The sequence below is a fragment of the Phyllostomus discolor genome, chromosome 3 (genome assembly GCF_004126475.2).
Source record: "Phyllostomus discolor isolate MPI-MPIP mPhyDis1 chromosome 3, mPhyDis1.pri.v3, whole genome shotgun sequence".
In the NCBI taxonomy this organism is placed as follows: domain Eukaryota; kingdom Metazoa; phylum Chordata; class Mammalia; order Chiroptera; family Phyllostomidae; genus Phyllostomus; species Phyllostomus discolor.
This window is the reverse complement of record NC_040905.2, coordinates 159,218,383-159,290,471: the sequence shown is the minus strand read 5'-3', so window position 1 is coordinate 159,290,471 and position 72,089 is coordinate 159,218,383.

Here is a 72,089-nt window from a genome sequence, read left to right as displayed (position 1 = left end):
AGTGATGGTTGTCTGGCTCTTACAATAAACCTTGCATTTCAAAATAAAATACTTTATATGATACATAAACCATTACATCTACAATCCTGGTCTCCTCTATTCATGCAAATAACATGGAGTTTATTCCGTATTTTTAAAAACATCAAACTTGACTCTGTTCAAACACTTTAAATCTATTTGGAGTTCCTTCTGTCTTTCCCTCAAGAAAAGTTTCCCTAGTTCTGTTGTGCCCCAGTTATTTATTTGGATAAATTAAAATTGTAATATCACCTTGCCTTAGGATTTGTTTATGTTGGGGGAAGGTGGGAGGGCAGGAATCTCGATCTCTGGCAAGTGTTTGAAGGCAAGGGTGGGATGGGAGTGGGAGTGGGAGTGGGAAGTGTGAGAGCCAACTTTCCACTCTTCTTCCGGGTTTCTGTCTGCGTGAAACAGATACTCTCTTTCTTTCTTCCTTTCCTTCTTTCCTTATTCCTTTCTTTTCTGTTTTCTGTTTGCTGTTTAAAGAATAGCTTTGAAGGAATGGAAAATTTCTGTGGTAGCTGATAGCATATACAGAATGGCTCATTTGCATATAGATGTTTCAGCTTGCAACTGCATTATCCCCTGAGAGAGGCCTTGTTTAAATGGGCAGGCAGACTGGCGCGGGGCTGCCAGGTTCCTAATGAAAACTAAATTGAAACTTGGGAAACATGTGCCTTGGAGATGGCCACCCTTTTTAAAGTATCAATTTAAATCTGAAAGATGCAGGCAGCCCCTTGCCAAATTGGCCCTCCCTCTTTAAAAGCCTTAAGACAGAGGGTAGAAGGGAAATGGGGAGAAAACAAGAGATGATTGAGTAAAACCTGAGTTAACCTACACTCTTCTTTTATGTATTAAGAAATTCTGCCAGAAGATTGCAAAGCAGTGAACAGGTAGAAAAGTGGGGAGGAGCAGAGAGAGGAAAGTATTGAGGCTTCATCCATTTTGAAAAGGTCTTGGAAATAGAAGAGACCTTTTCCAGGTAGTATCTGGATGAGCCAAGCCTTTTGGAGACAACTGATAATCCATTTATAGGCTAAAGACTTTTCAGATTGAATGTTCCCTCTGAACTTGACCGTGGGCTAAGCAGATAAGGACAACTCTGAAAACAAGATAATGTGGAAAGAAAAGAGATTACAAAAAGGTCAAAAGATTAGCTGGGGGATAAGTGGAAGTCAGAGGAAAATCAGGGAAAAGGTTAGAAACTGGTACCAAACCAGAAAGATACATCAAGTTCGTAAAGTGAAGGAAGTGAAGGAAGTGAACAGAGGAGGAAAATAAGAAATGAGACCAGGGAAATTGGCCACAGGATAGGAGAGGAATGCAAAGAAAATTAAAAATAAAAATATAAAAAACACAGCAATAACAACAAAAAACCCAGCCATAGGATGGGCAGTGTAAATAAAGGAAATAAAAATATCAAGCTAAATACCTCGACAGCTTCCATATTTGAATTTGACAAGAACTGGTATGTCAAGAATTGTGTACATTTCTTCCCAGAAGAATTAGTATTTCTTTATTGTTGTTACTAAAAACATTGTTTTCCTTTTAACAAATTTTAGATTATAATCTTTTTGATTCAACATGTGGAATTGGGTATGATATCCTCGTTTATTAGCTAAAGCACCACAGGATTGGATCAAGCTTTTGAAGAACTGCAAAGAATGTAAGTGTAAAAAAAAATAACAGTTCCTCCCCAACATACATGCATCTATACAACACACATGTGTACACACGTGCACATACATGTGCGAGCTCACTAGTAAGAGAACATATCTGTAAGAAAGTACAAACTGCCCACAGGAGGATGGTAGATTTATCCTGTAATGACACATATTATAAATAAACATTTACTAAGTGCCTGTTATATTTGAGGTTGGTGCTAAAGTGGTGAACTTGACTGACAGTTTTTGTTCTGATATTGTTTCCAAACTACTGTAAAAATAATTACATAATGAAATATTTTTATAGGAAAAGAAATATGGAAAAGGAAATAAAATTTGTTATCTATAGTATTCCAGTCAGAAGGGGTAAAACCTGAAACATGGAACAACATTTGTTTACTTACCTTGAAGGCAGTATTAAGTGATATGGAGGCCGGATTGCAGGTGCTAAATTATTCTGTGTATGAAATGGGCAGAGAGAGTAGTCCTCGGGGCAGAGGCTTATATAGAGTATGGTGGGAGGACCTTCTTGAAAACTGGAGTTCACAAGATTGAAGACCCAATCTTCAATCTTGGATCAAAAGGGATCAGGCATGACCCAAGAGCAAATGCACACTAATACAAGCCCCTCCGTGCTGCCCTTCAGCTGAATCTCCAGGAAAACACCCAGTATTTTACCAAGACCCAGTGAAACAGAGTTCCTTTGGGGAATAAAGAGAATTGCTGAAGTCTGACTGACGTTGCCTGTGGTGAATCACACTACCCATAAGGCTGCATGTGTTATGTAAGAAGGAAAATAAAATAAGGAGGATATAACCAGCTTAACACTTACTTACTCAGTACCTACCCTGTCCTAGGCCATGGTGGGGCCCTGGGGCCAAATGGTACTTGAGCCAGTTCCTATGTTGAGAAGGCACATGATCTGTGGAACTTCTGTAAAGATCAAGAGTATGAAATATCTGATATGTTGTAATTCATCATTCATGGAGTGAAGACATTTAAAAACAAAGTAAAATAAATAAGCAAAATCGAATTCAAGCAAGTATGGCACCTATGTACTGTGTACTGACTGCACACCAGATGTCTCGCTGAAGCCTTTACATGCAATCTCATTTGATCCCCACAAACAATTTTTGAGGTTGGTGTTTTTATTATTCCCCTTGTGTAGATGAGGAAACTGGGAGCTTAAAAGTATCAGTTAACTTTTCAAAATCATGGTTATTGAAAGGCAAATCTGAGTCCAAACCCACATCTGTTTGATACCAAAGCCCACATGCTTGAAAAAGATCAAAGCCCTCTTTCAGAATTCAAGGTAGGTATCTTTGAAATGGAAACTGCTTTAGTTAGTTCTTAATTGTCCACAAGGTCCTACTTCCATGGAGAAGTAGTCAGCTGTAGACTTTCAACAACTCCATTTGAAATCCATACAGACAATGTCTACATTATATTTATAAGGTATTTGAAAAATGTTATTTAATCATGCAAGTGTGGGACTCTTGGTTGTGACACTACCTAGAGAGTCACTCAGATTTTTCACTTAGGTGTTTTGGTCCAGAGTTGACACAGAAAACCATTGCAATCAGTTATGCAAATTTCATCTCCAAAAATCAGGGATTATGTAATCGTATGGCAGATGACTTTAGGACATTAAATTTGGCTTTTTGGTTTGTAAAAATAGTATGAATGTTTTCAATGTTTGTGACAACATAGTCACATATTGATTATGCTTGAAGGAAGGAAGGAAGCAAGAAAGGAAGGAAGGAAGCAAGCAAGGGAGGAAGGAGGAAAGAAAGGAGAGAAAAAAGTGAAGGGACTTCTTGGGATTGGACTCATTTTCCCTTCTGTTTTACTAGTTTACTTTGAGTACCCTCATCCTTCTCACTGACCCCGATGACTTTAAGCCCAGGCTGGATGTTTCCTCTGGCATGCCAAGTATTTTTAACAAAACATTTATAGTTAAACTAGGCAATTAAAGGCAAGATGAAATTTATATATAAAATGATATCCTCCTGTAAAGAATAGAAGCCAGCAGAAGAAAAACATTTTCTCTTAGGCATTTTAATGATTGTCAGACGAAAGTCACTCGTTACTCTCAGGCACACTGCATTTTGGTTGACCTTGTGGAATGTCTATTTGATGGTTTTCAAAATCACTTATCCATGCAGTTTTGGCATCTCTGTGCTGTATTAGCAATCCCCATTTTGTATTAGATTCCATTTCATTCTTTTACGTGTTCTGAAATTACCCTGTCTTTCCCATCAAAACGTGTAAGCAGGTACAAAGGAGTTGTGGAGGACCATCATATAATCTTAATATTTCAAAATATTTTTTCAGATTATGCATAGACTTGTAATAAGGGTACAAAAGATAAATAGTGAGTGCCTCCATGAAGTCCTGGGACCACTTAAGAAATTCTTTAACATAATGATAAGAATACTTATGAAAAGTTTGGGAAACATCTTAGTAAACACATGGGATGTTTGCTATCACTAAATGAGTCTGGGTTTTGCCTCTATCTTATCACTGATTTAAACCACATCAGTATCTGTTCAGGGATAAAATTTATTTGTATCTACATTTTTCATTCTTTTCAGTAGTATCATCGTCTTTAAATATTTATTAGGTGGTTGATTACTATTTGCCTGGAACTTATATCATCTGTGATCTTATATAATCCTCATTTAAAATTTATAAGCTAGGTACAAATAATATTTCCATTTTATAGATACACATACAGAAAAATTAAGCAACTTGTCTGAGACCCCGCAGCTAGGGAGTGGCAAAGCTGGGATGTACATATAGGTCTGTCTGACTCTAAGCCTAAAGCCGAAGAAGTCCTTCCTACACTGTCTGCTCGAGTCACAGCCAGAAACTAGCCATGGAGACTTGACAGCATCCTAACATCCATTCCCCCTGCATTTAATAAAGATGCTCTTATCTTTGCTTGAGGACCTGAGGACCAGACCCTGCTCTCAGGTCCTGTGACCTGGCTGGGACTGACCTCATGCCTGGTTCCTGGGGTAGGCTCATGTCTAGCCAGTCGGAGCATTTGTGACCCTGTCATTGTTGGATGGCATGCTACTTGCAATCATGATGTGGCTACAGCTACCTGAGATGAAGCTGGAATCCTGACAGCCAAGAAACAGAAAGAGCCCTGGGTCTTGAGACAGTTTCAGCCCCTGCATCCAGTCAGTCATTCCTTGGATCCTTCAGCTTCTCAGTTTAAAAGCCAATGCTTTCATGCTTGCTTCTGTTTTTCTTTAGTCAGATTGAGTTGGGGTTCACTTACAATTGAAAAAGGCCTGATGGAGATATGCCTCACTTTTCTACCAGTGTCTTATAGAAAACACCATAGAACACTTTGGAATCTTCTCCAGACTCTCCACTTCCCCACCTGGTGAGCCTTTACAAAAGTTCTATGATGCCACCTCCTTTGGCTTGATGTTAAAACCAATGATGGCATTTTGAAATTTATACCCTGCTTTTTCTTTTCCTGTCAAGGTCCTTGAATATATGGTATTTTTCTGCCATAGTCTGTTTTCTTTGGTTCTCATTACTGACACTTAGATCAGCAACACAGATGGCATACAGGTCAGGGGGTTTGTAATGGTCAGACCTAGAAGTCTGGCAATAAGTAAAGATAACTTTAAAGCATTTTGTTTGTAGTAATTGTATGAAGCAACCAATAAATTTCTGACAGTAAGAATCATTGGTTATTTAACAAGTTATATTAAGTGTTACCTTTTAAGATATCTTCATTCAAGTGACAAAAAATTCAGGCTATATTCTTTTTATTTTTAAGATTTCATTTATTTTATTTTTAAACAGATGGGAAGGGAGGGAGAAAGAGAGGGAGAGAAACATCAATGTGTGGTTACCTCTCGAGTGCCCCCTAACTGGGGACTTGACCTGCAACCCAGGCTTGTGCCCTGACTGAGAATCAAACCAGTGACTCTGATTCGCAGCCCAGAGCTCAATCCACCGAGCTACACCAGCCAGGGCTCAGGCTATTCTTGAAATGCAAAGATTTGCTTTAGAGATTCAAGTATAGATGCCTCTCCTCTAACTTAGAAATGTGCTCAGTAAATGCTTGTTGAATAATGAAAACAAAGTCTCATACTCTTGTTCATAACTAATTTAAGGTATTAGATTCCCCAAAGTGACTAAACTATGGCATTTGTCAAATGAGAGGTTTTGTTTTGCATGTAGGTTTATATTTCTATCTATCTATCTATCTATCTATCTATCTATCTATCTATCTATCTATCTATTTATCTAATGCATCCATCATCTATGGCTATAGAGTTTAAAACTTGCCACTTGCCATGCAGTATAATCATATATTTGTTGATAGGCTCATAATTCATAAAAGCTTTATAGGGTATGTTATCAACAAAAAATGTTGCTGGTAACCCTTGAAATTTCCGTACAAAGTCACTAAGCTAATGTTCTCTTTGGACCTGCTCTTCCCTATCAATTATCTTGAGATAAGTGTCATCTCAGATGAAGTCTTTATTTCCAGAGCCTTATCAAGTGCAATAAGGAATGTGAAATTTGAAAAGTAAAAATTGCTACACAAACACAAGGTGTTTATCAGGAGACAGTTTGGTCTAGAAATTATCACCACAAATTTTGGAACTAAAAAAGTATGTACCAAAACATTGCATGAACTCTGGGAAACTCATGGAGATTAAGGGGAAAGGAAATTCCCTTTGTGGGAAAGACTATGCCTTTTCTATCAAGTATTGTTAATCACAGCCATCCTGAAGATAGGCTGGAGGAACTTGTCCAAGTTAGATCATGAGGGCCTGAAATAGGATTTGAACTTGGGCCTCTCTGATTTCAAAGCCTGAAATACTGTACTGCAAAAGTGAAAACCTGAGGTCTCCAAATCCAACATCCTGACTCCTGGTTCCTATCCTGACCCTGCGACCTCTCATTATATTACTGTCAGGATGATGGAAGCCTCATGGTGTGACTCAACAGGGCTTGTTAGGCATGCATCTAGGCAGAAGGATGATACATGAAGGACGTTGTCTCTGTCTTTCTATGTCTAACTCATGGTATTAGGATGTAAATATTTAAAAGGAAGCTCTCTGCAATTAACAAAAACCTAATTTTAGCACTGTTCAATTTCTTTTCCCCCCAGCTTTATTGAGGTATAATTAACAAATGAGTATGTAATTTATAGGGGTAGGTAAAAGTAGGCTTACAGTTGTGAATATGTGAAACAGTTCATTCTCATTTTTTATTAATTGTATTATTTTCCATGCAAACTACTATAAACCTACTTTTGCCCACCTGTATATTTAAAGTGTGAATCACAAAGTTTGATGTATATATACTCTGTGAAAGGATTCCCACCATCCAGTTAATTAACACATCCATCATGTCACATATTTACCTTGCTTTTTTTTTATGAGAACACTTAAGTTTTACTGAGTTCACAAATTTCATTTATACCATACAGAATTATCAAACCTAGTCACCATGCTATACATTAGATCCTTAGATCTTATTCATCTTACAACTGAAGGTTTGTACCCTTTTACCAACCTCTCCCTTTTTCCGTATCTCCTAGTCCTTGGCAAAGGCAACCACTGTTCTACTGTTTCTATGAATTTCATTTTTTTAGGTTTCATATATAAGTGATACCATACAGTATTTGCCCCTCTCTGGCTTCTTTCTCTTAGCATAATGTCCTCTACATTCATCCACGTTGTTGCAAAAGACAGGTTTTCTTTTCTTTTTTGTCTGAAAGCTGAATAATATTTCATTGTAAGTATATATATGTATTGATATTTATATATAATATATATAGAGGCCATATCATCTTTTTTCTTTTTTATTGTATTTTTTCCTTTACCATTTAGTCCCCTTGTATTCCTGTACCCACCACAATCACCACACTGTTGTCCATGACCAGGAGTCCTTTTTCCTTTTGTTCAGTCCTTCCACCCCCTAACATTCCCCACACCTGACTTAGCTGTCATCCTGCTCTCTATCTATGAGTCTGTCTCTACTTTGCTTGTTAGTTCAGTTTTTTCATTAGATTTCACATATGAATGAAATCATATGGTATTTGTCTTTCTCTGACTGGCACATTTCACTTTAGGATAATGTTCTCCAGGTCCATCCATGCTGTTGCAAAGGGTAAAATTTTCTTCTTTTTTATGGCCAAGTAGTATTCCATTGGGTAAATGCCCCATAGTTGTTTTATCCACTTATCTATTGATGGGCACCTGGGCTTCTTCCACATCTTGGCTATTACTGGTAATGCTGCAGTGAACATGGGAGTGTATATATCTTTTTAAATTAATGTTTGTTTTTCCTTTGCATGATGCCCAGAAGTGGAAGTGCTGGATCATACATATGGCAACTATATTTTTAATTTTTTAAGGAATCTCCATATTGTTTTCTATTATGACTGCACTAATTTATAATCTTTCCAATGGTATTTGAGGATTCCCTTTTCTCCACATCCTTGACAGCACTTGTTATTTGCTGATTTATTAAGTATTAAGATAATCATATAATTTTTATCCTTAATTTTAATTATATGTTGTATCATATTTATTGGTTTAGTACTTTACAGTTTTGGTAATATAAATACTCCTACCACAGCTGGTTTTAACCTATCAGTGGTTTATAGACTTCTTTGCAAGATTCCTGAAAATTTAGCAGTCAGCTCTTGTGAATCAGTGTGAGACCACTGATCACCTCTAACACATCACTGAAATGGGGGCTTCTCTCTTTTCTTAAGTTATTAATCCTCACATAAGGATATGTTTATTGATCTTTGAGAGAGAGGAAATGGGAGAGAGAGAGAAACATTGATGTGAGAGAAAAACATTGATTGGTTGCCTCCCATATGTGTCTCGAATGTGGATGGAACACAGAACCTGATTATGTGCCCTGATCAAGAATTGAACCCGCAAACTTTTGATGCATGGGATGATGCTCCAACCAATTGACCCACCTGGCTAGGACAAAATGGGGCTTCTCTTTAAAAAAATTCATAGGGAAGAGCTGTGGTTCGATTCAGGTGATTTACTATCACTTAAGTTCAACTACCATGACCAGGTGTGCGAGTAACTATAATTACCCATCTTGGGTCTTGTGACTCCCTCCACAACTGAGTTACAGGGTTGGTATCTTAGTCTGCTTGGGCTGCTATAGCATCAACAACAACAAAAACAAGGACTGAGTGACACAACAGCATTTTTTTTATAATTGCGGAAACTGGAAATCTGAGATTAGGGTACCAGCATGATGAGGGTCCTCTTCCTAGTTTGCAGACAGCCACCTTCTCATTGTGTCCTCACACGGTAGTGAGGGAAAGATCATTTCTCTTACGTCTTTTATTAAAGGGCACTAACTCTATTCATGAGGGCCACACTCTTATGTCACCCTTAATTACCTTATTTTTTGGACCATAAGACACACCTAGGTTTTAGAGGAGGAAAATAGGAAAAAAAATTTGAAGCAAAAAATGTGGTAAAATATTTAATAACGTAAATAACATAACATTTACCACTGTAAATGTAAACAGAACTCAACAGCAGCATTAACAACCATTACTCCTCCCAAATTTGGTGGGGGTTGTGTCTTATAGTCTGAAAAAATACAGTACCTTGAAAAGGCCCCACGTCTAAGTACCATCACATTGAGGTTAAGGTTTCAATGTATGAATTTTGGTGGGACCCAAGCATTCCATAGAAGTGGCACTCAGGATGGCAAATGCACCAGACTCGCCTGATGCCAATGATCAAACAGGCCCTTGGAAGTCTGGAACAAATGTGTATTGGACAGACAAAATCCAGTAATGTGCTATATAATCCCACAGAGAAGGATGAGATGCACAAATATGTACTTATCAAGAATATATGAATATAATCACAATAAATTGCAAATAAGAATTGAATGGGGTATTTCAAGAATCCATATGTTAATATAGAAAGTGGATGGATGAATTGGAGAATATTATCTACCTGAATGAGTTAAATACTTAAAAACCTTTAGCGTGGCCTTGTTATTTAAGGTAAAGTATGGAAATGGACCCAGTATTCTCTTTCTCATGCAAATGATACTGGAGAGAACGTTTAGAACAGAAACACATATTAAGTATATTGCTTGTTTAAGAACTATTGGTGCTGTGAATATGAGTTTTTAAATTAGCACCAACACAGGTGTATTTTAAATGCTTCAGTCCCCCATAGTTCTGTTACTGTGGGCTCCACCTTCTTTCTTTGTTTTGATCATTTTTTGGCTCCAAAAAGGATTTTCTTTTTTGTTCTGTTATTCTATATTTTGCTTCTTTGATGTAGGACTTGACTGCCATGTTGCAAAAATACATTTCCCAAGCTTAGGAAAAAACAAACAATACTCAACACCTACACATTTGGCCTCATCCAGCAGCTTCTTCCCTTACAATTAATCCAAAGAGAGTTGAGATGCGTTGCTTCCTCTATTCATCACAGCAATTGTCAATTGAAAAGGCAAAAAAATAGCAAACGAAGCCAACACTTTCAGAAGCTCTTAGCAAAATAAAATAAAATAAAAGCCAGGAAGAGACGGAACTCTTTAGAATTTAGAATGCATTTTTAATTATCTTGGTAGAATGTCCAATGTTTTCTTGTATATTATAGATCAAAGAATGAAAAGAACATTATTGAGCATTTTCTTTAAATTTTTTTTGTGTCAGCTTGAATTGGAATGCCTTGGAAAACTTTTCTGGCATCTAAAGTAGAGAAAAAGCAAAGCTATTTTTTGAATTATTATTTATAAAAAAAGCAATTAGAAACAATTTAAAGATACAAATGTAGAGGATGTTTAAGTAAATTATTGTGTATCCACTGAATGAAAATTGGGTATATATCCTGTTTTATATTAAGTAAAAATAGTATCATTCAAAATTGCATGTATGAATGTCCCTAATAGCTTTATTCTTAATACCAAAAAAACTGGGAACAATTCTAAGCCCTCAGAATAAGAGTGAATAAATACAATTGTGGTAAATTATACAATGGAATACTATTCAACAATAAAAATAACAAGCTACTGATACATAAATACATCTAAAAAATATTATGCTGAGTGAATAAAAGCCAAAAAATTATACATTCTATGTTTCCATATATGAATTTCTAGGACAGACAAAACTAATCTTGGGCAAAAAATGGGTCAGTGGTAGCCTGGGCACAGGTTAAGAGGGATTTACTAAAAAGAAGCACAAAGAACCATTTAGGGGTGACGAGGTAAGTATTCTGTATCTCAATAGGGAACATAGTTACATGGGAGTATATATTTGTCAAAAACCATTAAATTGTATACTTAAAACAAGCATTTTATTATACTATAGTACCCCAACAAAGTTGATTTAAAATCTGATATGTAGTATAATTCAACTATATAAAATAAATAAACAATGTATCAAAAATACTGTAAAGAGTATAGAGTTAAAATATTTATATTCACTATCTCCAGGTATAGAATTAAAAGCATTTTTCCTACTTGACTACATTGTTAAATCTGTACCTGAAGCATATATTATATTTTAAATTTTATGTATTTATATTATGTATCTATCTATCATCTATTTGTCCATCCATCCATCCATCTAGCCTCTTTTACCATTCCTATTATATAGTTATTTAGAATTCCCAGTAGATGTAGATATAGAATTTTTGAAAGTGTGCTTGCAAGCCCCTAGCATTGTAACAATTTTGCTTTGTGATGATTTAACATGAGGATACCTTCTTGGTGAGTTTTGTTGGCATACCCACCCCTACCCTCTACCCCCTGATTTGTGCAGTCACTCCAGAGAAAACTGATAAAATATTTGATGTCTTTAAGAAGAATCAGGCTCATTGACTACTTAGAATGCTTTGATTATTCATTTTGTCAAGATCAAAGAATAGCAACTATTGATTGCCTATTGTTCTACGGGGACCTGCTTGTATGACACAAAGATTACTGAAATAGCATTGACTGTTGTCACTGAAATCCCAGTGAAAATGGAGCTGATTTCTCCCAAAAGGCTGGCATTCTAGTTGCAACAATAGCATTAACTACAGTCACCATGACCAACAACAAAAAGTCTAAGTAGAATGATAATATTGCCTGGCTGGGTAGATCCGTTTGTTAGAGCATCATCTAGATAGGCCAAGGTTGTGGGTTCAATCCCCAGTCAAGGCACATACAAAAATCAACCACTGAATGCATAAATAAGTGGGATAACAAATCAATGTTTCTCTCTCTCTTTGTCACTGTCTCTCTTTTTCTCTCTAAAATCAAAAATAAAATATTTTAAAAAGAATGTTAATGTTAAGGATAAAATGGTTTGGTACTTAAATATTCATAAAGAACTTTTACCTACAACAACTCCTCCAGTATCACACTCCTGTAAGGTAGACAGGAGAAGACAGTATGGGCCTGTTTTTCTGATGAAGGCACTGAGGCTGGAGAGATGCAGTTGTGTCACATAGCAACAGACACAGCTGTCCTGTAAGCCCAGGACCCTTGAAGTTCTGTGTCCGCTGTTCAGTGAATTCTAAAATGTCCCATTTCTTTCATCTCCAGATTGTCATTTATGGATGCTTCTTCTTATGGATTGAATGAACAGAATAAGGTTTTGTTTGTTTGTTTGTTTCATTTTTATTGTTTTTTAGGGTATTTGGTGGCAGTTATTATTGTTACAGACCTTCCCTGTTTTGTTCCTAGTTTGAAGGTTGGGAAAAATGAAATGTAGCCTAATATAGCTTACAAATATTTTTGGAACAGGTTCATCAAATTCACTAAAATCTGAAGACTTGTATACAAAGAGGCAATGAAATTGGTTTGACCATGTTTTCCTTCCTCTGGCCAAAATGTCAATATTCTAGATCCAACAGAAACCTGGCTGAGTTGTGAGTGTGGATTATTGGCACAGGAGTAGAAATAGTTGGCAGTGTAGCTACTCATAGAAAGATAATTTTGATGGAGGTATTTAAACCTAAGCATCTCCAGATTTGAATAGAGAAATAGATTCTCATTCTTGGCTCTACAACTTAGTTTCTGTAATCAATCAGTTTCAGAATACAGAAGGCTTCTTCCACAAAATGTTTTGTTCCCCCAAGAAAACACTTTTGGTTGCCAAATAAATCAGTGCCCAAAAGACATATTTTACCAAAACATTTGTTTTATAGATTCCATGTTTACGTATCCAAAAACATGATTACTTTTCTTACTGGCATGAAAAATTTTTTCCTCATTTACAAAAACAAACGAAAAAGTTTTATCTGAGCTCCTCATAAGAAAACAATTGAGTATATTTCAAAGAAAGTAAAGTAGTTACTTCCTCACTATTACATAGAGTGAAATGCAATGAAGTATTAGCACCATTAGCAAGATAGAATCCTAACCCAACTCATTTAAGTTTATGATTTTAATTAACTAACAATGCTCTTTCCAAAGTAATGAATATCAAAGGTGCCAAAATCACTTGAGGAGAAGGAAACACTATTTCTAAATCCTTAAAGAAAGCCAAGAGAAACTGCCCATGGACAATTGACTTAATCTAAGAGTTCATCTTTTTTCTGTCTGAAGTTTCACTGAGCAAAATGTTCCCTTTTTTTTTTCTTTCATTTTTCTTATCTTCTTGAAATATGGTTTAAAAAATATCCAGGGGAAATTTTTAAATTTCATGAAGGATGATGGTTTATAACTCTTTTTAAAAAATATCTTCCAGAATTTTCTTCTTCAGGCAGATTATTCAATAGGAATTCATGTTTGAAAATAATTGTAAACCCTGAAAATTTATGTGCCTAAAAAATAAAAAGCTTGTCTGAGCAAAACGTAGACCATGGTAGGCTCTAGGGAGGGAGGAAGATTGTTTGCAATACAGTTGCTCTGAGTTCTAAAATAATTTTTGTATCCCTTGATTTTTTAAATTTTATGTAGGGGAAAGTTATGTCAATCACCTTAACTTCTCTTTCTAATTCCAAATTTAGTTAATGACTCAAGTATATTTTACTTGCAGAGGGAAGTTTGTCCGAAATACACTATCTTCTGCCTTCCTCCTCCTTTGTTAGGGAACACTGGAATAAAAGAAATGCAGCCTCTGCAACAAGATAAGAATCTGATTATTAGAGTGGTGTCTGAGGCCAGAGGAGACAACTGGTCTGATAATGCAGCATTTGCTCATTCATTCATTCACCTTAACTACTGTTTATAATTACTAAAGTTAGAATATCACTATGACAAGATTTGGCTCTTGGTCTGAGTCTTAAAATTATTAATGTTAGAAAGCTGCTATTTGGAGGTTGAGAAGGTCTGGGTCTCCCAACTGCTATTTTCAGGACATTGTCTGGTATATTGGAAACCATTGAATGAACATCCATTCAGCCAGGAAAATAGATTCCTTTTCTACCATCCAACATGATTACCATCACAGTTATAATTTATCTTATTATGAATGCTATCGTTTAAAAGCAAGGAAAGAAGTACTCTTAATACTCCTTCCCCCAAGCTAAGAAGTGTATTAAATCAATGTGAGAATAGACTACTTTTCTACAAGCAGGCTGGATAAATTTCTGAAATCTAAGGTAGTCTGTGGGTGGGTAGACATCAGTGGGGGGCCGAGAAGGGGAGGTCCTGTTCAAGATTTGCAAGATTTCTTTGCTTCTGATACCCTCATAGGACAGGTATGTCCCTCTCGTTCTACCTGAATTTCTGTTCTTCCAAGATAAAAAGTGTGGCTCAATTATTAAGAACCTGGGCCCTGGAGTCAGAAAGGTCTGGGTTTCATTAATTCCTAGGATCTGCCACTTACTAATTGTATTAGCTGAGTATGTAACTTTAATTTTCTAAGCTTTGTTTTCCTAACATGTAAAGTGGGAATAATAATAGTTCCTGCCTTGGAGTGTTATTATATTCAAGCAAATAACAAGGTACCTAACATAAATATAGTCAACATGTTTATTATTATTTAAAAATTTTATAGTCTAAGCATAAAAATAACACAAAAATGAATAGAAATACTTATTTACCTTTTATACAATCAAGGGTAAATATATATATATATATATATATATATATATATATACATACATACATGCACACATACTTACAATTTTTAAAATCTTCGTTGGTACTGCTGAAGAGCAACCATTCTGGTGAGGTTTAAATAATACAGGGAGAGCAATCTGCATGATGTCAACACAGAGGCCAAAGACAGAAGAGAAAACAGTTCTAATCATTACAGAGGAGAATGTGTGAGGCCTGTGGCCCCTCTGCCTCCAGTTCGTAGCCATCACCTCACATGTCAGAGAGGCCTCCGAGGACCTGCTGTGTGAGCACTGAATAAATCTACACCGAAGAGTGGAGAGGCTATTTTATCATAATAAAGTTTAAGCCCTGTTCAAGTAACCTACATTCTGCCAGACCCCATTTTCTCACGACTGCATAACCTTTCACAGCATTGTCTGAGGATTACCATTTTAAGGCTCCATGGAATATTCTGTCAAGTCTGTGGCATGTGGATTAGCAAGGAAACTCTAGATTGAAGAACTGCCAGAAGGCCATTCCCTTGCATTCTGGACAATATCAGAGATTTTACAATATTGTCATCAAAGATTTCTGTACTTAAAAATTCATGGGATTTCCCTCCAGATTTTTCACGATATGCGATAATTTTCTTTCATGGACTTTTTCTGTCTCTTCTAGTTATGAGTTTGCCCCTGCATTTCTCATCTATTAAAAATTCACACCTTGAGGAGTGTAGAACCTATTCACAAGAAGGTCATGGACCAGAAGTGGCTCCTGCAGGTTGCAGAAGAAAAGGCTGGTCTCTCTGCTCCTCCTTCACTGTCTGCACATGGAGCCTGTGAGTTAATAGGAGGAGAGCTCAATGTTGGGACCATTTCACTCTTTGATATGCTAAGATTTGTTATGTAGGAATGGTGGGACTTACGTTGAAGTAGAAAAATTTCTCAAATGAGAGTGAATCCACAACAGTGCTTATCTTATATATTCCAGATATTCAATAAATATTTCCTGAATAGACTAATGAATAATGAATGATTCATGGAGTCTTGCCTCCAATTTTCCCTGGTGTCTGAGGTTCCTCATCTGCATGGAGTTTGACAAGACCAGAGTTACACAAAATATTTTTGGGGTGAGAAAGTTCTCCGCTCCTATCCCACATGATAACAGATGAAAATAAATTGGCCAAGCCACTAGCCCCTGACCAGGATGTGCTCAGTCCTGGCACCAAATACTCAATTTTCATAATACAGTGACATTCCTCTGGGTATCTCTGTTCAGACAAGAGGCTGGCCAGTTGTTGGGAAAGCAATGGTTGTCAGCAAGGAGCAAGGATGAAGAGAGATAAGAGACCATGTTTTTCTCCCCAGGGGAAAGGTCTTTGAGGAGCCAGGCACTGTGTAGGGCATTAGTCCGGAGTGCTGGGACTCAGCAAAGGGCTTACTTAAGTCCCAGCAGGAACCTGAGGCAGAGGGCCAGGCCAGGTGGACCAGGCCCGGAATACAGAGGAAAGGAGGGGACTACCATTTGGTCAGGCCCCAGGTACCCAGCACTCACACCAGGCATACCAGATTCTAAATTCATGGCAAAACAGCTATTTTTGGACCCCTCCTGCGAGTAAAGCCACGACTTCTCACATTCAGCCTGCTTTGGTCCGGGAAGTCGGAGGAGGTTTCTGCAGGTGGAAAAGCACAGCTGAAAAGGAAGAGAGAAACCGGCTTTGACAGATACAGAATAGTATCCTTTCTGTAGTGTGCATTTGAAGTGCCATTTTAGGAAAGTCCATTTGAGGGCAACTGCATGGACGGAGAGATGGAGGTGAAATAGACAATATCATCTTCCATCTGGATAGCAGCACAGGCTACACTGACACTTGCGAAGTCACCTGCTGGGGATTTATGTCAGTGCATCCCCCTCTATCCCCTTAAAAAAGGTAAAGAAATAAATAGAGTAGAGAGGGTTTTTAAAAAATGTTATTTTATTTCAGATCTAAGATATGCCCATAAAGTCTAGAAGGATTATGTTACAGCAGATTATGTCTTAGTTTTTCAGAGTCTGAAAAGTTGGATCCACCTGGACAAGGTGCAACAAATTAATAAACAGATAGAAGTAAAATGAGATTCTAAATTTTAACATTAACTTTTATCATCATACATTAGTGGGTCATTAAATCTCAACCAAAGAAAAGAGCCCCCATCTCAGAGGCAGCCGGGAAAGTCTTCCCTTGTGTGAGGACAACTGAGGTACAAGACAAGTTACCTTTCAGCTAGGCTCAAATCTTAGACACCTGGGGACATTTCTCAAGCTGGAAGCTACTTTAATGGAGCCACTGAACACAGGAGCAAGGATGTCCTTGAGGTTTGTTTTTAGTATTGTCAACTGTGGCTGGAGGGTGTGCCTAATGCTGGCAACCCCTAATCTCAGATGCTGGTGGGAGGTGAGGGGAATACCAGCCTTGTCCAGTGTTCTTTAGAGGCCTCAGGCCTGAGGTGGCCTGAGGCTAGGGGCATGGCAGCCTGAGTCCTAACTGAGGCTGATCAGCTACTCATTTTTTTCCCCCTCTCTCTGTATTAGTCAGTTGAGGCTGCGGTAAGAAGATACAACTGACTGGGTGGCTTCAACCACATACATCTTTTTTCTCACAGTTGGGGCTCAGGAGTCCAAGATCAAGGTGCTAGCAGATTCAGGTCCTGGGAGAGTTCTGTTCCTGGCTCACAGATACCTGCCTTCTCACTTTGTCCTTGTGAGGCCTTTCCTCTGTGTGCGTGCCTACAGGGAAAGCACTCTGGTGTCCCTTCCTCTTCTTATAAGGACACCAGTCCTGCTGGGTTAGGGCCCCACTCAGTGACCTCTTTTAATGTTAATTACCTCTTTAAAGATCCTGTCTTTGAACACCATCTCATTGGGCGTTAGGACTCCAACATGTGATTGGGCGGGGGCACAACTCAGTCTGTCACAGTCTCTGATGATTTTGTTTGTGCAGAGGCGGGTGGGAGATGACAGCTGTGGCGAACTAAAACTTAATTCTAATGGAATACGTCCCAAGATGGAACTTCAAGGCAAAAGTAGTAATGACATACATGTACACTTATACTTTTCTCAAAGCACCATCATATAGATTTTTTACTTTATTTTTATGACAACCATAAGAGGTAAATTGGAAAAATATTATTATCTCTGTTTTCCAGGCAAGAAACCTTAGCAGGTGACAGGAAGGGCATAAAACCTTGGTTAGTTTGAGAGCTCAGAGGAGCTGGGGTCTCCATGCGGACCCCACCGTAGATGACACAGCCTTGTGCACATCACTTGCCTTTTCTCTGCCAGCTTCCAGTAAATCATTTTTCAGATGCCCCACACTGACGCAGCAGGACAAACATCTAGCGCAATCTCAGGCTCTGCGGTTATTTAAAATAAGTGATATGAAGTCATGCCCCAAAAGGTTGAGGCTCTGTAAGTTATTTCATTCTTGGTATAATTTCACTCTCAAACTATTTTCTGGGAACAGTTCCTCAAGTAAATGGAGCAAAAATACCCTGGAGGAAGATAAAAAACTTTAGGGTGAGATCTATTGCATTTTTCTTAAAGTAAAAATGAGCAAAGTTCAGGCAGAAAAAGGGAAATTGAGCACCTGCGATGAGGAGAGAAGGTTTCTTGTATGGGGTCTTCCGTTGATCCGGGTTCTAGTCAGGGCCTATGCCAATAGGATATGGTTTGGAAATTCCCAAAGCTAAGGGGCACCTTCTCTGGGGTTTTAAGGGAGATGCATCTGTGAAAACAGCTGCTTTCAAGTTTTTTTCTAAGCTCAAATCAGCATTATCAGTTCATCCCCTCTCCTCTGCCCCCCTTCATTTCCTTGATCATTGAGGATTATTTGTGCATAAACACGTGTGGATGCTGGGGAAAAGAACAAGGGAGGCCAACCAGCGGTTGTCTGGATGCATGCCGCAGTGGCAACAGGAGGCTCTTCGGCTGCCGGTTCTCTACGCAGTGACCCCATATCCCAGTCCTGCATACTCTGCTGGTGATAACGGGTGGGACTGATGTCCTCCTTACACTGGGTCCTGTTCCCCTTCCTTATCTTTTGTTGTGATTTATTTTGCTTTGCTTTTATTCTTTTGCTCTTAGTAAGAATATTTGGCCACCTGCCAGCTTAGGGATAATTTACCAGCGTAAACATGCAGGGTACTGAAAATTCACACTTGACGAGATCGCATTGACAGGTTTAGGAGAAGTGCATGTTGTGATGATCACAATACAGTCCTATGTTACATGGATACATATCTATGGATTGGTCCTGGGCGGAGGAATCCACTGCAAGGAGAATGGAACTATATTGTAAATCAAATCCATAGCTGTGGTTACTCTTTAATTAATAGTACTCACCAGACCTACAATATCCTTGGTAATTACATTTCACATAAATCGCTACTCTACCTAGAAGCCTGCTCAAAAGTGGTCCATTTATATTACCCACTTAAGTGCTGGACATATTAAAACTCAGGGGAAACAAGATGAATGAAAAATAAATCTATTTACTGATTATCTGCTATGGGCCAGCTCTCTTTCTAGCTACCTATTGTACATTCATTACTTCAAATTATGCTCACATCCATTCTGGCAGCTGAGCACCCTCTTCCTCATTTCACCAAAGAGGAAACTGAAACTTAGATGGACCTAACATTGTGCTCAAAAATACGCACTGCAGAGCTAGGACTGAAACCAAGGACCTGTGACCGCCAACGCCCATCATTCTGACCAGATGGTACACAATTGCCCCCGAAGTGCTTCACTGCCTTCCCGGTGCAGGGTTCACCGGCCTGTGGTCGCTCCACCAAGGGGAACCCTAACATCCCAACTGCTTTGGACAAGCAGTTTATTAACGCTAACTCCCCCAACTGTTTTCAGAATATGGGTAACCTCTGTTCGCTGTTCCTGCAATGCAAATGAAGTAATTAATCTGTAAAAGGCTTTGAAAAGCAAGTTGTAATTAAAATTTCAGACAAGCTGTGTAATACAGTGGTACTCTTATCCCAGCGCGGTGATCAGTGGGAAATGGCTGTCCTGGAGTTGCAGATAAACTCTGGGTCGGACAGCAGAATTGAAGCCCATTATCAACTTGGAGAAAATGCGCTGTTCATTACCAGGAAGATGGCAGTTTGATTCTATCTGTCCTGCAACCTACTTTTTAAAAACATTTTAAAATAACTTGCTACACAAACACATAATACTATCGATGGAATGCAAAAAGAAAGGGAAGAAAATGACCCACAATCCTGATTCATTCTTTAAAAATCTATTTTCACTTCTCTCTATTCCCTTCTAGTTTGGCTCCATTTATATAATTTTACGCTGTTAAAATCTAGCAGAAGTATAATTTTGTATTCTACTTATGCTTTTTCAATAGACATTAGAGCAGATGTTTTTCCACATTGTTCCCGAATCTTCCACTGCCGAGCTGTGGCATGGTGGGGCCCGCTTCCAGCCAAGGGCAGGCTCCGGGCAGTATCCAGGCCCCAGCAGGGCAATGGAAAAGGCGCTCGGGAGGATCACTTGTTTCTTTTGCTTCCCATTATTTTTGATACGTGAATGTGGAGAAATGTGTCAATAATTGATTCATTTTAACTCTTGTGAAATAGTTCTAAGTATGAATACACCACAGTTTACCCACAACCAGGGAAAAATCTGAGCAGATGGGTAGGGATGACTCTGCCAAGGGAAATGATTCAAAACTCAACACCTGGAGTAAGGATTCAATACTCAACACCTGGTGTCTTTGAAAGCTTTCTGCAAGGGTGTCGCTGTGGAGTTGAGGGAGAAAAAGGAGCATCTAGTAAGCAAGCCAGATTGTGTATGGTATAAAATAGGCATCTGGCTTTATTTTTTCATCTAGATAGTTGGTTTCACACCATCTATTACCTTCTGCTCTGGGATGCCATCTCTGTCATATATTAGTTTTCCTTATTAGGTACAGATGTGTCAGAACTGCATACTCTCTGTTCTGCTGGTGCATTTGTCTCTTCAAGCTCCAAAACCATGCCTGTCCTCATTAGTAGAGCTTTGTAATAAGCCTTAATAGCTGGCACAAAAAGTCCCCCCAAACATTGTTTCTCAAAATTACCTTAGCTTTTTGTTTGTTTGGTTTTGATCCTTTGTTCTTTCACAGTAGTCTAGATTCATGTGAATAGGAAAATCGCTTGCCTCACTCTTCTGATTCTCATACCTCCTACTTCTTTACATTGTCTAATAAATTGCCCAGGACCTTCTTTTTAATATGGAAAACATTGTCAGTAGTGAACACCTTCATGTTAAGACTGCATTTATAGTTTGAACATTAAGTATAATACTTGATGTAAGTTTTTAGTGAATATTAGCAGATTAAAGACATTCTTTCTATTTTTAGTTTTCTTAGAGATTTTTTTAAAAAGTAGACATGGATGTTGAATTGTATTGAATGTCATTTATTTATTATGATTACTATATGAAATTTTAAAAATCCATATTACTATAATTTGTGAAGTTTATTAGAGTTTCATAATTGGGCTCACAAAAGCAGAAGTGAAACAGTACAATGCTCACAATTTAAGAAACAACCGATAATCCACTGGTATGGTTCTTATTTTCCTGAATAATTTTACAAGTTATTGGAAATAATTATTACAAATAATTGGAAAAAATGGTGAAACATTGCATTTTTTAAAATATTCAATTGAAGTAATTTAAGATGAGAAAAAATGTATCATTTACAATGGCTTAGGGATGACAATATTAACTCCATTAGTTACTTATAAGAAGAGATTAATCATTGGAGTGGGAAAAGGCAGCATCTCCCAATCACATGTCTTATCACTTGTCACATGGCCATCAAGTCATCACCACAGTGAGTCACTATTTCTAATAGCAAGATGCCCTATCACTCAGGTATATTGAGGTGAAGAAATATTGAAGGTCACATTTTTATTTTTATCTTTTTATTACATAATCTTTATTATAATTTTTCCATTACCATTTAGTCCTCTTATACTACCCTCCCCCCAGCAGTTACTACACTGTTGTCCATGTCCATGAGTCCTTCCTTTTTGCTCAATCCCTCCACCCCCTTACCTCCACTAGCCATCATCTGTTCTCCATCTATGGGTCTGTCTCTGTACTTCTTGTTAGTTCAGTTTGTTCATTAGATTCCACATATGAGTGAAATCATATGGTATTTGTCTTTCTCTCACTGGTTTATTTAACTAAGCATAATGATCTCCAGCTTCAACCATACTGTTGCAAAGGGTAGAATTTTCTTTTTTAAGGCCAAGTAGTATTCCATTGTGTAAATATCCCACAGTTGTTTTATCCACTCCTCTATTGATGGACACTTGGCTACTTCCATATCTTGGCAATTGTAAATAACACTGCAATGAACATAGGGCTGCTTATGTTCTTTCTAATTAGTGTTTTGGGTTCCTTCAGATATATTCCCAGAAGTGGGATTGCTAGGTCAAAGGCAGATCCATTTTTAACTTTTTGAGGTATCTCCATACTGTTTTCCACTGCGGCTGCACCAGTCTCCATTCCCACCAACAGTGCAAAACTGTTCCCCTTTCTCCACATCCCTGCCAGCACTTGTTTGTTGATTTATTGATGGTAGCCATTCTGACAGGTGCGAGGTAATATCTCATTGTAGTTTTTATTTGCATTTTTCTGATGCTTAGTGACATTGACCATCTTTTCATATGTCTATTGGCCACCTGTATGTCCTCTTTGGAGAGTGTGTATTCAGGTCCTCTGCCCATTTTTTAATTGAGTTGTTTGTTTTTTTTTGGTGTTGAGTTTTGTAAGTATTTTATAAATTTTGGACATTGATCCCTTATCACATATATCAATGGATATGTCCTCCCGATTCTGTGGGTTGTCTTTTTATTTTGTTGATGATTTCCTTTGCTGTACAAAACCTTTTTAGTTTGATGAAGTCCCATTTGCTTATTTTTTTCTTCTGTTTCCCTTGCCTGGGGAGATACTTCTGATAAAAAATTTCTATGAGCAATGTCTGAGATTTTGCTGACTGTGTTTGAAGATCACATTTTTAAATGAAACAGGAATAATAGCTGAAATACTAGAATGTGTAATAATGTAAAATTTGACTTCCAATACTGAGTCAAAAAATAGTTATCTATATTTAATTGCATATTTAAATAACTCAAAATCTACATGTTGGTAATAAAATCTATACAAAGTTCTCCCAAAAGAAATGATTTGCTGAAAGACTTGCATCCCATCTACTTAGAACTGGAGTATAGAAAGGTGTCCAATAAAAAGTCTGTCATAATGATTGGAGTATTTTATATAAAATGCAACATTCCCTGATGTGTCTGTGGAAAATCTGTGTAGAAATGATGTTTGTTCTTACAACTTTCTTTGATCCTGTTTCAGGATCTACTAGGCTTGCTATTTACTTCCAAGAATTTTATATCAAACAAGAGTGTCATTACCCATCAACATCTATGAGAGCCTTTGTAAGTTTCTATGTTAGAACTTGGAAAGATTGAAATTATTCTTCTGCCTGAAACACAATTCTAGCACTTCCAGTGTGGCCTTCATCATATAGGTGACATAGCAAATGCCAGCAAAACTGGAGACAGGCAGAAAAAGTTATTACCACAAGTAACATGTTTCAGCTAAGGCTTTGAGATGTTCTTGGAAAACAGCCCTTAACTCTTCTCACCTTTGGAACTAGTCCAACATCCAGAAAGCTACAGTTGGAGAAACAAAACCACTCAGAAAAAAAGTAGACCTGCTCTATTTGTTACTTAGATGTCAAAGACTATAGTTTCCATACCAAAATTGTCATACATAATCTGATAAATATAAATGAACTCAGAGGCTCATAAGAAAATATCTGAAGCCCAAACCAACCCAAAAAATCAAGTGACTTTACATACTATGGTGAGAATACAGCATTGTTATAGAGTTTTAGTTCTTTCTCTGCTTGGTTCTGAACTTTTAACCTATTCACTATCTTTGATTTAAATGGTGAGCACTTTAGGGAAGTATCTTACTTTTAACAGCCTATAAAGTACTATGCAAACTTACATAAGAAAATGTATACATCTATTTCTGAGGGTTAAACTGAGGGCAGTTTTGCAATATGTTCTAAGTACCTCCTCCCATCCTGTGGCTGTTTAATAGAAACAGTCTTGTACAGGGACATTTCCAAATAAATACCAAATGAACTTGGGAAAAAGGTTAAACATAAATAGTTACTGGAGAACATAAATTTAACAACACTGACACTGTGAAGACTTATGTGCTCCAAAATCATGATAGTTGAAAATACCAACATGAAAAAGTAGAGCAGGGCCCTGGCTGGTGGGGCTCAGGGTATTGAGGGCTGACCTGTGAAGCAAAGGGTCGCTGCTTCAATTCCTAGTTAGGGCACAGGCCTGGGTTTCGGGCCAGGTTGCCAGTAGGGGGTGTGCAAGGCAACCACACACTGATGTTTCTCTCCCTCTCTTCTTCTAGTCCCCCCTCTCTAAAAAAAATAAATAAAATCTTTAAAAATGTGAAGAGTAGAGCAGACTACTGTCTGAACTTGTTAGGTTTTTTTCACCATTTTCCTTTTTTCATTTTCAAATTATTTTTAGAAATTGAATTATGAAAAGTAAGAATAAAATAAACATTGTTTATCATATAGAAATTTTGAAATTTTATCAACGTGTAATTCCATTTTTGTTTTTTAAAGAAACAATGAACTGCAAATATAATGAAAATCCATTTTAATTTCTTCTTCTCAATACTCTACCTCCCAGTCAACACTGCTTTTCTCTTGCCTGCCTTTTTTGTCTTTTTTCTACTAAGAGCTGGGGCCTGGGGTGTAGAATGTGGGCAAGGGTCTTCTCCGGTGGGTGAATAGTGAAAGACATTCTGTAAGAGTTGAGTCAGAGAAGGGATTTGTTAAGAGAATAGGTGCAGGTGTAGAATTTGGAGGTACTGAAAAGAGAGCAAGCCTTTTCACAAATGAAGCAGGTTTTCTTTTGCTTTCTTTTATGCTTTCCTATTTTTATATGTTGTCATTTGCTAAGGCTCTAAGCCATGTGTATGCTTCTTTAAATAAATCTTGCAAGAGAAAAGCCTAGTATGTCAAAAATCACCAGGCATTGATGCCTGTCTGTGAAATATAATCATGCGCTAATCATGGAGTATAGATTTGCTTTCTTCCCCAAGGCAAGATGCTCCCTGGCACCTGTGGAGGTGAGGCCCAGCATGAATGATCTGTTTTTGACAGTCTTTTCATACGTGAAAGCTCATTGACAAGTCACCTAGGCACACAATTTAACAATCTCAGCTGGCATTTGTGTTGGCTGTGGAATTGTCAGCCCAGAAGACGCAGAGGTACTTCTTCCACCACACCAAAGTTTGTTGCTGCCCTGAAAAGTCTAACTGTGTTAGCTAATATAGTATCACTGACCACATATGGGTATTTAAATTGAAATTAATTGAAATTAAAAATCTGGTTCCTTAGTCACACTAGTTACATTTCAAACACTCACTAGCCATATGTGACCAGTGGCTACCACATTGGACAGCATGGATGTGGAACATTCCCACCACTGCAGAGAACTACTGGGTAGCACTGAGCCAGGATGCAGCAGCTCGTGCCGTTCTCTTCCATGTGATTAAGAGTCCTCTGCATGCACAGTTCTTCATGCATATGGGTAGGTCATGGTGACAACAACTCTTCTGGGCTTTGGGGCCTCTAATACTGTAACACACAATCTCTCACTTACCAGAGATAAAAAATGTAAAGGGCTGGCACATTAGTTGGCACACAGTAGGTGCTCAACAAGAGTTAGCTCCCGTATCTACCAGTCCCAACTAGGAAAGAGAATCCACATGGGTAATTTAATATAAAGGATCCTTAATAAGGTATAATTTTGTTAACTAATTAAATGAGAGATCATGGAGACAGCAACTCTGGGAAGGAGTTCTTACTGCTAGGATTGTGAGAACTGTGGTAGAGATTGGAGTTTCTAATTCTTAGAAATGTGGAGGAAGGCCAGTCTGGTGGGAGACAAGTGAAAAGCAGACCAGAGAGGACCGGAATGAGGAGGAGAGCAAGAGGGCAAGGACTGGGGAATGTGGAAGAAGGCTAAGGGCTAACTTGGCTAAAATAACTAAAAGGCTTTTTAAAATATGGATGCATAATATTTAATTTTGAATGTTTACAGTTATAGATGTAAATCCCCATGACATTGGTAAGTTCACTGCCAATGATATTTGTGCATGGGAGTTGTTTATTTGTCTTGGTGAAAATTAAAGAGTCTGTTCTGATATGTGGATCAATAACAAGGACTTTTTTGGTCCCCTCAATCCTTGACTTGTATTTAATTTGGGGGTATATTTTGGTGAGAGATGGGGCATGAGCTAGGAAATATGGAAAAGACTGGTAGGGTGGCGGGACACCCTATGTGGTCTCTTTATAAGACAGAACTAGGAGCCCTCTGAGAGGAGGTCAGCCCAAGGACAGGAGTCAAGCTGACCTAAATAATAGCCTTTCATTATCAGGGCCAAGTGATATATGTGTGTGTGTTTTGGGATAGAGTGTCATTTAATAAAAATAATGTAGCTATAATTTGCTAAGTACCTGATACTATATTGAACCTCACTGCAACTTTGTATATATGTATATAAATATATACCCACATGTATAATATATAAAATAATATACATCTCTCCAAGGTTATCCCGTTAGGACTAGGATTTGAACAGACCCAGGTATGTATGATTCCAAAGAGAAACTTGTGTTACAACACCTGCACGATGACGCCTGTTTCTGGGATCCGTTCTTGAGGGTGACAGCCAGACTAGAAAGCGATGTGCTCTAGATGATAACACGGCCCCACTTTAAACCCCAATTGGTATGGCCTCTAATATTTCATTAACCCAACAAACCCTTTTTCCTACCTATTGCAGAACAAGATCTTGTTTTAAAAAATAATAACATCAACTGGTTTGCTTAAAAATAGCAACAATAACCAAAAACGAATAAAGAAGTTTGTTCCATGGTTTGTTGACTGTTGTAGGAGAGGCTTAGTGTTCATCACCTCCCAGGCCATTTTCTGCTGTGGGCTTGAAACCTTTACTTTACTATGTTCTTGGAATGGTTCTGCCCTCCTGCCTAGAGGTGTTTCCTCTTCCAGCGAACCATATGGTGGCTGTTTGGCTGGCCTGCTGCTGTCCGTCCTCTGCACATGGCCAGGAAGGCAGTGTTCTTGCAAAGGGACAGTGAGGAGACCTTTTTATGCTTCTCTTTCCAGCTCGTTAGCATTTAGTTATATTATACACTATATTATACACATGGAATGTATAGTTTTGGCTATACTGTATATAAATATTTATCTATATCCTACATATAGTGAGAGGATATGGGTTCACTTATTTAGGATTTTTAGAAATAAGGATTGTGTTTATACCTCAAAGAAATAAAATGCCTCTCCTCTCCTGATTCTATAATTCTGTGTGGGAAAAATAGTTCTGAAACAAAGAGAGAAAACCAATGAAGCATGTTCTTAACTAGGTATTGAGTTTTGAGGCTCCCGGTTATCTCTCTTATTCAGCAGACATTGATTAGATATATGCTATAATAAATTACTTATTAAATTTCTACTATGCAACAGGCACTCAAAACAACTCTTTAAAGAAGATGGCATTATTCCTATTTTACAGTTTAAGAAACTGAGGCTCAAATAATTTACATAATTTATTCAATCTAGTGCAGTTAACAAGAAGGAGGGGCCAGATTTGAACTGCTGTCTGGATGACTCCAAATATGATATTCTCTCTGCCTGGCAGCCTTTCTTTTGCCAGGCACTGAGTGAGGTGGGTCACAAAGATGAATCCTCACAGGACACACAGCCTGGTGGGGAAGGTAGAACATGGAAACCTCCACTGTTATATTTTCTTCTTTGTTGGTTTGGTGTTTTTTTCTACATAGTACTTCAGAAGGTCAGCTGGAAAAGACACGCCACATGACTTCCATACCATTCCCTCTCAGAAGGGATGACCCATGCAAACTAGCAGAAGTGGTATTTTGGACATAGTAGACCAAATGGGATAAACCTCTTTTCCACTCTCAATCCTCAAGTTTTGTTTTTAAATGTGATCTTGCCCCCTGGCGGTTTGCCAGCTGCAATCTGTACACTAGAGAAGAAGCAATTGAGTGTTTCAAAAAACAAACACACAGACACACTCAGGAGGGTGTATTAGAGTAGGGGCTGTTTCCTTTTGGCCGGTGACCAAGGGAAAGCTGGAGACATGCTCGAGATCAGCTCTAACGCTGGGGGTAGAAAAGCAAAAGCAAGCCGTTCCAGGCACGTAGCAGGTGACTCTAATTCAGAGTCAGAGTTCTACAAGCCAGGCCTCATTCCATTAAAACTATGAAATACCCTCTTCACCCGAGTGGTTGGGAGCCAGCCCTGTCCTGATGATTTCACTTGAGAGGTGTTGTCCTGAATTAAGGAAGAGCTCAGGAGGACAGACGCTGGCCAGCTTTGGACAAGGCTTCTCTTGGGGACAATTCTAATGTTGACTTGTCAATACATGCTGTGGGATTCTGTATATAATGTATACACACAATTATATATCTATGCATATATATATTTATATATATATATATATACACACACACAATTAAAACTTTTTAAGTTAATTTTTAAAATTAGGTGTGCATTGGTAGTGTTCTGGGCACTGCACTAAGCATATTGCTCACGTAATTTCAGTGACTCTCCACAGGGTCTCTAATGAGGGTGTTATTACTACTGTCCTCATTTTTACACATGCAGAAATTGAAGCTTATGGTAACTAATGTGCCACAACCTCCTCAGCTGTAAGTGGTTAAGTCAGAACCACTTTATCTACATTCATAGCTCATGTTCTCATTATAAATTATCAGGATTCTGTAAGTAACAATTAAGCCACTCATTAGATTGCAAGATATTAATGTTTGTATCTTCCAGAGCATCTTGCAGAATATTGGCACCTAGTAGGAACTCAGAAAGTTTTATTTTATAATTCATAAATATAAATAAAAATAGACAAGTTATTGCTACTGTTGCCATTGTTAATGTTTATTTATTAATAATATAATAGGAAAAGTCAGATGCCCTGGCAACTATGATAAATTATATCTCATGATTTATAGACCTAGAGGATATTGATTAACAATGTCACATTATTTTCCTGAAGATGAAGAGAAAAGAGCACAGTGAAAACCTACATGGACGATAATAGAAGCATAACACTCTAAGAAGTTGTTATTGGATTTGCAACAAAACTGTCCCAATATATCTTAATGTTTTAAAACTTGGTCAGTAAGAATTAATTAAAACAATGATCACCTCTGCTCACTTGGCAGAAGTGATAATTTTGCAGTGTAATGTCTTACTACATTTTATAGAATATATATTAGTAGCATGGGAGGCTTACACACTTGTTTTTATGCCTGGAGTTAGTTGTGAGTTGTGAAATCTGTTGCCTGGATCCAATCTATGTATTCCCAAAGGAGCTGGGAGTGAAGAGGCAGAACAGCCTAACTTCCATGTGTAAGGTAGTAGCAGAAATGTGCTTGGAATGAGCAAATAAGCACAACACCACCTGAGGATTCCTGAGTCCACGTGTGCGCTGTGTATATGTGTATATCTGGGTGTTAGATGCTGTGTCATGAAAAACAGGAGTGGCCAGTATTTCTCATGGACACAGACAGTAGAATGGCAATTGCCAGAGGGAATGGGGGTAGGGGGAGGTTGAAGAGGGTAAAGGAGAGATAAATGGTGATGGAAGGAGACCTAGCCTGGGATAGTAAACACATGGTACAATATACAGATGATGTAGAATTGTGTGCCTGAAACCTGTATAATTTCATTAACCAATGTCACTTCAATAAATTTATTTAAAAATGTAGATATTTTGGATAACAGGAATTAAAATAAAGGAGATATGACATGCAAAATTCAATTTGGGGATTGAGGGGTGCCTGTAAAACAAGCAGTCATCTTTTATAGGTGACTAAAACTGAGATGGCCTATAAGTAATTAGACAAGAATCAAAGTTACAAGAGAAGCCCTGGCTGGTGTGACTCAGTGAATTGCATGCCAGCCTGCAAAACGAAATGTCACTGGTTTGATTCCCAATCAAGGTACATACCTCAGTTGCAGGCCAGGTCCCCAACTGGGGACCTGCAAGAGGCAACCACACATTGATGTTTTTTTCTTTCTCTCTCTTTCCCTCCCTTTCCTTCTCTCTAAAAATAAAAATAAATAATTAAAAAAAAACACAAAGTCACAAGAGCAGGTACTCCAAAGGAAGCTGATTCTCACATGGGTGACTCTGTATGGGAGGTTCCAGAGCGAGGAGCAGGAAAGATTTATTTATTTACCAACAGCTACTTTTTCCTCCTAAGCTTTGATTGGTAGTCCAATCAGTTTTGGATAAATTGATAGAGCTGCTCTAACAGGTTTTATTATTTGTGAAAAAAATAAAGTTAAAAAATGAAAAGAATTCTTCAATAGGTACAGTTTTGAACCTATTTGCTTAAATCACTTCATGTTTACTTTGGAATAATGCTGCTACTTATTTTATCTCCCCTTTTGGTTGTAAGAATAAAACTTCACTATCTTTCTAGGTAAGTGCTGTTTCTCCTTGCCCCCACATCAGCACTGGTGTCAAATCCCCTCCAAAATGGGCAATTACACTAATGCATCATAACTGCTTCTGAGAGGCAGCCAATTAGCAGTAGCTCCAGCTTCTGAAAAGCCAATCAGCAGGAGTTGTACTCCAGTGACCAGGCTTCTGAGCTTACAGGCCAGCAAACCTATAAACAGCCTCTTCTGGAAGTCCACACTTCTGGTCTCCACACTTCCCGACACCCTACATTTGCTTTGATAATCTGTGCCCCTTCCTTCCCTAGCAAGCCACAGATTCGGCTTCTTGTTTTAGATTCTATAGTTGGGGTCTGCTCCTTCCTCCAATTGCTAATGGCAAGTGACTTTACTAATAAGGGGTTTCAGGAAAGAGAGTCCAGCTCTTTCTTTTTATTTACCAAAATTCGGTCCTGGCATAAAACTTGCCTCAACATTAACACCAGAGCATGGTGTGTGCCTATTAAATTACTATTTACTAGTCTGTATTCACTGTTTCCAAAAATGTGATTCATGTACTACTGATGGTCAGGGGGATCATTTTGCAGGTTCACAGGTAAACTTACATTTTTCAGTATGTGTATACAATCTTTAACATGGATTTGAAAAATGTAAAACTAACATCTAAAGGCAGTGATTTCAGAAATGTTATTGCTTACATCTAAGCTAATATAAGATGTAAATTTGAAAACTGAATCAGTTTAAACTACTGAATAAACAATAAAGATGGTTGATACAGTAAAAATAATCATGTTAGTGTGCAAATATTTAAAGTTTGGGAAATATGGCATCACGTATTATGAGCTTTTTGAGAAAAGAGACTAGCCCTACCACTTTTGCCTGATACAATGTCAAGTCATAGAATGTGCTTAGTGACTATTTGTCAACTTAATGGATAGAATTCCAGACAAACCTCAGGGTGATCAAGAATAATCACATCAGGAGCAACTGTAATATCAGAATGTGATGGCCACAGGAGGTAAGGATAAAGGTATAGCTCAGTATGGTGCCCTTCAAAAAGACTGTCTTGGGTGTTTATGCCTAGAATAAACTTCTCATTCAGACTTCTCTGAAAATCAATAGCATTTATCTTCATTACTCATTTGACATTTAAGCATATTCTCTTTTATATTAACAGAAAGAACTTACAATTGTTTGGCATTTCAGTTCACAAAACAATTTCACATATATTATTGATTAGATTGCTTTAGCAACTCAAAAGGATAGGCAGGGTATGCCTTCCCATTCTATGAGAAAATGAGGGCTCATGGAGGTTAAATGACTTGCTCACCTTGAACAAATATTTATTAAACACTTAGCCTATGCAAGGCTCAAGTAGCTGGACATTCCATAGGAAGCTCATTGGGCTTTTGGTCTTTCACTTTGCAGAGGGTGCTTCAGTGTTGGGTATATTTAAATCCTGGATTTGCTTTGTTCTATAATTTCTCTGATAATATGTCAAGAGTAGAATTAAAATCTTTAACTCCATAGAAACACTTCAAATGTAGGGAAATGCTCTGTCTTTTGGGAAAACAGTTTAAATAATAGCAGAACTAATACCTTAAGGCTGTATATAGATAATACTTTTTGAAAATTCCCATTTTGTTTGGGTTTTATCTTGAGAGTTGTTGAACTTTATCAAATACTTTGTCAAATATCATTTATATATCTATACTGGTTATTTCTTCAATTTGTTGATACAGTGAATTCTACTGACAGATTTAACATTTTTAGCCATTGTATTTTATACTACCATCTGCATTCTGTTTGATTATATCTTGATTATAGTTTGTATTTCCATATTTGTTAGTGAGATTGATCTATGAATCTGTTGTCATACTATTTGTGACTAGTATTGATCTTAAAATCAGTGTCATATTTAATCAGTTGAGCAGCCAACCATCTTTATATAAGAGCCACAAAGTAGTAGGGAGACTCTGAAGGACAGGGGCCTTGTTTTATTTACTGTTGCATCCTAGAGCCTGCAATAATGCTGTGTGTTAAGTGTTCCACAATTGTTTGTCTAAGGTATGAAGGAAGAAAGAAGGAAAGGAGGGAGAGTGTGAGAGTCCGCTTTTTAAATGTTTGGGGAAAATCAGCTATAAAGATATCAGCTGGTGTTTTTGATAGAAAATATTAATACTCTTCCAAACTCTCCTATATTGCCTGATCTACTCAAGTTTTCTGATACTTCTTTATTTAACTGCCTTATTAGTATTACATATTTTCTCTAGGCATTTAAATTTGCTGCCATAGAGTTGCAGCAAATATTCTTTTATATTCTTTACTTTTGTAAAATTATATTTTATTGATTATGCTATTATAGTTGTCCACATTTTTCCCCTTTGGCCCCCTCCACCAAGGACCTGCCAGTCCCTCAGGCAATCCCCACACCATTTTTCATGTCCATGGGTCATGCATAGGTTCTTTTGCTATTCCATTTCCTACACAGTCCTTTACATCCCTGTGGCCATTCTGTAACTACCTATTTGTACTTCTTAATCCCCTCACCTCTTCACCCATTCCCCAGTACCTTTCTCCCAACAGACAACCATCAAAATGCTCTCTGTATCCATGATTCTCTCTATTCTTATTATTTGCTTAGCTTGTTTTTCTCAGTCAACTTTCAATAAGTATGTATTTATTGTTCATAATTTTGATCTTTTTTTTAATAAGTCCCTTTAAGCATTTCATATAATCATGGTTTGGTGATGATGAAATCCTTCAACTTTTTCTTGTCTGGGAAGCTCTTTATTTTCCCTTTGGTTCTAAATGATAGCTTTGCTGGGTAGAGCAATCTTGGCTGTAGGTCCCTGCTTTTCATCACTTTGAATATTTCTTGCCAATCCCTTCTAGCCTGCAAAGTTTCTTCGGAGAAATTATTTAACAGTCTTATGGGAATTCTCTTGTAGGTAACTAACCACTTTTCTCTTGCTGCTTTTAAGATTTTCTATTTTTAACCTTTAGTATTTTAATTATGATGTGTCTTATAGTGAGCCTCTTTGCATCCATTTGTTTGGGACTCTCTGTGCTTCCCAGACTTGCTTGTCTATTTTTTTTTTCACCAAATTAAGAAAGTTTTCTTTCATTATTTTTTCAAATAGATTTCCAATTTCTTGCTCTTTCTCTTCTCCTTTTGGCACTCCTGTGATGTGAATGTTGGACTGCTTGAAGTGATCCCAGAGGCTGCTTATACTACCTTCATTTTTTTATTCTTTTTTCTTCTTGTTCTTATTGGTTGTTTATTGCTTCCTTATGTTCCAAATCATTGATTTGATTCTCAGCTTCATCCAGTCTAGTGTTGTTTCCCTGCAAATTGTTCTTTATTTCAATTAGTGTATCCTTTCAGACTGAATCTTTTTTAGGCTGTTGACATCCTCACTAAGTTCCTTGAGCATCCTTATAACCAGTGTTTTGAACTCTGCATCTGATAGATTGCTTTTCTCTATTTTATTTACTTCTTTTTCTGGAATTTGATCTGTTCTTCTATTTGGGCCGTCTTTCTTTGTCTCTTCATTTTGGCAGCCTCTCTGTGTTTGTTTCTATGTATTAAGTACACCTGCTATGACTCCCTGTCTTGGTAGCATGGCCTAATGTAGTAGGTATCCTGGAGGGTCCAGTAGCACAGCCTCCCCTATCACCCAAGCTGGGTTCTTGAGGTATACCCTTCATGTGGACTGAGTACAACCTCCTCTTGTAGTTGAATCTTGGTTGCTGTTGCCAGGTTAATGAGAGGGATTTACCCAGGCCAGTCAGCTGCAAGGACTGGCTGTGATCACTGACTACCAACTTCCACTCTCCATGGAGGATCAGCTGTGCAGGGGCAGGGTAGTGGTACTCCAACCTGCTCTGTAGCTGTGTACTGAGTGTGCTGGCCCTGGGGTTTCCTGGGTGTTGCAGGCCAAGGTCAGCCCCCACCTGTGTTTTGCCCAGAGTGGCCCTTCCTGAGCTATGAAGCAATCTGCAGATGGCTGCTACTTGTGCTGAGCTTGGAGATTCCCAGGTGAAGCTGAGTTGTGATTCTAGGCTGTTTGCTGCTAGTTCCAGGCCTGTAGCCACTAGGAAGAGATACTGGCCTGGGGGCTCACTGATTCTGGTTGTAACTTGTTTGAGGGGATTTGGGAAGTTGTGAAGCATGAGCCAAGACCAGTAATTCATATGAAAAAGCAACTTGTGTAGGCCCATAAGTTGGGTGGGTTGGAGCCACAGGGGAACTTCAAGGTGGGGCAAATAGTATTTCCCAGATTGATGGAGTCTCAGAAATGGTACCAGCCTACCAGCTCTGTGGCTCTGTGGAGGGAGGGTTCAGAAAAAGGACAATGGCCTCTGCCCACCTTTCTTTCCCCCAGCTCTTGCCTTGATGCCAGACACTTCAGTTTTTTCCCTGTATGCCACTGATGCTTTTCAAGCTGCTACTGCAGTGCTGGAACTCAGAGGGAGTGAGTCTGGGTAAGTCTGTGTCTGAGTTCTTTAAGAGGAACTGTTTTGGACTCCAGAAGTTTCTTCCATCGACTCAATTCCCAGTGGTTTTTGCATCCAGAAGTTTTGGGAACTTATCTTCCTGGCACTGGAATACTGGGCAAGGGAGCCTGGTGTAGGGCTGTGACTCCTCTCTCCTGAGATATCCCTCCTGAATTATTATATACCACACATGGATTTGGGACTAGTCCATTCCGTGTCTCCACCCCTCCTACCAGTCTGGATGGATATGGTTTCTTTAATTTCATTGTTGTGAGACTTCCATTCAACTCAATTTCTTCTGCTGGTTCTGAGTGATGGTTGTCTATATTTAAGGTGTAATTTTGATGTGGTATGCTTGGAGGTGAGCCATATTTACCTATGAAGTCATTGCGACCAGAAGTCCCTCTTATATTCTTTAAATTTATTCTGTTCCTAGATGTGGTAATGTCTCCTTTCTCATCCACAACTTTGTAGATTTTTGCCTTTTCTCTCTCTCTCTTTTCCTCACTCCCTTTAATTTGGAATATAAGATGTTTATTTCTTTTAGTCTTGTCAAAGAACTTGCTTTTGTGTTTATGTCTTCTACTATTTTCATTTTGTCTTGTTTTCTAGTCCATTACTTTCAGATTGCATTAAATTAATTCTCTTTTCCTACTCTGTTCTGGTAAGTTTTATTGTTTCACAGTTTAAAAGATGGATGTTAACTTTCCCTAATTTTATTTTTTCTTTTAAAATATAAAGGCATTTATGGTTATAGCTTCTGCCATGAACATTGCTTTTGCTGTTTCCTATAAGTTTTAGTGTAAAAATGTTTTTTCACTTTCATTCTTTCTGGATAGAATGTAATCATAGTTTGATTTTCATTTTACATCAAAGGTTACATAAAAAAGTGATTCATGATTTCAAAGAGGATAAAATTTTACCATTAAACACTTTTCCTTATTTTATTAAATTATTTTCAGAGTGTGGTCTTTATGGTCAAAATTTTTACTGAAGTCATATTTATATCTAAATATGTTATTGATTTTTTATAAATTTCTGTTGATGTAACAAAATATGCTTTATTCCTGAAAGATAAGATTCATCATGCCTATTAATTTTGATTGCATATATTGTTAAATTTCCATATGTCCTTGTTAATATTGTATATATTAAATCAGGCCAACTTTGAAAAAATGTAAATTGAAATATGCCACCATTATTTATTTTTGTAGTTCTTCTTTGTAACTAATAGTTTGTGCTTTATTTCTTAATTTTTGTTTTTGATATCTATAGTTATCTGATTTGGTGTCCCTGACCATTTTTTTTCTACTTTATAAATTATACCTTTTAATAATATATAATATATCTTTACTTCTCTTTAGGGATTTTAATTTTAAAGATGGTCTTTAGTCTGATATTGTCCCCCTTGCTTTGTTTTTTTTATATTATTAGACTTTGCCCCTTTATTTTCAAGCTTTATCACTTCATTTTTAAATCTATCTGGTAAATAGTAGAAAGCCATGATATTTAACTACAGTCTAATATTCTCAGATCTGTTAGTCTTTTATATTTTGCCTCATGACATATTTGATTTTATTCTATGTTCCACACTTCATCATTTATTTTAATTTATTTGTCTTTATGTTTGTTGATATGATTAAGTTGTTAACTGTATCAATTGCTTATTTCCCCTTATTGCATAAGGAGTTGTATTATAATTTTATCTTTCATTAATGGTTAACTTCCTTTTCCATATTATATGTGTATTTATTTAATAGTATATCAGAACAAGATCATAATTCTTCCCCTATTAAAGGTCTTTATTCCTCTACTTCTCTTCCTCTCCTAATAAGATGAGACATCTAGAATATTTTCATCTGGTCAGTGCCATACCCCATCTGCACACCATATGAGTCTTCTGGAATGCTTTTATTTTACTCTTCCTTCTCCCATTCAAACTTGCTCTCTAATAATGTAGTACTTTTAGTTTCATATGAGTTTTCTGGAATGCTTTTATTTTACTCTTCCTTCTCCCATTCAAACTTACTCTCCAATAATGTAGTACTTTTAGTTTCATACAATGATTAAAAGTTTCTTGCAGTGTACCTCTTTTCTTTTAAGGGGTCTTGTTTATCTGTTAATGTACAATTCTCAGGTAGTGCATCATCATTTAATTATATTTAATTATAAATCTATTACCAAATTACTTGTTCAGCAGCTTTGCCTTTTCTTCCATTTTAACTATCACAAGGTTCAGTTTATTGTCTTCTGGTTTGAGTTCTTTAAGAAACACTTAAGTGTTTCTTCGGATAGAGTATGTGCATGAAATAATCTGTGCAAATTAGCATTCTTACCTACTGTCATGGAATAATATCTTGTCATGTATCTAGTCCTGTATTCTAATGTACCTATACATATTATTACAGTATCTTGTAGCTTTGAAAGTGCACAAATTCATTACCAACCTAATTATTTTTCCTTTGTAAATTAACTTGTTTCTTTCTGGATGCATTAAGTATTTTTCTTCATGGTTGGAGTTCAGTGATTTGATAAGGACATGCCAAGATACTGTCTCTCAGGCTCACCTGGAATTTGATGAGCTATTTATAGCAGCTGACCCAGATCTTCTTCAGCTTAGGAAAATTTCCTTCCATCATTTGTTTAATTATTATCTCTTCCATCTATATCTTTTTTCTTTATTTTGGAACATATATTTTTCTCATAGATCTATTTTCCAACATGGAGATATTTATCCTCATATTTCTATATAGTTTTTCCTTTTTTTCTCTATGATTTAACATATTCTTTTACTTGATCCTCCAAGGTACCACTTAAGCATCGATGGTGCTAAGTCTCTCTTTTACTTCATCTATTTGATTTTTAAATTTAAAAAATCGTGTGGTTTTAGTGCCAGGAACTGTGCTGAATGCCATATTTGGATCTCTTTACATGTTCCTCCATTTCTTTTAAATCCAATTTTAAAAGAAGCTGTTCTGTTTCTTTAATAGTCTATTGTGCTTTTTTTTTTTCATTTTGCTCTCTGACTTGTATACCCATTTAACAGGCTGTCCTTTTTCTTTGATCATTTGGACATTGTACGTGGGAGCCCTGCTGAAAGTGCTGGAAAGTGACCAGCCTCTGTCCCATGGCCCATTGTAGGTAGGTACAGCAGACTGTCCATCTTTTCTCTCTCAGTGCTCAAAAGTAGAGAACTTCTTGGCTCTGTGACCTCACTGTGTTTTCCAAATCTCAGAGATGAGTAAAGCCAACTGTTTACCTCCCCTTCAGATTCCTAGGGTCAAGTAAACCCTGAAGTCAGAACTCAATTGACTTTCTCTTCAGGAAGGACTTCTTTCAGTTCTAGGCTTGGGCTTTTGTACCGACCCAAAGGGGACAAAGTAGGTAAACAGGTACTGGCTCATCCCTTCTGGCCCATAAGTGGCTTAGTGGGAGTCAGAGCCCTGAATGGAAGGATGTGGGATGCCTCAAGCCACCACAATTCTCTAATTTTCTTTTTTTTAGGGTAGTATTTTTAAAAACCCTCAGTGTAAATGTAGTACTAGTTCTGCATTTGCCATGAAGTATTAATGGAAGTTTGGACTACTCACTTCTCTTTGGGCCTTCAAGTGCCCATCACTGAAAGGATGAGGCCCCTTCCCTGAGTCTAACATGCCCTCCCTCTTCCAGCTTGCTGGTCGGCTCTGTTGTGTAACTGCCATATATTCAAGTGAGAATTGCCATTCCCTTTATCAACTCTGAGCAAGAAAATTATTTTGGAGTAAAACTTGGCAAAACAAGATTTGGAGCTGCCAACAAATTATTCTACAAGATTTCAAAACATTAAGTTTTCACGTTCACTCTCAAAGTCAAGCCAACTTTGCTTGAAGGAACACCATTGTTTGAGTTGAAAAAAATAAAACCTAAATTGTGGTTATGCATCTGGCATTTCTAATATAAGTATGAAAGCAATAGATTTGCCTGGCTTTTTTTTGCAAAATCACATGGACTGCAAAAGTATATACGCATCTGGAATTTCTTTTCACATTCAAAAGTTAAACTCAAGTTGTAACTGCAAAGATTTGTTCCTTAGAAGTATGAGGGAAAAATGCCTAAGAATTTTTATGGTGCAGTGATAGCTTTTCCCTTTGTTTCACATTGCTCCTTTTAGGTGATGTTGAACCACAGACACTTGTTAAAGAAACCACAAATCTAAGTACCAGGTGTGTCCTCTTAATGCCTCATATGGAGCATTTTAGTAATCTCTTTGGCTTTCCTATGGAGTATCCTTTTTGTTGCCTTCCTGTTCCTTTAGTTCCGAGGTATATGGGCCTTTCAGTTTCTAGCATTAACTTTTTTTGGTTCAAACAGCCATGGATATGGGGTTAGGGGTTTGGAATTTTAAAATTAGAGCCCATGGCCTCAAATACATAGTTATAGATGAGTCAGTCAATTCTACAGCCACTTTGGAGCCCCTTGTACTTATTATGGTTATGTGCATACTCTGTTACCACCATCTTTTAGGTTAGAAGCTTAAGGATGGCATCTATGTGTCTGTCATCTCTGATCCTAAAGGACAGGACCAGCCCTTCATACAACAGATGTTCATTAGCTTGCATCAACTTATTTGAATTATTGTATATTTTCTCTGTACTCACTTATCCTTCTTTATATATCTGAGCACACATGAACTAAGGTTAAATTCCCCCAAATGATTTATAGTTAATTAGACTAATTTCTGTGATGCCCAATCAGAAGGGTGAATGATATAATTCAAAGATCATGGTAAATAGAAATGGCTCTTCCACAAATGTGGTTTTAAAATACTTATTATCACTTCCACTATCACTTCATTATTGAGTATTCTCAAGCATTAACTTTTCTCTAGTGAACAGCTGAAAACTATACAGCAAGTTAAAGAATCAAGCCAAAGTGTGTGACCTGGAATGGACAAAGTGTTTCTTGATTTGAAAGTTTGAGGGTGTTTTGTTTGTTTGTTCATTTTGACTTCCTGATGGCTTAGACTGTAGTTTAAGTGATGGATGGATTGGAATCAGTTGTATGCACTCTAACTATCCCCGCTATTGCTTCTATGCAATTGTGCTAGAGTGGCAAATGAAGGATTAGAGGGTCACTCTCTGGGGGCAGAGAGAAGGCACATCAATCTGTTGCTGCTGCAGGGAAATATGAATGATGCAATGCCTGGGTAGCCAAAGATCACAGCACATTGTCACATTGTTCTTCTAGAGTGAAGGGTCATCTTGAGGAAAAATAACAATAACAGCAACTATTTTGTTTCATCTGTGGCTGCCAAAGAGCCTCTCAGTTCCTTCCCCAACTACCTACACACACAGCAAAATATGGGATCTTAAGAATTATAATAAGCTGTTGATTTTAGATGGCTGTAAAATGGCAGCATGTACCATTTTGTCACAAGCGGCAGAGAATATGTTTGGCAAGAAAGGCTCTTGAACTTAATTCTAGGGGGCTGACATCTTGTGAAATACCCTCCCTCTTTCATTTCTGCTATTGGCTATTGCAGAAGAGAAGTGACAGTTTCCTCCTGTTTTTTGCCCAGTGCAACTCACAGCAATTATGAAGGGTTCGGTGGGTCTGCTACTAGCAGGAATGTTTGCCAAATTAGTGAGTGAGAATTCTGGAAAAGGAATTTTCTGGGGATTTTCAGAAGTAGCAGTTGGATTTGTTTGTTTTATTTTCATTGCCATTCCTCTTGAAGAAAGAAAGAAACAGCAGCCCCTGGAAAAGATCAGGAGGTGGAAGCTTCCCTCTCTCCTCTCCTTCGGTCTGCTGACTTTGGAGCATTTGAGATCAGAGCTGATAAGTGAAGGAGGTGGGAGAGCACTTCTGGTACCTCAGTGATGGTGGGAGAAAAAGAAGAAGACATTTAAGTAGTTTTTAAATTTGTTGTGTTTGGTTTTTAGGCATATCTGTGTACTTGGCCTTAGGTTCAGCTTTCATATATCAATCTTCACATATAGTATTTTAAGGATATTTTGTAAATGCCAAGGCTGTAAAAACTAGTTACAAGCATGAGCACTGGAGGCAAAGACCTGGATTCAATTCCAACTACCATTTAGGCTGATTCCGTTCTCACTCTGCCTGCCACTTATTAACTGAGTTACCTCAGGCAAATTGTTTATAATTCTTAAGTACTATTTTTTCATCTGTAAAATGGAGATAACAATAATACCTATAGTAGGGTTGTGGTAAGAATGTCATTAAATTATGCATGTGCACTTACAGAGCTTTCAGAACTGAGGCTTATATACAATAAATGCTCAGTAAACATTAATATTTAAGCCTTATTCTATGAACTTAACTATGCATGCATGCCTGGAGAGAAAACACTTGAGTGACACTTGGTGGTTGCTATGCCAAGTGAAGTATAATCTCTTTCCTTCATGCCCCAAAGCACATGCATGCTCATGCACACATGCACACACTCGTTCTCTTCAGAAATTTGAGCCTTTATAGCACAGGTGCAGAGGTATAGATTATACTTGTAAGTAATAGGCTATGATGGTGATTTGAATTATTGAACCTAAGGCAAATCAAAACTGTTCCCTAAAACTCTAGTCTAGAACAATGCACGTTGCCTTAGATGCCCTCCCTCACCAAGCGTTTGTACATGAAGAAGTCAAATAGTACTGGTCTCATCCTCTGTCAAATTTTGGCAGCTGGCTGCCAAAACAAATGCTAATTAATAGTGCCCTTTGAAACCCCCTCATTGTGATTGTAGAAAGCCCAACTGAATGGTATTTACTGATGTCTAAAAAGGAGGAATCAAAGAAACACTTCATGACTTCTGTTTGCTCAGATGCTCTGGTAAACCATTTAAGTAGGTTTTAATCACTACTGGTGACACTTCTGCTCAAGCTAGAATGAAGTGTGTCAGCACCTATGTGAAAGCCCAGGGGGAAAGAACCTTCAGACAACACTGAAGCTTTGCTCAAGCCTTCCAATATGTCACACAACCCTCATAGACCACTGGGAATAGTTCAGATTTTCACAGATGTGACTGCTTCTGAATAGTGACCTTCCGTGTAGTTTATGTAATCAATTCTTGCCAATTCTCCATGTCTGGTATTATTTCCCAAGGGTAATTTTCTTATTAAAATCAGAAGTGTCTAAACAAGGGAGGGAAGACACTGTAGCATGGAGTGGGAACAGAGGATTAGAGGGGCGAGAGAACGGGAAGAAGCCGTCTTGCAGTGTTTATAACTGCTTCTCATGAATGTTGAATAGCACAGTCTGTGCTTAATTTTTACAGTTTCTGCTCATTTCTTGCTAATGCAGGTATCAGCAGATGGTCATTGAAGCCTATTTCATACTGGCATATATGACCCCTGCTCCTTTGTTAGTATCTGATATCTGAGGACAATGACACTGAGCACCAAAGTAATTTTTTCACCCAAAATAATGTCCACCTTTTCTACAACTGTGGTTATAACAGATTCACTACTTGCCTGTGGCATGTGGCAAAAATGCAGAGTTTGAGTTGTAATATTTGTTTATAACCCACTTTAAGGAAGAGACAGTAGAGCTATGGACAAATGTGAAAGTGTGAGCTCTGAAAAAAATATCCACAGTTCATAGCAGACTCAGGATGCTCAGGTGACATGCTTTGTGGAAATAAACTCATCATGGTCAACTTAGCATATGTCTATACAGATTTTACCCCCCCACACAATTATAATACTGGCAAGTCAAGTAGGTAGGTGAGGAGATTTGCCACAGAGGTATTCCTTCAAGAACAGACTGGTTGCCCTGCAGTTGAGGTCAACAGTCTCCGCTACTAGCAGCTCCGTCAGGGCATACCTCAGCTAACAAAAGATACCCCTACTTAAGATCACAGCCCACACAGGTTACTGAGTGTATCTTGTCTGTGTGTTGAGGGCGTAAGAGTATAAAATCCGAGCCATTTAGGTCCCAAGTGCATAGGGACATTTCTGGCGAGCAATATTTTTTCCAGACCTTTCCCCAGCCCCCCCCTGGCTGAGGTTGGCTCTGGCCTATTGAAACCTGCATGACAGTGTTGCATTTCTCTTTACACAACTGTGCTCCCCCCTCCTAATTTTTATAGATGTTGATCCCTAATAAACAACATGTACCTCAAACTCCCTCTCAGCATCTGCTTCTGGAGATCTCATTCTGCAACTAGACATTGTTGTCTAGTAATTTCTCATTAGAACATTGGTTGCCATTTTATTCTTTCTAGAATCTAAGGAGCCCCCAGGGCTATAAGGTAAATAGCTTGAAACCATTGCAATAACATCAGAAGTAGAATTATCATGGATTCCCCAACTGTTCTGTTGGTATTTGATGTTAACTTAGGGCATGCTGAGTCTGTACAGGATTAAGTGAGGACTAGGAGATTCATCTGTCAGCTTATTGAGGACTTGGACTAGTATATGGAACTGGGAGCAGAAATACTGTATAAACAATATAATTCCTAACTCAGCGGAGCACAGTAATAGTTAGAAGGTAAAAAGACTAAATAAAACAAATTATTCTTGGCAAAAAAAGTAAAAAGAGTAAAAAGAGTATGGGATTGGAAGAATAGGATAGATAGAATAAGGACAGTAAGACATAGTGGAGAACAATGTCAAGAGAGAAAATAGAATTAGCATCAACTTTACACCCGACGAACCAGAAAATTCATCAGGGCAGAATTTTTTCCTCAATCTCATATCAGTGTTTAAACTAGGTTACATTTCTTTAAATAGTCATTAATGTTGTATACAAAAATGGTAAAATAGGGAAAAAAACAGGAAATATGGGAGGGAGGGAAACTTCTTTAGTCTCCTTGTAAGTGTTTGTGGGTGACTTTCCATCTAATTCAGAACAGAGTCAATTTCTTGCATCTCCTCAGTTACTTTTTTTAGGTTTTTCCTCACCTTTTTCCACCTTCCTCAGTGTGGACTCCATACTTGTACTAAGTGTATAAGCATTGCTTCTGTTCAGGACAGTCAGCTGTTTGCATTTCATTTCTCTGGCCCAGGCATGTGGGAGCAGTGGGGCCACACCAGCGCAGCCAGAGACCTGGATGAAACTTCGGTGATTGCTGGGGCCCTTACATTACACCAAAGTCAATGCCGGCCAGTGCCACATAATAATGAACACAATGAAGTGCAGACATGATGCCATATCAGAGGAAAAGAATCAGCAAAACTAGGGCATGTTTAGGAAAGTAAATTGATTCAAAAGAATTTAATTTAAAAATAAAGTTGTTTTAAAGGAAAACAGCTTGAGTAGTAAATATAGAGGAAGGTGAAGCAAAAGAGGCTAGCAAAGATTAAGAAGTTAGACGAAAGAACTTTAGGAACAGACTGGGAAAATCTTAAAATTATAAATGAATTTAAAAGGAAGGAAAACTAAGGGTCATGGGAAACTTGCATTGCTAAAGACTTTTTAGTGCATTTCAACCTCTTGTTTTGCTTTTTTTCTTATGACACCCGATAAAAACTGAGGATTCTGAAATTGGGACAGAATAAAAAGTCCGTTTTATAAGTTCCACCACTAGTCGGTGAAGAGACTGAGCCCTGTGTCCCATTCTCTTGAGTCTGAGCCGAAGATCTCTTCTTGTTAGACCTTGATGAATGTCTTCTAGGACTGAGGACGGTGAACACTGAGCTGCCAGGGCCCCCATTCCTTTTACAACCCAAAGAAAACTTGAAGGAAAATAAAAAAACCTTGTCCTTAGAAGCAAGCCATCTGTTACTGAGCAGAGGAAAACAGCCAGGCGTTCGTGAGCCTCACATCAGTCTGCCAGGGTCCGGCTGGGCAGCCTCTGCTGCAAGCTGTTTAATCTCTAATTCCTGTAAATCAAGAACAGTATCGACTGGTTGATGAAGAATTGGGGGGAATCTAGGGCAAAGCAAATGCAACAACAAACTTCAACTTAGCTCTAGCCAAGACAACTTCTGTAAATTTTCCTTCTGGGACAGGAGTGATCCTGTCTACTGTTTACTGATGTGTTTACTGTTTACTGATGTCTGCATTACCAACAAGAGCATTTATGCCATTTAGATTTCTTAATTAACAAGGATGATCACTCTCACCCAAAAGAAACACATATTAAAATCTGCCTTGTTCTTATTTTTGTTTGCTTAACATTTTAGCAGTCCCCCATAATACACCCTAGGCAATATCAAGGAATAATCATAATGCATCTCTCATTTCTTACTCTCCTTTTAACTCAGTCTCATCCATCTATCTCTTTTTCATTTTTAAATTATGGAACAGAAATACATGAAATGCTGCTTTGAAACATTAGAAAGGACACATGATAGATCATTTCCAAAAGCTTTGTGTTTTGTAGCGGGACTCAAAGATGAGCACTTTGTGATAGACTGATCTATTTTGACAAAACTGCACCTGTGAATGTCAGGTGTGACCCTGCCACAGGGATTTTGCAATTGCTCTTCCCTCTGCAGAAACACCTTTACTGTAGATACTTATCTCTCTTGCCCCCTTACCTCCTTCTAGTTTTTGCTCAAATGACATGTCTTAGTTGTCTTCCCTAGCCACTCTAAAATTCTAATGTCTCCTAACATGCTCTTTTCCCTTTTTATACTAATTTTTTCCACAGAAATGACATTCCAACATTCTCTATAATTTACGTGTAAATGAGCGGTGGGAGACTGGAGTATTGAGAACATGGGCGGACTCTGGAGCTAGTCAGCCTGGGGTTCAGGTTCTGGCTCTGCCTCTTATTAGCTCTAAAGTCTTGGGCACATTACTAAATATTATCTATTAAATGGGCATGATATAAAGTAATTATCTCATCAGGCTGCTGTGGGGGTTAGATCAATGTCTGGCACATAATATACACCATATAAACTAATGATTAAACACTTATTTCCTGCTATTGGAATGTCTTGGGTAAGCCAAAAAGTCCATATGTTTTTTTCCATAAAATAAAAGACACATTTTTCATTTGTCACCAATAACTTTACTGATTTGGATATTTTGACTGTGTTGGCTATCTCCCATGTGGTATAACATTTATTATTCTCAATTAATGTCTCGATTTGATAAATATCAAACTCAACTGGTCTACCCGACCATGGAGTACCAGCCAGTGAGAAATCCCCAGCATGAAACTTTTCAACACTTTTGACACATTTAATCAGTCACAGCACCTTCTCCATACACTGTGCAAATCTTTTTTTTGCATTTCAGTTGCATTTTTACCTTTCTTGAAATAAAGTATAATATGCTGAAAAATGTTGCATATTTTTCTTCCATCTTCAATTTTTAAATGGCTATATAAAAACTCACCAATTTTGATGTTTTTTTTTAATGCATGCTGATAAGATAGCTGTCATAATACAATTTAACAAAATTTGCTTTGAATGAAGTTAAAGGACAACTAAACGCTACAGTGAGGCTATCGTACAGAAAAAAAGAACAAATGAAATTTTGGGTCCAACCCATTATATTCTATGAAGGTAGCTAATGTTGTTTTTTTTCTTTGTTTAGCTAATGTATCTGCAGTGACTAGATTAGCTTCAAGCACATAGTAAGTGCTCCATAAATGTTTACTGAACAAGTTAAGGTAAAAAGGATAAATGCAAGGGGATGGAGCCAGTCCTTTTTGTGTGCTGGAATGAGAGTCTATATTTAAACAGTATTTGGCTGCACACAAAGACACTAAGTTTGGTTAGTTTTAATCTCTCACCTAGCTTCAATTTTTACTTTAGAAGACCCTCAATGTGTATAAGGCAGAGAATTGACACAGTAAACTTTCCCATTTCATTCAGATGTGTTGGTATCCATGTTTTTGAGAAAAAATTAAAAGACCGTTGGATGAAAGTTTCAAAATCTGTAATTACCATAATTTTCTTAAAGGCAGCAACTACTTTTTCATGTCTGCGTATGTGGGAAAATCCTTCAGCAATGGGAGTGCAGCGTCACCAGAGAGTGGAAGGGCATAGGCTTGGCAGAGGAGGGCTGAGGACTGCCAGGACTGAAAGCCCAGGTTTTAGAAAGACATTCAAGGTGGAAGTTGAACAGGCAGAATGAGAAAGGTGTCCAGTGGACGTAACTGGAGTCACAAGATAATATTTATATATTAACCAATGTGTTTCTGCAGCTCACGTTTTTTCTCTGAGATAGTACAAAAATAAATAAATTTTAAAAACATGCCAAAAGAGAAAAGAGAAGCAAAGCTCAGCTTTTGAATGTTAACATGAACTTTTAAACATTGTGACAGAAAGTGATGTGAGAAAAAAAAAGTTATGAGTTTCAAAAGTCTTAATTTTGCTTTTCAAACTCCACAGCCCTAAGGGACACGGGGCACAAAGTTTATTCGCTAAGCTGTAGGTTGGAAAAAAATATAAAATTGGCAAGAGCCAGTTTTTCCCACCCTATCGTGTCCCCAACCCCTCCCAGAAAAATGAACTTTTTCTAGGCTGGGTGAAGAGTTAAAATAGAGGAAAACAAGGCTTCTGACTTGAGAGAAGGGGTCGGTGCCCCTCCTCTTCCCTCTAGCTGAGAGTCTAGCACCCCAGGTGGCCTGGGGGGCCTGACGGCAGGCTGACCAATGCCTTGTTTCCTAATTGGACTTAGAGGCAGCCAGCCTTGGTTGTCTCTTCTGTGCTACTCAGAGAAGCTGGAGTAACTAGAGAGACGCTCACTGAGTATAAAGTAACCTTATGGAGTTCTTGTGCCCTAGGCATGGTGTGAGGATTCTCAGAGCTTCCACCATATGCCTGGGAGCAGTGTAAATTCAGCCCACAGATCAGTGAACCCTAAGGCCCTGCAGTCTGAAGTGGGGAGCATAATAATTATGTCTGTTATTTTCTGTGTTCTGACACTTTAATATCAGAGGCTTTGCTGATCCTGGGGGGACGGCCTCTCATAGGTTAGCCAATTCCTGGACATAATAAACAGCTATAGGCAGGTGGTACTAGGGGTGGATAGAAGCCAGAGATGCTGCTAAACATCCTTCAGGGCACAGGATAGCCCCAAACAATGAAGTCTTATCTCAAAACAGGATCTCAAAGTGATATTAGCATACACATGTTTATTGAAGCACTATTTACAATAGACAACATGTGGAAACAAATGTCCATTGATGGATGAATGGATTAAAAATGTGTTATATACCTACAGTAGAATATTACTCAGCCTTAAGAAAGAGGGGAACCTTTTGATATGCAACAACATGGATAAACCTTGAGGATGGACAAATGCTGCGCAATCCTGCTTATATGAAGTATTTAAAATAGTCAAATCCAGAAACAAAGAATAGAATGATGGTTGCCAGGTGATGGGGAAGGGAAATGGTTAGTTGTTCATCGAGGTATTTATATAAAACTTCAATTATGCAATATTATAAGTTCTAGAGATTAGTTATATAACATTATGCCCACAGATATCAATACTATATTATACTCTTAAAAATCTGTTAAGAAAGAAAATCTCATGTTAAGTGTTCTAACCATAATAAAATTAACAAAAAATTATCCACCCTAAGCTAATCATCAGTGCTGAGGCTGGGAATGCTGGATTGTGACTTTTGGGGTGCTCTCCTCCCATCCGTGTACATGTCTCACCTCATCACGGTTTTTCTAAGATAAACTGAGGTTAGTATGTAAAAGGTCCCATGTAATACATATTGTTATTATTTGTTTTAAATAATAATTTATTGTAATAATACTCATTGCAAAACACTAAGTATTTCTGCCATGTTATTTAATAGGCCACAATTTGATCTTTTACAAGATTATTACCTTTTACTGACTAGTCCTAGTAGGCCCTACCCAAGTCAATCACATCTAAGCTGTATTCTCACAGCTCAGGGAGCATCACTTCATTTTGGCATTAACATTGTATTCTTTATGCAACTCCTTTTAATGTTTTGTTTTATTTTATTTTATTTTATTTTATTTCATTTTATCTTATCTTATCTTATTTTATTTTAGCATACTATTTTTGTCCTTGAGAATATGGATGATACCTCACTCCCCAAGGTGCTAGCCCAAAATTGACACTTAATAAACAGTAGGAGTAGGTGATTTGAAATGTCTGGTCATGAGTGGATGTGAATTGTTGAAATCATCATATCACTTAGGAATGCTTTCAGCTGTAAGTCACAGCAAACGTCATTTATATTTGACCCAAAGAAGAGGGGGGTTACTTTTACTCTGTAGCAAAGAGTCTGAGTCTCAGTGTAGGTATCACAGACCCAACAGTGTCAGACATGAGAACTCAGCGCCAACATCTCTCACTTCTTTAGCTTTTCCTGGAGGCCAAAGAAGTTTTGTTCCATGTGCTAGGTATCTTTCACTACGCTCAGGGCAGAAAGTAGAGGGAAGTAAGAAGCACCTATACTTCAAGTTTAGTAAGCAATAACTTTTCTAGAAACTTCTGTGGTTGAATTTTTCTTATGTGTCATGACCTGGAAGGGGGTTAAATGCAAACTCCTCTCTGCAGAAAAGCTGGAAAAGTAAGTATGCACATTTCCAGTCTCAATTATATTGGTATGTGCAGGGGAGAAGAGGGCTGGCAATGGCTTTGGGAAGCCACCCACACTAGATTTCTTGGGTGTTCAGGTTACAGTATTCCACTGTGAAATAAACATGCTATTTGTGGAGCTTGGAATTAAAAAGAGAAGTTAGACATTTAAAGGGCTTATAAATCTGAGAGATAATACTGACATTCTTGTTAAAGATGAAAGTTTCCTCTAATGTTATCTTCTCATTAAATATAAAGTGAGTCCCAGAAGTTTACTGGAAAGCTTGACAAATAGAGGACAACTAGAAAGAACATGGACCTTTCAATTTTGTGTGTTTTTTAAAAAGTATTACTATGTACATAATTGTTATTTTATATAAAATCAATAATAAGACTCAATAGCAAACCTCTGTCCTTTGGAGGGATTCCAGTGTGTAATCCCTTCCCCTTTGGGGAGCTAGCAACTCGCTGAGGCAGCACCTGAGGAGACAGTCTCTTTCCTTCCATCCTTGAATCTAAGCAGGAAAGAGGCTTCTTCTCTCCATGGCTTCATAGCAGGGCACAAGCAGCTATGAGACCCAGTTTCTACCAGTTGGACCGTCCTACCTGGGACTTGGAGCTCCTTAATGAAAGGCAGATTGGTTTTATTCTTGCTAACTGCAACAGGGACTAGCACATGGATCTGTACAGCAAACCTGTTCTTGCCTGGTAGTTTCTGCCAGGGCAGTTAAAATACCCTTATTTCATTTACTGTGCTCTTTTTTAAAGAAAAATCTAATTTCTTTGTTTAAAATCTCCAAAATCAGCTGTAGGCTTACAAACCAGACCCCTAACTAATAGCATAATTATTGGTAGATATGCATAGTTATGCTTGCTAAGTTAAGGTCAAATAGAGTTTATGAAGTTGTACGACAAAAATATATTTGCATCTTATCTTTTTTCCTACTTGCAAACTAATGGTATAGATTGTTAATACTAAGTGAACAGAAATCCCCAGGAAGAAGAATGAAAACATAAACAGTCTCCAGTCTGGCATTTTGGAATTTGAAGCTTCTGTAATATAAATAAAACCAACTCCTGCTGCTTCTACCAATTCTCAAAACCTTTGCCCCTTAATTCCTTATTAAGCAATAGGTTTGTCTGTTAACCAAAACAACACACAAAATGCTTTTCCTTGATTCCTTTTATTAGATTTTTTCTTTGTTATTACCAGTTGAGAAATTAACGCGAACAGAATTTCCTGTTAAACCACAGCAAATACACAAACCCCGAAAGAGCAGCTTTGATAAAGCTCATAGAGAGGGAGCTAGGACCTCATGAATCAGAGCTAACACACACAAGGATAATGGAAGCATCTTATCCACATCTGATTTGCTCACACAGTTATTTAGATAACAAATAACACATTCCTGGATAGGGAGCCTCCGATCTGATTTCAATCGCATCGGCCAAGTAAATATGAAATGACTGCCAACCCAGCAGACATAAATCTCTACTATCTCATTTCCATCACAGTCTCTGCACTGAGAAAAATGTGAGTGAAAAGGCATTTTCTCCACCTTGTTTAGTACACAATTACATGGTTTAAAGAAGATAAGAACTCCAAATTGTTAGCACGATAACATTGCTCAAATGGTTCCCTGAGAACCTAAAGAATTCCCCCTCCCCCAAATGTAGGCACAGCAAAACAGAACCAGTAGGAATGAAAATGTTAATTGTTTCATGTTCTTTCATTTTGGGCTTAATGACACAGGCTGTGTGCCACTGAGTAAAATATTCATTTGGAGAAAAAGAATGTTGCATGGTTGCGTGACATCGTTTCGAGTAAGGACAATTTAAACTAATTCTAAAAATGCTCATATACTGCACATGCCATAAAATAAGCAACCCACTTGGAAACATGTATGAGGGATGTGGGTGAGTTATGGCTGTCCCGGGAGTCTTGGCTTTTCTCTTCCTATCCCTCATGGGCTTAAATGCTTACTGCAGCGTGGATGAGGACAAACAAATATAGTTGTGTGGTTAGGTCTCGTGGTTTCAAAGAAATACTTTTGCTGTGGAAACACTCAGCATCTGAGTAACAGGAAGTAACAGTTGTTAGCATGGGCAGTGGCTCCCACAGTGCTGGTTTCTGCTAACCCACCTGTCTCACTCCACCACCTGTTTAGGTCCTTGGCTGCAGGCAAGCAAGGCTTGTCACTTAGTCCATGGCTCCATGTCAGTTTTCAGCCACCTCAGAGTCACTTCTCCTGTCTCTGCTATAAACTCAGCTGTTTCTTAAGCTTTCCCAGAGCAGCTCCAATCCGTTCACATCATTCCTTTGGGAGCTGCTTTGCTTACGGCAGCAGTGGGTGGAGAAGAGGGCCTGCTGCTCTTTCATGAGTGCATCTTGATCCTGTCTTTTCAAATCAATGGGAAATTCCTTGAGGACAGGGCTCATCTCTTCTTTCTTCTTCACTTCTTATGATGACCCGGCAGCGACATAGAGAATGTAGCCTATCAGGGAACGTTATTTTTGCAGAACAGAATCGTTCCTACGTTCTATTTACAGTTGCCCAAAGTCTTAGCTGGGTCCATCTCTGCTACTTGCTGAGAACTGTCTAATTTCTTCTACTCTCTCTGTCTGCTTATCTGCTTATATATTAGAAAAACCTGGCAATTTATGGTTTTGACAGACAGTTGGGACTGTTCACTCCTGGAGGTTCCCAACCATGAGCAGACAGGGAGCTATTTCTTCAAACTAAATCTCCTCTGTAATCCTAATAAAGCACTAAACACATTCTAGCTAATCTTTAATTGTGTATTTATGTGCTTAATACCCACACGGGTTGGCCCATGTTTGTTTTGTTCACCTTTGTATCTCAAATGTAAGCCTAGAAACTAATGGACCCTGTTCATTCATATTATCAGCAAATACGGTCAGTATCCTCTGAGTGCCAGCACTGTTCAAGGTGGAAGCCAGGCCGTAGTGAACTCAAAACACACCTATTCCTGACTTCTTAAGCTTAGATTCTGGCTAACAAAAAGTAAGAGCTAAGACTTAGCAATGCTTCCTCTGTGCCTGATATTACATACATTTTAGACATTTAAGTTTTATACTAACCTACAGGTTATAGGAGACCATTCTGCATGGTGTGAGAAATGTAGCCCAGCTCCCACTAGGAAAGGCCAGTGGAAAGTGAGGTCTGGCACACAGGACCCACATCCATGGACAGGTTCTCCCATGGGGAATCAAGCCTGCATTGTACCTAGGCCACTTTGCTAAAACTCCCTCACTCTGAATTGAGGCAGCAAATGTTTACTGCATATCTTTAAAGTAACTTCCTAAAATCTATGCTAAACCTTCCAAGAATGAGTGTAACTAGTTCAAACACTTTTTGCTTTGTGTTTGCAAACATCCCTCTTTTGTCATGTAATTAGCAACATCTTCTCCTTTGTTTTCTGTAACAGGTAACCACCTAAAGCGAACCTGTGCATAGTAAATGAGGACCATCCTCAATGTAGTGTGCCCAGAAAAGCAGTAAAAGCCTGTTTCAGGCAGGCGACAGGGCAGGCCCTCTCTCACTCAGGAGAGTGGCCATGCCATCCCTTTTCCTCCACAGGACTTCTTTAGTCTGTGTGAATTTGTCTCGTCTCATCCATAATGCTGTAGACACTGCAGGCCGATGTCCATATCAACAAGTTAGGTATTTTTTAAATATCCCCAATTTTCAGATGTGAAACTGAAGTAGTTGGTTGAATAACTAATACATTTATAGCAATTATACATTATAATGTTATGTGTATAACAATATATGCATTTAGATGTACATGTATAAACACATATTTATACATACATATACATCGAATATTGATTGAAAATGAATCTGGGGCCAGCTGGGCTGGCTCCTTATCCTCGCCCATCTCCCCAGTATCTTCAGAGGCACCGCCTCAGAGCTCAGTTTGAAAACCACTCACCTAGTTCTAGCTTTTCATTTTACATATGGAGGAGCTCAGATGCAGAGAGAAAGAGACAGACAGAGAGAGAGAGAGAGAGAGAGAGAGAGACTTATTTAAGGTCTCACCATGGCTAAGCCAAGATTAGAACTCCTCAATATTCAGATGAAAAAAAAAACTGGAAGCTCTGGAATGTTACTCACTCAAGAGTTCTCAGGCAGGAAGTGGTTAAAACTACAGTTAAATTATGATTTGCCCATTCTTCCCTCTGCATTCATTTCACTGAAGCCCTGAGGCCCTGGCCTCAACTTCACCCTTCAGAGCTATCTCCTGGCAGCCCTCTAGACTCAGCCTCACAGTTCATCTTTGCCCCAGACTGAGAACCTGTGCTCACACACCTGCCTTTCATTTTGTCAACCCTCTTCTCTTGACCAAAGTGTGCTTCCCTCCTTCTCTGTGCCAAACTCCTAGTCATTGTATGAGAATCGGCACTAGTATCACTTCCTTTAGAAGCCTCTCAGTGCCCCTCACCTGGTCCCAGTGCATCTTGCACATGCACGGGGCCAGCTTCATGGGTGTGTGCCCAAGACCGCTGAACTTGGGGTGATACATTTTGGAATTCAAAGAATTTATAAATATGACCTTGCATTTTTACTTGGCACTGGACCCTGTAAATTATGTAGTCTGTCCTGTGTGTGTGAGTTCATGTATCATGTTATGTAGATGTTTATTACACTGAGAAAGAGTCTGTTTCCTCGAATGGATTATGAGCTTTCTGAAGCCAGAGATGTGTTTTATTCAACACTTGAACAAGCACCAGCGAACCAGTGCTGAAGCCCAAGGTTGAATAATACCCTCTTCTTCATTCCCTAAGTCTCTTGATTAGGAGAAAGTGGTTGACCTCTAGGAAAGTTCTTGACTTCCGCGTAATCTGAATATTAATTTCAGGATGTGGATCATTGCCTTCCCAATGTTAAAAATACTAGCACTCAAAATCATACCCCTGGAAACATGGAAGACATGTGCCTATATCGTCTGCTTTGGTTGGCTTCCAAAATAAGTATGAAGAGGACAATAGGGAACATTTTAATTGCATTGATGAGGTAAGAATGTTAGAAAGCAAAAAGAACTCATCTATTCCACTGGGTGGGGATTAGGGTGTTCAGGGATAGGATTATGATATGATAAGTCAGCAACATTCCTAAAGCTTATGACTCAGCAACAAAAGGAAGATTTTTCTAAACAAGTCTCCTTGACTATATAATTTAGGAGGGATAGTTGGTCCTATTTATTTCATTATTTAATACATAAAGATTTCACAATTAGTTTAGAAAGAGAAAGAGAAAGAGAAAGAGGAGGAAATAAACTAGTGTCAGAGTAAGAAACAGATTAGAAGACAGAGATATGATCGAAGAGCTGTTATCACCATGTCTTTACCGAGAGTTCCAGGACAACTAGACTGGCAAGAAAGAGGAGCCCAGGTTGGGTAGTAGAGCCTATGGCAGGCTCAGCTTGCTCCAGGATGCTGAACTTAGTAAGCTTCAAGGTTGTTGTCAGCTGAGAATTCATGCCTCACAGCACAGTGAAAGTTGCACCGAGACTCTACCTTCATTGTCATCACTGGTTATTCCATTATTTGTTCAAAATTTTGACAATTCTCATGCTAGGGGCTGGGAATAAAGAGATAAGGAAAACACAGGCTCACTCCTCAAAAAGCAGTAATGTATGTACGTGGTTAGGAGCTGAGAACAAATTACTGAGCTTGAAATCTGGCTTGGCAGTTTACTGACTGAGAAATCTTGGCTGGGTTACTTAAACACTCCATGCCTCAGTTTTCTCATTTGTAAGTTTGCATAGTCATAGTATTTATTGCAAAGGATTCCTGCGAAGATTAATTTGGGTTAATACATAAAAGTGACTTAGAATAAAATGCTAGCAACATATATATATATTCTTAGCCAGTCATTATCTGGTAGGGAAGGTGGACCCTAATGTTGGGGGGGGCGGGGAGGGGTTGAAGCCTGGAGTGATGCATCACGAACAGTCAATTAAATGCCGAACTCAGGTTTAGCAGCGATGGCTGTGGATCACATAATTATGACACAAAATAGATATCTTAATAGGCCTAATCTCTGGGACTTTTTGAATCACACGTGATGTGGTTTTGGAGGGACTTGGCCTATACACCCTCCAAGGGCAAATCTGGTCAGAGAGAAGAAGATGGTAAGGAGTAAGGGGAATGCAAGGAAGATTGCCTCTAGTTCCTGATTTCAGGAGAAGGCAGTTTTTCTCTCTTCCATGCCCATGTACTAGTCAGTAGAGAGGGATTTCTCTTATTCTCTTATCACTTTGTGACTGGTTTTATTTTAATAAATATCAATAGCTCTCAAATGTCTAAAACAGGAAAAGGAGCAATTTGTCAATAATAATATCTTCAGTGGCTCCCCTATGTCTAGCAGCATGTATGGCTGCACTGTGACAAGAACCCTGTCCTAGAACTAGTCTGCATATCCATACTGCTGTGGCAGGAGGCCACCCTGGCTGGGCTGGTTTCCTCCGAAGGGCAAGAAATGTGGACAGTAGACACTGTGTCATTACCCAGTCATGAAATGTTTCTGTTGTTTATGAGTTAATCTGAACCTTTCACAAATAAAAATACTGTTGGTCCTCTGAGTCTAGTTTTTCTTTCTCATCTCTTCTCTCCTTTTCATGACAGCCAGCTTTCCAATGAAATTCACATCCTAGATAAGACTCTAGCTGCACGGGTAAGATAGCAGACATCAAGGCTTACAGGCGACGCAAGTTATGACCAAATCAAAACCACTGCTCTGTGTCCTATCTGACAGAGATATGACATTTAAATTAATATTTGGCTAAGTTTCTTAATTAGTGATTGATGAATTAAAGCTCACATTTGCAGTGATGATTTTCCTCTTTGGATGATATTTGCAATGTGAATCTTTTAAAGGGTAGGAATGCTATATTCTCACCATGTAATAATATCTCGAAAGAGGACCGTAGTAAAAGCAAGATTTTTTTAATAGAATCTGAGAATTGCATGTAAAATTTTGAAGCAGATTGGGTGAGAGCCTGCCAGACGACTTGCTACTGTGGAGTGGGAAGTGATTAACGTTGTGGGTCCTATGGAGTCCCCAGTATCCCTGTGTCAAGGTGTGGTTGTAATTCAGTAAATACAGGGATAGGAGCCTGACACTGTCATGTCATAAATGGCTTGCAAATAATTAGATGTTCCTTCTTTGTAAAGCCTCATAATTTCCTTAGCCTAACTGTAAAAACAGATTTCATTTTATTTTTTTCTAAAATAAAGTCTTTCCATTTAATGGCAACTTTAAAACTGAAAGATATTTATTTTGGACACTTTTTTTGTCCTTTAAAGTTATTTTAATGGGTCAGAGTTCTAAGCAGAGGGTCATTATTTAGGGAAAAAAACTTCAAATATCTTTATCATATTATGCCTCAATCTTGGTGAATATTTTGTGCCCCTACATGAATGTAATAGTTTTAAAAAAATCCTTGGTGTGTGTTTCCAGCAAATTACAACTACTCTGCTCGATAATGCCTTGGGTTAAGAGCATCCTCCCTGTACTACTCTCACCCTGTCCTGAAATAGCTTCCAAATTTGAGTGTCCAAATATAAGGGAGAATAATCAAAAGTGAAGCTCAAGTCTTATAGAAATGAGCTAAGACCCAAATGATCACAAAAAGAGGCTATTAATTTTGAGCTCACTAAAGCGAGCAGTCAGCCTCCACGTTCTGTGTTTGGCAGACTCAAGGACAGGCAGGGGAGTGGGAAAGCTGGATAGCAGATAAAAGGAAAGGCTTCAGGTAGGCTCTGATTGGAGGTTTTGTCATGTGAAGCTGGAACAGGTGAATAAAAGTGGGCACCATACAGGATTGGTTGAGGAGCATATTTGACTTTCTCTGGTTGGTCCTGAGTGGGAAGGATGGGGTGAGGGAGGGACAGGGACGCTGGCAGTTGTTGACCGAGTGCTGACCTCCTCAGACCAAATGTTGCAGATGTTTTGGGTTGGCTTCCTGTGTTTCCTGTGTGTGTCAGTTTACTGTCATATGTGGCCTGATCATTGTCCATCTTTGTAGTCAGTCTCTTAGTCACCTGCCAATGAAAGGTAGCACTGCGTTGTCTGGTATGGCAGCCACTCGTCTTGTGTACAGAGTATATCAAATGTACCAATCGAAGTGCAGTGTGCTGTGAGTGTGCAATACACACTGACTTTCAAAGACTCCATATGAAAAAGCATAAAAATAACTCATTAACAATGTTTGTAATATTGAGTACATGTTAAAATTATAATATGAAGATATATTAGTTTAAATAAAACATATCATTAAGATTACTTTCACTTTTTTTGAAGTGGCCAGGAGAAAATTTAAAATTTGCTATGTGGGTCATATTTTGGCTTGCTTTGTACTCCTCTTGGGCAATGCTGGAAGGGAGGATCGACATATCAAAGTCTCAGGGGTGAGAGCGATCTTTTCTCTGGGAAATCCTTTACAAATCCTGACATATTATTCATTTTCCATAACCAGGGCAGAGCAGCTCATAGTGAGAAGGCAATTTTCTGAGTCAGAACTGAGGAGAAAAGACTTACCTGTTCAGAATATTAGTATTAGAAGTTTCATCAGCATGGTCCTACACAGCTTCGGGGAGAGGCTGCACTTTGGTTTAGAAAATCCTTTCAGTGTGTCCTTTAATAATATAAATATCAAATGATAAGAACAGGATTGATTGGAGGAGGCGCAACTGGTATTGAAAACTAAAGGGCTTGCTTTTCTGAGTTGATGAGATTATTGTGGTATTAAGATATTTCTCTTTCCTAGAGAAGCTAACAGCCAGACAAGGAAAGAGGAGCCTGTGTTTCTCAGGACAAGGGTGGCCCAGAGCAGAGCAGGGCAGCTGGGTGGGGGTGGGTGTGTTATAAGGAGGAAGCTGGCTCTAGGGACCCCTTATGGTGGGACCTTGAGAAGTTGATGTGTCCTCAGTATTTTAAGTTCTTCTCTCTTTCTTCCTTGGAAGTCTTTTTGTGTTCTCAAGTCTGCAGCAAAGTCAAGCACTGAGGTTGGGACTGGCACTTCCTTGGGGAATGAAAGGAAGGACCACATTCATTTTTTGGGTGGGTGAAGCACATTCATCAAATCCTCCACTTCCATCCAGGCCCTTTGTAGCGTGTTTGTTTAAAAACAAGCATTTAGAAAAAGACACCCAATTTTAACACCATATGATTATTACTCACTATTGTCTTCCATGAATCTTTATTCTATTGGCTCAAGAATGCAAAACTGTAACAAATCTCAAGGGGTTGCACTGTTGAAAGGGTTGCTCTAGATTAAAAATAACACGGCAGTTTATCTTCAGCTGCTGGGGTATTGGTTTACTTTTCTCACAGAAACAGGCTTTAATTACAGAGAAAGGAATAAACTGGACTTGATTGCTCCTTGGAAAGACTGACATTTTAGTCTCTCCCACAAAATACTTATTGATGTTGATGTAAGAGGAAGAGAGGAGTCAGAATACAAAAGAGCTTTGTGGTGCCAGCAGTTGAAAAAGCATCTTTTGTCTTCGCGACTTAGCAGTTTTGATAGGGAAGTCAGTGAGAGAGAATAAATATCAAACACATCATTGTCATTTGCACAATCTCTTTTGTGGCTGTACTTTAGAAAACACCCACAGTAAGACAATTGAAGTTTTTGAGCTGCTGGAGAAAACAAGAAAATGAAAACTGACCAAACTTAGGAAATTCATGCTCAGGAAAAGATATTATTTATAATAATTATAGCAGCATTTTTCACACACGTTGAAAGACAGATGATAATTTAACATTTAAAAGGGAGGGAAAAACCCTCATTCAGATAATTGGTGATATATAAACGCCTCTATGAATGCAGTATAGTTTTAATTAAAATTCATGCATAGTAGTATATTTCAAAAGAAGAGAAAGTATTGGGTATTCAGGACTCAAGATATCAGGGACTCTTCCACACCCAGTGAAGGGCTTCATAACACTCCTCAGAGAAATATTCCTTGCAAGTAGGTAAACATCTGATATTAACTAGATAAAGAAGATTGACAGATTGATGGCAAAGGACAATGTGCCAACAGAAAGAGATACATTTGAAAACAACTCTTAAGTGCTTGGGTAAAGGGACAGTGTTAGGAGTGCCCATCAGATGGGTAGTGCAAATGGAGAGATGTTCACGAAGAACTACACTTAGCTAGAAATATTTTCTGTATTTAGATTAAAAATGCCAGCCTGTCAGCTTATTGGCTTGAGGTCTTTTTTTTGTATTGTCACAGCAAGTCCCTACGAGATGGAATGGAAGGAGAGAGAGAAAGAGAATATCTTTCACTGATTCCAGAGAACACAAAAGCAGGAAATTTTATTTAGACACTTTCCAAAATGAGAGAAAAATAAAATCAAATGTAATATTTAAGAAAATAAAAAGGCAAGGTGAAAATGATCTCTGAAGTCCACACACATTTAACACTCTTTAGGAGAGTGTCATATCATTGATAGTGGAAGAGGAAAACTCTCAAATGAGAATTCACTCCCTGTCAGCTTAGGCTGGAAGCTGGTTTTTGGCACCCTTGAACCTGCATCATTCTTATGAAGAAATGCTTTAAATAACTCATGAAAATGGCAAAGTAGAATTTCAGATTTCAAAACATTTCAGTGTGAAGCAACCCAAAGAAACAGCCTCAAAATCATCGCTCTCTGGCAGTATTTCCTGCTCTGGGTTTGTGGCAGTATAGGAGGTGGTAGGAGAGCACACAAAGCCAGTGGAACATACTTACTCCTGCTTTTGAAAGACTGCATCAATAATTACTTCCTGCCCTGGCTGGTGTAGCTCAGTGAACTGAGTGTGGGCCTGTGAACCAAAGGGTCGCTGGTTCAATCCCCAGTCAGGGCACATGCCTGGGTTGCGGGCCAGGTACCCAGTAGGGGGCGCGTGATAGGCAACCACACACTGATATTTCTCTCCCTCTTTTTCTCTTTCCCTTCCCTTCGCTCTAAAAATAAATAAATAAATTCTTTAAAAAATAATTACTTCCTTTTTAAATTGTGGTTCTAAGTCAAACATCTTTTTATAAAGTGGTAAATAAAACTGAAAATGAAATTATTTTTATAAACAGCAGGACAGTAGCAATATTAGCTAGATAGCCAATGATGAGACCCATTTCAAGGACAAATTTCTATAGGAACTTGGTAGTGTTAGAATTATGTTCAACTAGTTTTCAGCATGAGTTTCACAGATATTTGATTTAAAAGTAGTTAAAAATAAAAGTTATTTTGGTAATGGGCTCACTGCTTTAGTAAAATTGAGAAAATGGCTATAATTCAAAATTAATCGTCCAAATTTCTAGGTCACTTGATCTCAGAAAGTGTGACTCCCAGATTCTATATGTTATTGTAGAATTCAGTGCTTCAACCTGGGCCTCTATTATAAGTGGGAAGCTGGTAAAAGAAAGACAGAACTATCGTTCTGGGAAGGTAACGTGAGTTCTCACTTTCTGGAGTAGTGCCATGGGTCTGAATCCACAGATGCTGTGGTACTGTTACGATTACTCAACTCCCTAGGTTACAGTGGCTCAAATTCTGCCACTGGCATTTTTACCTGTGCCCCAACTGTTTTATTTGTCACATTGCCACCTGTGCACTCAGACCAAAACAGAGGGGATGGCTGGAAGCCATAATATTGATGGCTGAGGTCAGAAAAGTCATGAAATGTCATTGGGCTGCCAGTGGAAAGGGTTCCTATCTCTGAACTTATCTCAAGACAATCACTCTCTTCTCATCAAAGAGTTATACCTCTACCCTTAATACGAACGCACTCCTCTGACGGACTTGCTTATGTTGCCAGTCATTGTCTTAACAAATATGGTCTCTTAATCTGTAAGCAGCATAAACCACACAAGAAGGCACATTTCCTGTGATTTCTTGAACTTTGCATATTTAAGCCTGTGACTTAACCAATATATTACAGATGCTTAGATGAAATATCACATCAAAGCAAACAATTCCTCTCTGACTTGACAATATATAATTTACAGTCATATCTCAGAGATACTGGGGTTTGGTTCCAGACCACTGCAACAAAGAAAAGAAAATGCAATAAAACAAATCACACATTTTTTTTTGCTTTCCTGGTGCATATCAAAGTTATGTTTACACTATTAAGTGTGTGATAGCACTATATCAAAAAATCCATGCATACCTTAATTTAAAAATGCTAAGCATCACCTGAGCCTATTGAAAAATGGTGCCGATAGATCTGCTTGAAGCAGAATTGCCACAAATCTTCCATTTGTAAAAAGCATAGATAGTTCTGTGAAGTACAATAAGCAAAGTGCAATAAAACAAGGTATGACTGAATATCATTATTTTCTTTGATATGTGGTAAATGGGGGAAAATATAAAAGAAAATAAAATTGGGAAGGCCTTATCTTGATGTACAAAGTTGCCAGAAAGGGGTTTCTTTCATCGTGAATCTTGGGGATGAGGCTTTGGAACATATAAACCTCCAATAAGAGAAAAGATCTTGGAATCTGATCAAAGTATGAAAACATTTGCCATTTCTCTTTTGAGATTAACTAGCAGAGTTGGCTCAGTTGCAGCACATAGGAATAAGGTAAGTAACTGAAATCTGTGCTCTACATAAGGGCTTAAGCTAAAATCTAGCAACAGAGAAACTTCTCCTAAGTACCGATGAACATTATAACTGCTCCCTATTGACATTGTTTTTTCTTTTTTTTGAGAAAAAAAATTGGAAGGTCTTTTTTAAAAGTAGCAATTTTATGATGAAGGTCTTTTATCACTTTGGGTGGTGTTGACCAAGTCACTTGACCTCACTTCCATATTTCTAAAGCAAAGGAAATTGTCCAGTTGGTCTCTGAGTTTCCTTTTGGCACCAAGAGCCCTTGATTCCAAGACATTCCCAATGGCAGGTACAGAATTAGATTACAAAAAAAAAATGATAAGTACAGTCAAGATATTAAAATAATACTAATGCTTTATCTCCTTGAGACTTGGTCATTATTTCTGGCAGTGGCTACAGGGCATTCTGTTTGTATATCACAAAAGAATGACTAATTCTGGCTTTCTGTTAAAGAAAATGGAATCAAGGATATCTCTGAAAGGAAGTAAAGTGGGCCTTGGTATAGGTGTTTTCTTCTTTGTCAGAATTGGGCATGAAATCCATATTTTGGTGAAAAGTCAATGGTCTGGGGACTGGTTCTGTAACCACAGGCTAAACCAAGAGATGTTTTTGTTTCAGTGGTACTTCATATCTGCAATTAAAGCTTAGATTTCTCTGTATTTGGAATACTTATCAATATATTAACTGCATGTAAAAATCATGCTGAGAATATGCAAGGATTTTACAGAGCCTAATTTCTATCTCACTGCATGAATTTCTCTGTTGAAATTTTGTGAGCTTTTAAACTGTCTTTACCCCTATGGCATAGTTAGTATGTGCTCGTGGGGATAAAAAGGACATCAGCTCCACTTCTGCTCTTCAGAACCAACATGTGTCAGAGGCAGAAAAAAACCAGTGACAGTTTGAGTGGCAAAGGGATTGATATAACCAGTTTGCATTTATTGTAACACAAGTCTAGTGGAACTCTCTGAATGGTGTGCTCGCCAGAAAATAAATAGCTGGATTTCTGGAATTTGCAAGCAGGGTTCATTTGCAAAGCTTGTAATGGGAAAGGAAATGAATAGATTTGTGAATGACACTTTTAATAACCAAGTTTGCCCAGTTCCCAAACCTCACGTACAATGTAAATAAGCCAGTGAGGACTGAGACTTTTACCCTAAACAAGCTCTGTATATGGGCAAAACTCTTCTTGGAAGTACAGCAAGTAGGTGTGCCTCTTTGGAAAAAGGAAAGAAAGAAAGCAACTCATTAGCTGTACTGTAGGAGAATAAATCAGGATCCTATTACCTAGTTTAGCTGGCAAATTAATTCGTAAATTTTTCAACATTTCAAAAAGCGTGCGTGTTGAACTGCACAACTCCTGCCCCTGCTGAAGCTTTTAGGGCCCTTTGAGACACAGATATAGACAGAAGATATGTAAAATAATGAGAAGCATTTTCACAATATTTAGTGATATTTGCTTTCAGAATTCTATTAACTTAAGAGAAGGACTTGCATTAAGAAACTTGGCAAGCACCAGGGTATAATTATTTCTGCGTGGCACTGACACATACAAAAGCAAGGAAACCATTCATGGACTGTGTGTTTGTATTTATGGTCATTCTTATTTATGTCACTGGGATTCGCTTCCCAGAAATTTGCCTCCCCTTTTCCTCCATGCTGAAGAAGGACATATATACACATGACATTACATTTCTGACCATTGGTATTACCCTGAACAGCTGGCCCCAAGTAAGAGATGCTAACTGAGAAAGCTGTTACTGAATTCTCAGTATCTGTCTCATGGATATCCCAAAGATGTCGCTTTTCCTTGGCTGTATTTGTCAGTGCTTGCTTGGTGGCTAAGCACAACAAATCTGCATTGTGTGAGATTGTTCTGAGCGATGCAGATGCTCCCGATCTTCCCTGCAGACCCACTAAGTGCCAAGGGTCACTGTGACTACCCGACATAGGCCACATCTAAGCTCTTTCTTTAAAGCTTTCATGGGGGTCCACTGCAAGATCTTCAGGTTATCATGGGGGGAGGTATTGGGGGTGCTGCCATACTTAAGTTTTCTCTTAGGATTCTCTATTAATTATGTGGAATGTGGAAAATTGAAAATGCCTCCTCTTCTGGGGGCCTTCTACAAAATGCTTTATATTGGTGAAAGGACCTTCTCTTAGCCAGGTGATTTGTGACCAAGTTAAAGAGAAAGAAAATAATAGCACTTTCTTTATGGACCCATTTAGCTGAATCACCTCACCCTAATAACTCCAAAGGACTTCTCCAGGAAGGGTAAGGTTAAAGAGTTATTTTCGGATTCTCTGTTCATCAGGGCACAGATGTGTGTTGTTTTGAACCCCAGAAGGGACTTCTGTGATGACTCTAGTTCACAATGCATCTGTTGAAACTGAACCAGTAAGTCAGAAATTAAGGACACGTGGAGACAGGAATCAGCCTAAGCTCAGCTCAGCTCAGCTCTGAAAACTGAATCAACAACTATCAAAGGGTCAGGGTTTCAAATAAAGTCTGGTGTTTAATTAATAATAATGTACCAATGTCAGTTTATCACTAGTGCTAGGGGTGTGTATGAATCAGCATAGCATTACCATGTTTTGCTGTGTATAATGCACTCCCATGTATAATGTGCACCTATGTTTTTATGAGCATTATACATGGGTTTGTTATATTCATTATTATACCCATGGTATGTGATCATTATACCCATGTATAATGTGTATCCTTATTTTTCCCTCAGAAATTTGGGCAAAAATGTGCATTATACATGGTAAAATATGATATTTCTGTGAGACACTCTGTTCATTACATTGCTCTATATTTCATATGTTCAGCAAATATACTGTGGTTATGTAAGATGTTAACAATGGGGGAAACTGGGTGTATAGAGACCCTATGTGCTCTCTCTGCAACCTTTCTGTAATTCTAAATTTGTCCTAAAAATAGATTATTTTTAGAAATTTCTCTCTGAAATCATTCATTTTACTCATGATGCCCCATCCTTCCTCTTCGCACTTTTTCTTCTCCCCACCATACTTTACTCCCCGTCTTCCCCTTCTTCTTTCTAGACTCCTGGCCCTACGTGTTTTCCCTCCTGGATTGCGGCAGAGGTCTCAGAGCTCAGCCCTGCTTTCCTTCTGTGCACCCGTTTCTCATGCACACTCCATTTCTGGCCCTCTACTCCCTCCTGGAGAGAACCATTTTTGGGTTCTCTCTTGTTATTTTTAAAATTGTAGAGGTATTTATAGTCAACAAAGCAGCTTCTCACGTGCTCTCTTCTGATCCCCACAACATCCCAGTGAGTTGGTCATAATTGTTACTCCTGTTTAATAAATGAAAATAATGCCAGTTCAGAGAGACTGAATGATGTAAGTGATTGGTTCAACATCATCCATCATCAATAGCAAACATGGGACTTAAATGCAAGAATCTTGACTCTTTCAGTTATATCACATTGTCCAGAAGTTAACTATTTTAACTTTTAGTTTACATTTTTTACTACTTCTTGAAATTTGGGGAGAATTTTGAAAGAAAAATAAAGATTCAGATAGTCTCTTATCTTTTTTATTTTTGAGTGTACACAGTTTACTTGGGAGGTGCAGGATACAGTGGAAGGAGTGGGAGGTGAGGTGGGAAAGGGCAGGGGCTGGTGAGGGTGTGTGAGTGACCTGGTGACCACCGTTACCCTTTGTGGTGACTGGAGCTTAACTCACTGGGGGTCACTGGAGAGTAGTGTGGAGCCTGCGCCCCAGAATGAGCCAGGGCATTTGTACACCCACTCCCATTGTCATTGGTTGGGGGCTGCTTGTGGGGACACTAGTTTCCTGGCACTTTGGTGAGTGGGCTCTGGAGGCCAAGGAAAACCTCAGGCAGAGTGCAGGTGCTGACACTTGGACAGGGTCCCCATGAACTGATGAGGGAGGCAATGGGGGAAACTGATAGCATCTGCTATAGAATGGAAGGGGTGGCCCCAACCCTTCAAGGAGCAGAAGACAGCTGGGGACAAATTCCCCTGAAAAATGCACATGAAACATTTGCCATTCAGTCTGACAAGTTCACTGACTGTGGAGCCTACCTGGGGCGCGGGTTTAAGACCTCTACCTCCAGTGCAGAGAGTCTCTTATCTTGATATGATGTACACTGTAACGACAAGTAGATGAACAACTTAACACAATCCCCAAAGTTAAAAATAAGCTCAATTCATCTGCAGTCAAAATGAGGTCAGATTTTTCTCAGTGAATGTAATATTCTATAAAAGGATAGAAGTGGAAGGCTGCAGTCATCATATAGTTGACCACACTCCTCACAGATGAAGAAACTTGGGGAAGAGAAAATGATAAGAATTCACTAACCTATTTTAAACTTTTCTTGGGCACACAAGAGGACTAATTTGTTAACTTCCTTTGGACCTACTTGCTACTGAATTCTCTTCAATGGCATATAGGCAGAAATGATATACACCTAGGTCTCACCATAGAATGATGTCTTGACCATCTACTTTTTCCTTCTCCACAGTTTATGCAGCTAGAAGGGAAGGACTTCTCCATGTTAGGAAAGCCGAAGAGCATTGGACATCATGTGAGTGAGAAACCAGCTCTTGTTGCCTTAAACCTGGGGATCGTGGATAGCGTAGCCTCACTTGCCTTGACTAATAAACTGAACAGTCTAGCTACCACAGCTTGCTTAGGCTTGCCCAAAGAGCAAACTATTTGCTACTGCTAGTGATATTAGCCAAATGTCCCCAGGAAATTTTCAATCTTTACAAATATTCACCTGTGTCAACATAGACCTAGCTCTAGAAATATTCTTTTCTGCCCCTTGATCTAAATGTGGATGAACTCACTCCATTCAAATGTTCAGAAACCTATTGCTATACATATATGTATGTCAGTGCATAGGAAAGGGCCTTGGAAATAGTGGTGGGAAAAGGAATGGGATAGGGCTGGGGATGAGGGAGGGGACGGACATAATGATGCTTTAACACTGCCAACCATATTATTTAAATAATTTTATAATGAAAGTATATTTATGTACTACTCTTAACATTTTGAAATAGAAAAAATGAAAGAAATTCCAGGTCAACATAATTACTCATGCAATTGCTACACTCAGTCTTCTGATATTTATTGAAATTTTATCAACCCTTTAGGGCTCATTTGAATGCTTTCCTCCCTCCCTAGCTGGTTTTCCTAATTCTTTTCAGAAGGAAGGACATTTTCTTCTCCTGAATGCATCTAGAAATCCGTGGTTGTTTATTTATGCAGTGCCTCTATCTTTGTTTTGTATTTTAGTTAAGTGGACATGAATTCTATTTCTCTTATTAGATGGAACTTTTCTGAAAAGTAGAAAATAGCCTACTCTTCATGTACCTTGTCAGAAAAAAATATATCAAAATAAAAATCAGGGAATTTCTGAAATGACAGTGTCACTAGCTTGACAAATCCTTTCTCTAAAGAAATGATGAAACTGAAAGAGGATGTTAAAAAACAACCATTTCAGTGCCGTAGGCATACAACAAATTGAGAGGCATTTATTTAAGAAAGACAACTAAATTTCAGGTAAGAACAGTGAGAGACTGTGCTGTTATATCCCAGGGCTGCTCTCCCTCCCCAGCCACCACCACTTCTAGCTTCACAACCATGGCAGTTCTGCCATTTCTGACCAAGCATGCAGATCAGCAACCTCACTGCCTGAGGGGGCTGATGTCCGTGGAGCCAAGCAAGGCAAACTCCAAGCCCCAGAAACAAACCCACATGCCTATTAGTTGATAACTAGACAAGTGCCTGGTGGTATATCCATACAATAGAATGCTACTCAGCAATAAAAAAAGGAATGATCTACTGATGCACATAGCAACATGGATAAGCCTCAAAGTAATTATGCCAAATAAAAGAGGCTGTATGATTTATTAACATAACATTTTAGAAAATGCAACCCAATCTATTATGGCAAAAAGTGGTTTGGTATGGATGAGAGTAGAAAGGGAAGGGAGGGATTAACATGGCGAATTTTTGTTCACTATCTTGTGGTGATGGTTTCAAAGGTGCATATATTTGCCCTATGAAGAAATTGTACATTTTAAAGAAGTGCAATTTATTGCATGCTCATTATACCTTAATACAGATGTTTTGAAACTTTTCTTATCCCTAAAATTGTTGAGTTTCATTAATCCTTCCTGAAATCTGTGTTGTGTATAGCCTGTGGCTCCATTCACTATTGATACAAAGCTTTAAGTCCCAGAGGTGTAGAAAAGCTACAAGAATGATGGATGTAGAGGAAATAGAATCACTGTGCTTAAGGAACAGTGGTTCCAGGATTTATAAATGCAAAAGTGGAGTGTTAGAAGTAGAGTTCTATAATCTAGTCTAGCCCTTCATATTACACTTGAGGAAAAGAACCTAATTGAGATCTATTGGCAGCTAAGAGAAAATTTTGCAAACATTCTTTTTTGCTGTTAGATCATGGAACACAGAAATTGAATACTGATTTTACTGATTTACCATTTACTTAAGATATTTCTCTTCAGAAGAATCACTTGACAAAGACCACAATAAAAATATCTTTTTTTCCCTCAACTCTCATTGGCCTTTACAGTATGCAAGTAAAAGCAAACCTGTACTTTGAAATGTTGTCTTTTCTTTAAGCATTCTTTCTCCTTTCATTCTGATTGTTTTTATATAGTTTAAGTCTTTGCAGAAGGTTCTTCTAATCTCAGACAGAGCCAAAACCAGCTGTGTTTGCTATTGAGGGTGGAGATACTTGCAGTGTTTACTAGCAAAACCAAGATCAGACTTAAGAGGGAATAAAATCAATTGGCAACAAGGGAAAGGAGTATTTGCTAATCTAGAACAGTTTTTGAACTCCATCATTGATTTTACCTTGGCCAAGGAGGTCCAAAGTAATTGCAGAAGAGGGGAACAGCTATTTTGTGTGCATTTCTCATGGATGACTGGCAAGAGGCACAGGGAGGGATGCCTACCCTTGTTCTTCACCTGAGGCATCAGTAACAGGCCAGTCCTTTCCCTGGCAGAGTGGGAAATGCATAGGTGCTGAAATCAGATAGAACTGCACTCAGCTCCTGAGGCTCCCACTCTTGGATAATTTTCTCTCCCTGTCATGGCTTTCTCATCTAGAGAATGGAGGTTGTAGTATCTGCTTTATAGTGGAATTATTATGAAATTTAGAAATAATATCTGTAAATTCCATTTACAGTGTCAGACTTATGTAACTGATGTGAACATTCGATAATTGATAACTGTTAGTGTTTATTATTTAAAAACATAGCGTATATTCATGAAAAAAGAAGCTGATGGGAGAAGAAATACACCTACTGCACTTGGCAATTCTTTTTACTCACACAGGAGCTGCTGATATTTGCCCCTCAGCTCCCAGCTGTTTCCTTCTGCTATACCTGATGCAGTATAAGAAAATTTCCCTGTAGGTTTCTGTAGAGGCATCCAGCACTTAGGTTGTGAATCTTTTATTCAGGTGGGTGAGAAATGTTTTCTTTTTTTTTTTTTTTCCTTTCATGCCTAGAAAGACATCCTGCTTTCTCAAACACAGGAAAGAATCTAGCTGACTTTGAGACCTTGATTAGTTCATTTAATTATTTTTCCCTTCATAAATTAGTAATAAATTTGACACAGGCGTAATTATTTTCTCAGTTGTGTTTCCCTAGCCCTTTATAAATATTTTTGCCATGGTAATTATCACAACGCATTATGGGTATTATTAGCTTATGCCATCACTAGTTTATCCACAGCTGACTTCTGAGTTTCTCAAGGACTGAGGGCATGTTCTTCCTTTGTGTGCTGTCAGCACACAGTACAGGGACTGCACATAAGAGTGAGCAGGGCAGGGTGGGGGGGAGGTCCTAAAACAGAATTTATTTATAAAAAATTGTGTATTAAATCTTACATGTTTAAACTTCAGTCACCTTCAAAGTACTCTCCATTTGATGCAATACATTTATAGAGACTTTTTTCCACTGCTCAAAGTTGAACTCGTCAACTTTGATGCCCTTTAGTGTTTCTACCATTTTGTTGTTTCACCTCTTCCACATCAGCAAGACGTTTTGAGGACTTTTTTCATCCAGGAAAACAAACTAACAAAAGGTCACTTAGGGTGAATAGGGAGGGTGGGGCATGGAGTCAGGCCATTTTTGGCCCAAAACTGCTGAACACTCAGTGAGGTGTGGGCAGGTGTGCTAGTAAGTCCCCCATCATGAAATGGGCAAACATGTTGAGTCTTCAAAAAAATTCACTGAAGTTGAATGCAACGTCTCACAACAAGCCAACTGGTGCACTGATCCAGGCGGGTTCCTGGGACACACCTGGGGGGCGGGAGCCTGTACTACAAGGGACCTGCTCTCCAGAAGGTAATTCTAGTTCCTTTTCAGTCCCTGCCCCCCACCCCTAAAAATGTTTCTGAAGTGAGAGATCAGAAATCTCAGCTCAAGCCCTGGCTGGCGTAGCTCAGTGGATTGAGCTTGGGCTGCGAACCAAAATGTCGCAGGTTCGATTCCCAGTCAGGGTACATGCCTGGGTTGCAAGCCATGACCCCCAGCAACCGCACATTGATGTTTCTCTCTCTCTTTCTCCCTCCCTTCCCTCTCTAAAAATAAATAAATAAAAAATCTTTAAAAAAAAACCCTTATAGAAATCTCAGCTCTACTAGATCACATCAGTTTATGTCTCCTTTAGAATATTGGAAATGCCTAAAATTTCTGTGAGCTACAACGGCAAACACAGTGCTTCCATGGCTTCCCTTAATTAAATGGAGCAGATTTACAAGTTGGAAAATGACTTTTTATTGAATTTGAGTTTATATCTAAAAGAATATATCTAATTTTGCAGAAGAATAAGTGAAGATGTTTTAAGACCACCATTAGAAATGATAGAATACTATTATACATTTAAATATGTCAGATTTGGGCAAGGCTTCTAGAAGTAGTTTGGGGAAATAGAAACATTGCCTATAATGATTAATCTGCCACATGCCAATCACATACAAGGTATTATTCCCAAATAAAACCAGGCTCTGTTCAGGTACAACTTTGTAGGGCATGTACCTGATGATGTAGCAACCCATCTGAGGATCTCACAAAAATCAGTTGTGAGTATATAAATGAAGTAGGCCTTCCTAAGAGTTTCTTTCAATTCAGAACTTTATAAAACAAATGAGGTTTAGCTAAAAAGTCCTCAATTACCCACTGGGATCCTTTAATACATAAACAGTTAGCTTCAGTGTAACCAATTTAGTGAGGAGTCTGATTTTGTTAGGTGCATGGGAATAAAATGATTTTATTCTGCTAATAATGCCTACCAACTGTAGTTAAAGTCTCCTTTCCAGCTGGTCGAAGATTCCCTTGACAACCTCTCATCTGATCCTTTCTGTTGCTGTTGTTGTCTCTTTCAATTACTCGAAGAATCTCATTTTGGATCTTAAATCTTTGTCTATTCACTGTTCACTTTAATACTTCATCAAATACTTCATCAAATACATTCATCAAATACAAATGGTTAAGACCATTTCCTGTGCCCCATTCTATCTCTGAGTCATCACAGGCCAAAATGCACTCCTCTGGGGGCTTGGTGGGGAGGCACTCACGCTCACGTCTCTTCACTGTCTTCTTCATTCTGTACTCCTACCCCACGCAGGACATGCTGTATAGAGAAATAACCAGTTGTGCCTTTATCACCTTGTCCCTACCAGCCCTGTCATGAAGCCACACAGCTGAACTCACTTCATTGCATATGTGCTTTATTGACATCTGCTATGAGAAGCCTTCTGTGAGATGCCTGCTGCAGCCTCGGTAGGAAGGGTATATTTACAGACCTCCTTGCATTCAGGTATCCAAAGGATACATAGCCTGGAAGCATCTCTAACTTCAAATTCTTTCTCAACTTATTTATTTTTAATCTGTTTATTTACTTGGTTCTCCCTCTTTCTTACACATTTCCCCCATGCAGCTGTTGGGTGGAATTAAAAGGGCCTCATTCAGCCTCGCTGAGGTTTGCTGGGCAACAATTTCATGGCGATTTATGTCTCTCCCACTGACACTAGTCAATACTTTCACTAATAAACCAGTCAGCCAGCAAGTGCAACAATTCAGATGACAGCAAATGGTCAGAAAAACTTTTTTCCATAGAAATA